Here is a 72,089-nt window from a genome sequence, read left to right as displayed (position 1 = left end):
CGGTCAGCGGAGGTCACAATTTCGATCGGAGGTCACAGTGTCGGCCGACGATTGTATAGGTTTTGGAATATTAGCGAGGCTGCGAGAGTGAGTGCGAGAGTCTAGACAACGTTATATACTTTAGTGTAGGTGTTTAGGGTTATTTAGTGGATTGGGTTTTGTTGGGCTAAGAAATGAAATAATAAAATGGGTAATTGAGCCAAAAATTAAAAAATTAGAAATGAAACAAATTATTTGGCCAAAAATTTGAATTTAGAATTTGTTAATTTGTTTAGAAAAAATTAAAATTAAAATAATTTGATTTACTCAAAAAAAAAAAAATTAGAAAGATTCGATTCTTGTTCGGTTCTTCAGTTCTTGGTCTAGAATCGAAAATCGAACCGTACCCGTCGGTTCTCAATTCAGATACCCGTTTGGGTATTTAATTTGACAAGAACCATCGAGTTCGGTTCAGTTCGGATTAGGTTCGGTTCGAGAGATTTGCCCAGCCCTAATTACATACACAGTAATAATGCTTAAACAAAATTGATAGAGGGGCCTAATATTTATAAGCCACATTCCAAACCCTAGAAGAGTCTTGAAAGGTAAGAAAATCTATTAAAATTATGTTACAGCTGTACATAGAACTTCGACCAAGAGAGGATTTCCTTTCCTTATTCAACTTGGATACAATCTTCTTTTTCAAGTAAAAATCAAATACGCAATCTCACAGGACTCCTAACCTTATTTGAGTTAATAATCTCCACCTTGACTCAAATTTCGGTGCAACGAGCGGAGCTCCACAAAATTTCTCCATCTGAGAAATAAACTCATTTGCATCGAAATGAAATTGTCAATCTCCTCAATGCAATAACCAAAACTCTCTATATAAACTATCGTCCTCTGTACGACGTCCACAAGCGACACCTGAACCTTACTCCTGGTTTCCCAAAATTCCACCAAAGAATTAATGTTTACCAAATAGGGTCGAAGCTCACCCTATGGCAGAAACCATACAAAATGCCTGAGCAGAAGGCCCTTTGCTAAAACTGTAGCCTTTAACGTCCCCAAAATGATTACAGATATCACTAATACCATGATATCTACGCTCAATGAATCTAACCCTAGCAACTGAACATAGTCAATCGTTGAAATTGGTGGCAAAGAGGAATCACCAACACTTCCTCAATCAATGTTTTGAACCGATCGAAAGCCCATCAGAAGAGGTACTGTACCAAACTGAATATCCACCATGGTACTAAATTTGTCCAAATGTTTCTTAACTTGTTCCGCGCTTCCCTACAATATGTACAACTGAGACCTTCTTCGTCCCTCAAGTATAACTCGAACACCTCTTCCGACCTTTAAGACTTCACCTCCACTAGAGAATTTATAACCTTTGCATCTAGGGCACTCAGCGAGATAAGATTCATTTTTCAGGACAGGAACGTGTTGAACTTGTACAATTGTTCTGAATGTCTCATCCAGCAGCCTCAATTTGACTCGATCAATTCCAGCAATGCTGCAAGACTGGTTGTTTCCTATTACAACTCCACCTCATTGAACAGCCTCATATATCTGAAAGAAAATTTGATTGGAACACATATGATGCCAACATGCCAAATCGAGAACCCACTAGTTGTCAGGCCTAGACTCCACATCAGATGCCATGGTTAACATCACGTCTCCACCATCTGAAAAATCCTCAACAACATCTGTTTTGTCTAAAGTCAAAGGTTGTGCTCCACAATTTGCAACTAATTCGCCTTTAGTCTGCAACTTATCGCAACCCTTTTAAATATGTCCCTTCCATCTGCAGTAGGAGCAAAACAAATTGCTGTTAACCTTCAATTTGCCTCTACATTGACCACCATGATATATAAGAGCTTCCTCATCCCTCGATGTAGCTCCGACAAGATGCTTTAGCTTCTCTTTCGAATGTAAAGTATCATAGACATCGGCCATAGTTAAAGTATTCCAACTGTACAAGATGGTGTCTCGAAACGATGCATAAGAGCCAGGTAGCAAACACAACAAGATCAAGGCCAGATCCTATTCATCGTATTTAACCTTCAATGTCTCCAAGTTTATGACAATTTCCTTGAATACGGTAATATGGTCTTCCTACGACCCTCATTCTACCATACGATAGGAATACAGCTTTTCCTTTAGAGCTAGTTTAATGGTAAGACTTTCAGTCATATATAACTGCTCCAATTTTAACCACAAAGCAGCCGTCGTCTTCTCTTTTAAGACATCCTGTAGAATATTGCTGGATAAATGAAGGTGGATCTGTGATAGAGCCTTCATATCCTTTCGTTGTTCAATTAGCTGGCATATTCTCAAAACCCAGCAAAACATCGTCCAAATCCAACTGTGCCAAAATAGCCCTCATCTTTACTTGCCAAATAAAAAATCTTGTATTGTGATCTAACAGCAGAATGTTATACTTCGTGGTAGCCATTTTCGAAAAATCTCAACCTATCCACAAAAGAAGAACCGAACTCTGATCCCATTTGTTGGACCATGATGAATTGTAATGAATGAGATTAATAACACAATATGAAGTAATAAAGATCACAACAAGAAACAAGTTTAAAAATAAAGAAGAACAAAGAGAGGAACGATGTATATTAATTGACAATATGGAGAGAAATTACAGACATAACAATAATGCTTAAACAAAACTGACAGAGGAACCTTGTATTTATAAGCCACGTTCCAAATCCTAGAAGAGTCCTAAAAGATAAGAACATTTGTTAAAAGTAGGTACAATTATGCATAGAACTTCGATCGAGAGGGAATTTCCTTTCCTTATTCAACTTGGATACAATCTTCCTTTCCAAATAAAAATCAAATATGCAATCTTACAAGACTCCTAACCAGATTTGAGTCACAGAACCTAACAACTTCGTCAGTAGTACCCATTTTCTCCATATATGTCCCTTCTTTGTGTTGAGGCGCTAGTAACTCTTATTTGAATGGCAAAGAGTTTCGACGACCTCATAGGTGACTTGGGTGATATGAGAGAGAGCTTCGGGCATAAAATTAATTTGGAAATTTTTTTTGTAACCTTTAGCTTGAATGCGAGAGAGGTTACAAAGGGGAACTGAATTGCAAGGAATACTTGTCTACATATATTTGGGGATGGAGTTCGCCCTTTTCTCAAGTGAGTGTGGGAGATATTGACTAAAACGGCATTACAGGTGATAAAGTTGCAAATGGAACTTTTACTTTCTCTTACATTGTATTTGTATACACCAAAGTAAGTGTACAAGGCCTTGATATGGAATTACAATGTCACTCTTGGCTTATCAACATTTTCCATAATGTGACAATACTCGTTTTAGTTTCTCTACGGTTGAACTTTCATTATAGAAGTTGAAAAGACATGTTTGGACTATTATTTTCAAATTGAAGTTTGTCTTTCATAATTTGCCGTCTTGACACTCCTCTTAGAAGTTTATGATCAATCATATTCTATACTACATAAGTTTTCTTGAATTTTTTAGCAAATGGAAGGTTATCTTAATCTAATTTTTTAGCAGTGGAATCGTTATTGTGGTGCACATTTACAAGAAAAGGTAACGTACTTCATAGAAATAACTTGTGACTTTATGAAAAGAATGCTTCAACGTACAATTATTAAAATATAATTCATATTAAAATAGATAAAAAAAATCATGTTACTGTCAACCAAATAAATAATAGATCAAGGTATTATCTACAAATTTGGTCAGAATTTTTGGGAATAATTTTTTTTTTAGAAATTTTATACAGCTTTTATTTTAAAAATTTTCCTCTTGATAAAAAATAATTAAACTTTTTAAAAATTTGTATTACATCTTAAAATTTAGCCACACAAAAAATCAAACACCTGTTACCCAAAAAAAAAAAAAATCGTTGGCAAAAAAAGTTAAGACAACAAGCAAAGAGTATTACAGAATATAAGAAAAGCAACGGACGAGGTACGTCGTAAAAACTTTATAATAACGTACATTTTAGCGTGCATTGCATAATGACGTATCCTTCTACTCTACTACAATATTAGGGCCTACAATATATGGGTGAGCATTGCAAAAACCTAATGCAACATTTTTTGTCCGTTGCAAAAAAAGAAAAATTCTTGTAGCCTTTTTTATTCAACTATAGAATTTTTATCAACTAATTTTTATCGCAAAAAATAGACCATATTACATCACAAGCATTTTGTTGCAAGAAAAAAATGTTGTCCTAACTGTCCCACCAAAAATATTTTGATGCCTTACTTTCATCATATTTTTGGCGACATTTTTTATTATTTGTCGCAACTTCTCATATTTCACGACAACTTTTATGTTGCTTTATATTTTTTGGTATTTATTTTTTCTCATCACAATTTTCATGACAAACTTTAAAAATGTATCGTGTTAAGTCACTCATTGCGACAACTTTTTACATGTTGCGAAAAATCTTATTGCGAAATCACAGTATTTTGTAGTGCTGGACCCTCAATTCCTCTATTATCATTGACCATGATTCATTGTGCTGTATAGGTTCAAAGTTCTCAGATGCAAGGACCAATTGTGGTAAGGGCAACTTCATGAGTCCTCTCCAATGGGCTTTTTGACATGAAAATGACTATATTGGTGGATTTGACCTATAGTTCCGACGAAGGTGGAGATGGAGTCAAAGGGTGTTGTTGGAATTCATTTTGCTATTGAGTGAGAAATGTTTTTTAACTAACACCAGATTTTTGTTAAAAATTATTAATAATTTGATTTACGATAATCCAAGTTTAAATCCATGGTTTTGGATAATTTTCCTTTAAAAGAACCCTTTTTCTTTACACGGACACTAATACAGTGTTGGGCCTAAATAATTTATGGCCAAATTAACAGAAGGCCCATTTCCTAATCGTCTACATGTTCGGGCAACTTCTTACTAAGAGAAGGAAGAAATAGTGGGCAATGGCAGGTTGACTCGACCAAATTTCCAAAATGGCCTTTGACAAGTATTAAATGAAAAAAAATGATAAAGGATAAAAACAAAACAAAAGATTTAGTTCCATTATACCCTTCTTAAAAAAGAGAGAAAAGAAGACAAACAAAATGAAGCAAATCTAGACTTCAAGCTTACAAACGAAACAGACGACCCTGTTCATCTTCTTTATCTTCTAAAATTGACAATGTTAACTTGTGTTTGAAATCTTTAGTATTTTCTTTGTGGTGAATGTAGAGATTTGATTTTTTTATTTATTTTTTCATTGAATATGTTAATTTATGAGCTTGATACAAATAATAAGGTCTTTTTTATGGTTAAAATGGAAGAAATGTCAAAGTATGAGGACCTAATTATACTTTTAATAGTTGATGAAAATCAATAATATAGTATAAATAGAGATTACACATGACTGAAATAGATATTACACATCCGTTGAAATATTATGTAGTGGGATTTAAGTTGTACAAAATCGGCAAGTATGTCCTGTTGTGCCACACCTTCCATGCCTATGCGGTTGGGGAACTCCTATAGATGGTATTCTAGACATTTGTCTACGTCCAGGAATAGGCAGTCGAACTTTGGGTGCAACAAATTATTAAGTGGGAGAATATGGTCGGGAACTTTCCACTTGACTTTATTTGATAGTGGAAATATAGATTCGACATACGTTGCTCTCTAATAATCAGCCACGTAATAATGAGTGCATAAATTGTGTAGTGGGAATCCTCTATACATAGTCACCGTTACTGTATGCGCACATGAAAAACTCTTGAAGTGAATTTGTCTACACATGCATGTATAATCGTCCAAGTCCATAATGTGTTTGAAATTACGCCCGGATCTCATAGAGAAACGAAATTGATCCAGTGGTTCCACAGTTAGCTTTCTTGCCACCTCTAGAGTTTATCTTCCTAAGCTAGGGTTAGCACATTTGTGCAATTTCGTGATTCCTCACATCTATCATAAAACCACTTCTGCAGCTTATACGAATACGCTCAATTATTGCAAGAATCGATAACTCTCGATTCTTCTTGAATAATGCATTGAGTGTCTCCCCATTATTCAGCGTCATCATGTTATATCAAAGTCTTGAAAATTGTGACCGTGCCCAATGTTTGATCCTCATCTCTGTTAGATGATCCCATGCATCGTGTGATTTGTTTTTTATTTCGACCATGAACTTATCAAACTCTTCGAAAATTGTAAGCCTTTGTAGCTCTCTTAAACAAATACAACGATGCCACTGCCCCGATACTTGGCATTTCAAGTTGCTTGTATATGGTTTATGCAATAATCATGATGTGTCTTGAAAAAACTTTAGCTATACCATTTATTATCGATTACCCCTAGTTAGTCACAAATGCAAGGTTCTTGACATCTCCAATTACCTCCTTCAACTTCATGAAGAATCAACGCATCACTAGATCATTCTCGCCATTGATTATGCCAAATGCAAGAGGATAAAATTAGATGTTGGCATATTGATATGTAGCAATAATTAACTTCCATTCGTATCTAACTTTCAGGATTGTACCATCGATTAGAATTAAGGGTCACATCACATATCGAAATCCTCGAATGCATTGTCCAAGAGCCATCAAAAAACACTTGAAGCGATTATTGTCATCGATCTCAATAAAAAAGGTTAAGTTAGGATTAATTCTCCACATGTTATGGTAATACTTGACCAATTTGACATAACTCTCCTCTATTGAAACAATTAAATCTTTCAATGCACATTCTTCAGCCTTCCAGACTTTCTAGTAGCTCATGACCACCTCATACTCCTGACGAATAAGTCTATAAATTGTTTGTGAGTCCTGAAACTTGTGTATTATCTATCCTTGTGTATTATCCGTCGACCAATAAACCATGATCGAGCTTATATGTGATCATTTTGACAAATACCAACTTCGCTAGTATGTTTTTGTTCATACTTGCGAACTACACAGAACTCCTTCATATCCATACTTGCGAACTATTAAAAGAACTCATTTGTATCCATAGTTACGAACTACAAAGAACTCATTCGAACTACAAAAAACTCAAATGCCAATTGCAATTGTTGTTCACACAAATAATTGTGTATGTAGACTTGTTTGATTTCTTTACTTTAAACTCAAAGATATGGTTCAATGCAATCCGGCACACAATTTCTTGCAAATCTCTCTTCGTCTCAAACAGTTGATCGACATGTAAATATTTATCATCGGAAACCATATGTGAACAATTAGAATAAAGTGTATTCGGCCTAGCCTGTGAACTCCCACTGCACTCATATCTCTGACTGGATAAAGTAATCAAATCTTAATTTGCAAATCATATTTCATCCTCGTTGTCTTTTAACTACCTCATAAATTCTATGTGGAACAATGAGATCATGGTGAGTAACAACTATCTCAAGAATAACCATATCATCCTCAAGAGCTATTTTGACCGTATCACAAAAATTATTTACATTACGATCTCTTTTATCGGAATCTTCGTGTTTACCCTCCCTGACATTCTTCCTCGGTAAAGTTAAGCAAAAAAAGAGTTAACTTGTGGCCTTGGTTTAATTTAATTAGAAACTTCATTTGTACTTCAAAAGCAACTTTCGTAGGTGAATTCAGAATAGTTGAATGCTTGTGAATAAAAATCTCAATTTCATATCGTACTGAGAAGGATCGACGTTGACTAGGTTTTGTATATCATGGTATATTTTCGTAAACAATGTATTGAATTCTATTTTATCAAAATTCCATTAACCCATTTTCTTCACTTGTCCATTTTCATTCCTTTAATTAACCAAAGTAACAAATTGGGATACATGCTGATGCTATATCTACTTTACGCATCAAAACATTAGAAAAAAATTAGATTAAACATATGGTATTAATCACTAAAGGTAAGAAGAGAGAAAAAAGTCGAGCCATTCATTAACGAATGGCAAGGTCGTCTGGCCCTAATATTACTTTTTCTTTTTTCTTTTTTATAAAATTATCGATGTATGCTATAGCATTTGTTGAAATAAATTTTTAAGATATTAAAAAATTTACTAATTTAATGAAATGAAATTAAATATATGTAAATATACTTATCGATTTGAAATGTAAGATATAAATGTAATATTTTCGTTCACCATTTGATAAGTTTATGAGATTTAAAAGGTGAAGCAGACGAAAAGTGAAAGAGTTTGTATCTGTATTGGAGTAAACGGAAAAAGAAATTGACTTGATTTTAAAATTATAAGTGAGAAATGCTTGATTTTTATTTTGTAACTTAAAGGGTATTGTTATCTTTATAAACAAACTCATATTTTGTAATAGTATAACATAGTAAATATACAAGCTTCGTAGAGTGCCGATCAACTGGTACTGTAGCTTTAAAAGTAGAATTGAATGAATTAATCAGGTTAATGGATAGTAGGAATATCGTGAGTGCTTATTGTCATAAATATGGGATGGAATTGGATGAGTGTCCAGTCAATGGTATAAATGTAGCAAACTTGGACTCTTTGAAGCTGACATTGAACTGGACCCATAGTAAAGAGGTGCTAATCGAGCCAAGTGGGAGTCCGAAGTAAGGACTAAAGCAGTATGGATGGGACCTTCGGCTAAGGTAAGAGAGCCGAGTATGCTGAATCTGGAGTTGGAAATTCTTGATACGACCAAAGACAACTGTCCGACGATTGAGGGTGTGTTGGACAAGAATCTGGTAGAGGGATTAGTGTTGGATATGGAGTAAGAGACCGAAATCGTATTGGTAAAAAATCCAACTTCGATAATTGAAAAACAGCATGACGCGATAGGCTCTGCAACTATGGGAATGAATACCTATACAAGAAGATATTCGAAATCTACAAAAGAGGGGGACTCAAGGAATGATAAAGCTTTGGTGGTATGGGTTAATGGCAACGTGAAGGGGGCATATGCAGTGATGCGGTGCAGATTGAGAAAGAGAAGGGACACTACTATAATTTTCCATACGGTGAGGAGATAGCAAATGGCAAGGTGTGTGACATTAGATAACCACTGTCGAATTGGGTTCTCCAAAAAAATTTAGAATTCAATAAGATGGTGGGCGTGTATTGTGATGGGTACGAAAATAGGCTATTGTAATTATTTGAGAGACTGGGGTCTAGTAGGGGATGGGAGATGGGTATATCAGGAGGTAAGGCACGAAGAAAGGGTGACCGTGAACTTAAGTGGCTCAAATGCTCTGTTAATTATGACGTCAAAGAAGGCGAGTCAAGGAGAGGACTGATAGGGAGGGATGATGGAGTGCTAAGATGATCCCAAAAATAGTTAGTTGGAATGTAAGGAGGCTCAATGAAGCCGAGAAAAGGTTAGGTGTTCGAAATCTAATAAGGAGTTGAAGGGCTGAGCTTGTATGCTTACAAGAAATAAAGTAGGAGATCATTTTGAGGGCTGTTATGACTAGCCTATGGGGGGACAGCTTGTTGGGTATCAGCTTTTGGGGTCATCGAGGGCTTCAAGAGATGTGCTAGTCATGTAGGACACTAGAGTTTTTTATATGGAAGAGATTAGAGAAGGGCTATTTTCTCTTGCTCGCTCTTTCTCTTAAAAATATTGGGGATGGATTTCAATGGATGTTTATAGGAATTTGTGGGCCTAATGTTGATGAGAGTAGAGGTGGATTGTGGGATGGGTTAGTTGGTATGATGGCTTGGTGGAATCTTACGTGTATTGGTGGAGATTTTAACGTGGTTTGGTTTCCTACTGAGAGGTCTACTAGTGGGAGATTGACAAGAGCTATGGATGACTTATCAGATTTTATCAGGGAGAACATGTTGGTGGACTTGCCTATGATTGGAGAGAATTTTACTTGGTCATCCAATCGGGATCAACTTGTCTTGTCCCGAATAGATCGGTGTCTAGTATGTGGAGAATGGAAGGCTAAGTACCCAGAGGTCACTCAGAGGAGATTGAGGAGGGTGTATTTAGATCATTTCTCTATTTTGTTATTTGGGAATGTGAGGTGCACTGGAAGTAAGCCTTTTAGGTTTGAGAAGGTGTGGCTAAAAGTAAAAGGTTTTGTTGAGGGAGTACAAATGTGGTGGACATAGTATGACTTCAGGGGATATTCAGTTACATGCTGGATCAAAAATTGAAAGCTTTGAAAAGGGATCTGAAGAGGTGGTGAGACATATTAATTGTTGTAAAAATCAAATCCTTCCAGACATAGAAGAGGTAGATAAAAGGGAGAGTCAATGATTGGTAGGGAATGAGAAGGAGAGACGTGGAGAATTAAGAGCAAAGTTGGAGAGATTGGTGGAGATGGAGGAGATTGCTTGGTATCAGATTTCTAGGGTTAAGTGGTTGAAAAAGGGGGACAAATGCACTTAATTTTTTCACAGGTCACCAATTCGAATAGATGAAACAATTCTATCACTATGTTGGAGGTAGATGGGTTTATTTATGAAGAACCACAAGATATTAGGTCCCAAATAGTTAGCTTTTATCAAACTCTTTATCAGGAGCAGTTTGCAGAGCTGGAATGCTGCTAGATTTTTCTACTATTAATGAAGAGGATGCTAGTTAGTTAGAGAGACCATTCGGGGAGGATAAAATTAAGAAGGTGATATTTAGCATGAATGACGACAAGGCTCCAAGATTGGACATTTTTTCATTCTCATTTTATAAAACTTGTTGGGAAGTGATGCGATCAGATATTGTGGATGTTCTTACTTATTTTTTCTAGTGCGATAGGTTCTTGAGAAGTTCCAATGCTCTATTTATTTTGCTGATTCCTAAGAAATTGGGAGCGAGAGATATCAAGGATTTTTTACCTATCAGTTTAGTGAGTAGGGTGTACAAGATTATTGTGAAGATTTTGGCGAATAGATTAAAGAAGGTGTTGGGAAAGTGGTGTTTAAGTTTCAAAATGCTTTTATCAAGGGGCTCATGATTCTGGATTTTGTACCTATAGCGAATCAATGCATCAACTCAAGAATGCGTCTTGGGGTTCCAAGAATGTTATAAGCTTGACATTTCGAAGGCTTATGATCACGTAAATTTGGGCATTTCTTTTGTATATGCTTAGGCGATGTGGTTTCGGGGATAAGTGATGTCAGTGGATTCAGTTTTGTATCTCTATAGTTTCTTTCTCAATTATAGTAAACGACACTCCTGAGAGTTATTTTTGGAGTAGTAGAGGACTAAGGCAAAAAGATCATTTATCTCCATTGCTTTTTGTTATTGTGATGGAGGCTTTCAATAGGACGCTCGAGCAGGTTGTAGAGAAGAGATTATTAAGTGGCTTTATGATTGATCAATTGCAGGTATCTCAATTGTTTGCAGATAATATGCTGATTTTTTGTAATGCAGATGTTGAGCAATTTTGGAACTTCCTTTGCTGTAGTGCTTTGAAGCTGTATCTGGATTGAGGATAAATTTGGGGACATCTGAGGCTATAACAGTTGGAGGTCGAGAGTGTGGAGGAGTTGGCTGCTATAATGGGTTACAGGGTTGCATAGTTTCCTTTGTCATATTTTGGGCTTCTTTTAGGAGTACGATTTAAAAGTACACATATTTGAAACAATATTGTGGAAAGGGTGGAAAAAAGGCTAACAAGGTGGAAACGCATGTACCTCTCAAAGGGTGGTCGTATTACTCTCATTAAGTCTACTTTGAAGAATCTTCCTACTTATTATTGTCATTGTTTCCTATTCTTGCTGCAGTGGCAAAAGGACTAGAGAGGATTCAAAGGGAGGAGGATTGGGAGAAGAGAAGAATTACATTTGGTTAACTGGGATGCAGTTTGTTTTTTCCTAAGGGTGGAGATCTTGGAGTGACGAGCCTTGTATTGTTTAATAATGCCTTATTGGGTGAGTGGTTGTGGCGATTCAAAGTGAAGATGGAGACTTTTTGGAGAGAAATTATAGGGCAAAATATGGTGTTATAGTGGGAGATGGTGCTCAATGGATGGCCGTGACTCTTATGGGATGAGTTTTTGGCGATATATCTAACAATGGTGGAGTGTTTTTTGGGATAGATTGACTTTTACGGTGGGGAATGGTAATACTATTAGTTTTTAGGATGATTGTTGGTGTGGAGAACAATCACTTAAAGAGGGATTTCTCTCTTAGTATTGTATTTGTTGGATTCGTCTACTACGGTGAATGAAGTCTTAGATATACATAATGAAAGTCTCAGTTGGAACATTGTCTTTCGACGGGGTTTGCAGGACTAGGAAGTGGATGATTATTCTTTGCTACTAATATTTTTGTATGAGGTGCACATCAGGGTAGGAGAGGGTGATTATAGCAGGTGAAGGTTGACACGGGATGGTATCTTCTCAGTCGGCACGTAATTTAGATCCTTATTAGGACTCGTGGAGAGTTGATTCTCTTGGAAGATGGTATGGAAATGTAAACTGCCTCCAAGGGTGGCATTTTTACTATGAACGGTTGTCAGGGGACAGTTAACTATGGATAAACTTCGAACAAGGTTTTTTTATATTATAGAGTGGTGTTATATGTGTAGGAAGGATGGGGAGATGATTGACCACTTGTTCCTTAACTATGATGCTGCATGTTTGCTGTGGAACAATATTCCGGTGACTCAACACATGGATTGGGTGTTGGCAAAGAATATGGAAGACGTGTTAAAGGTATGGAGAAGAAAGTTTCGTGATAAGGATAGCAAGTTTGTACGGGACTTTATTTCGGGTTGCATCGAATGGCGTGTGTGGAGAAAAAGCAATAGCCGTTGTTTTGATGATCAAAAAGGACAACAGAGCAGATTAGAGAATCTTTTTATTTGACATTGTATACTTGGTTTAATATTGTGGCTATTAGGCATATAGATGGGCTGCTCAATTTTATATTATTCATTTCTGGTGTGATTTGATAATATACTTCCTGTGTATTTTCCATTGATTAATAAAATATTCGATTACCTATGCATTGTATTTTAATTTAAAATAGTTTAGCCTTTAATTAGTACTAGGACTTTTAATTTTCATCGTTTTTATTAGATTAGGATTTTAATTCCATTTAGTGTTAGTCGTAATTTATAATTTTATCATTATCCAGAGTTAGTATTTATAAATGAATTTAGTAATTATCCATATTTTATTTACTGCTTTAAATGCGAGTTGTAAGCTTTATGACAATTAAGTGGAGTTAGTTTTTAACTGAAATATTAATTGTTGAGATTTTCTCCAATTTTCATATATATATATATATATATATATATAAGGATTATTAAATTATATATATGTGCGTTGCTAATTACATTAATTAGTCATTAGTCATTTTGATTTGAAATCAAAAGGTGAATAATATGGATTTGTAACAATATAGACTGGAATTTCGTGCTTCAAGAATCACCCACTGATTATGCTACGCTACATTAGTTGGTATTAGGTGACAAAAGTTATTATGGATGCCGATAATCTCTTCATTCCTTTTGATCCAAAGAAGCCGATGGACATAGATTTGGATGAAGACTATGATGTTCAGCCAATTTTTAATGACATAGAAGAATCTTTAGATTTAAGTTGCGAAGTTCCTTCAATCTTTGACGAAAAAATTGTGAATTTGGGTAATGACAGTTACGATAAATCCTCATCTTCCATGAAGAAATTGAAAAACGTATGAATTTGGGTGGTGACAGTTGCGACGTTTCACCTATTTTCTATAAAAAGCCTACGTCAACATCTCTGATATGTGGTCCATAGAAATCATGGATGTTTTTAAGTGTGACACGAAAGAGTCCGTGGATCTTGAGATGCCTGCTATAATTTGAACTTCGTTCGAAGAGTTTTCTTTTGTGTACCTGCAAAAAATCTAACTAGTAAATTATCATTATTACAAGACATTGGATGATAAAACTATACAAGGTTCGAAGATGAATCTTCCACAATTGGAGGAGGATGATGAAGATTGAATATGAATGATTTTAATTTTGGCAATTTTATCTATATATTGTATTTTTAACTTATAATTAGTTTAGTTTTTAATTAGTATTTGGACTCTTAATTTTCATAATTTTAATTAGATTAGGATTTTAATTTCATTTAGAGTTAGTTGTTATCTAAGATTTTATCATTACTAGTTTTGTACCCATGCAATGCATGGGTTACAATTTTTTGGAAGTGTTGTTAGTGTGTTCAATGTTATATGAATTTAACAATTCAAAGGAAACAAAGTTGTATAATGTCACGAAGTTTTTTCTAGGTAGTTTGTGTTTTGAATTTTTCAACTCATATGGTTGGAATGCTATATTATTGGCTAAATGCAATGAAATAAAGCTGTAAATAAAACATGTTTTGTACATTACAATAAATAATAATATGAATATAACTACTGTGTTTGCTTTATTTATCTATTACAAGTGTGTAAAAGTGAAAGCTAAAGAAAGAGTAAAATTTAATAGATTGTTGTAGTGTTCTTTCACAAAAGTACAAAAGTTCATATATACTGACAGTAAATGTACAAGAAAGATACGGCGACAGATCACAATGTTTACATACTAAAGGATAAAGAAGAAAGAAAAAAAGTCCAAAGCACCCTTTCAACCTCTTAGTCTCAAAAGTAGCAAGTTATTGTCGGTAGAGTTGTAGCTATGAATTTTTCATTAAGGAACTGCACACATGCATTCTTACTTGATTGCCAACTACTACAGAAGTAATGTAGATGATTTCCATTCATGTTTTTTTCCAGGGTGGAGACATTGGTCTGGTTGTCAATTTCATAGCCTTCGCGAGTCTTTTTTGATTTTAAGTATGATTCAATAATTTCATCTGATATATGTAAGAGAGACTTTTTTGCAATTATAGATTATCCAAAGACTAAATTGTCAAGCATATTATGTCCATGTCACTCAGATTAAAAAGTAATTAATTGATTTAGAATTTAATGACAAGAATCATCTGAAAATAGTTAAAACTTACGCAACCTAACAAAGGCTTTTCGAATCAACAAAAACACATCAAAATACAATCTTGTACTACTTGAAAATTTTTTAAATCTTTCATCAAATTATTAACATGCATCATAAAACTGATATGACTTCGAAAAAATAGGAGGAAAATAGGGATGGAGAATGTAAAGCAGAAATTGTTGATAATATATATATTTACACAAATCAGACAAAGGAGACCCCTCCAGAAATGATTTCTAATTTTTAGTAAGAAGGTTGATTTTCGTTGTCACTTTCACACAAATCTCTTCTACAACTTTTGAAGGAAAAAAGGATAAGAAAAACAAAACATACCCACAAGTAGTATTAATCTAAATGAGAAAGAAATTATAATGAAAATAAAAATTGCAGAGAGAAAGAGTAGAGGTAAAATGAACCTTTGAAGCCTCGCAACTGATGTAAAAATGGGAGTTTTTCTATGTATGTGACAATCAACAATAGTGCCATATTTCATTACGACATCCTTCATCCTCAGTATTGAAAAAATCACTTATCTTCTCCAAGTCCACTTTTTAATTAATCAAGAATCCATTTAACAAACTAAAGAATCCCAATAAATTAATCCTTCAAAGATCCTTAATGGTAAAGCCCGCTTTCTAAGTCGACGATCTTTCAACAAAAAAAATCTATTTTCACAATAATTGTCTGGGAAAATGGAAGTTATATGTGAATCAATTTGAAAAAAAAGAAGAAGAAGAGACTTTTAAATAATAGAGGATTTTAAGATCTCAATGTATTGGAATGAGAGAGGATTTCGACAAAAGAGAGAAGTTAACGTGTAAGGAAGCCCCTAGTTCTTATCACTGATTTGTGCTTATTTAATATTTTATTATTATGTGAAAGATATTTTTTGCGCATATAGGTACAATGCACATTTGAAAGATACAACTTTGGCTCTTCTTCGAATACAACCAAAAATAACACTTAAGTCAAGTTTTCAGGCAAATAATGAATGATGACCCACATTTGACAAAGTTGGAAAAAATAACTGATATCTGCTTTTTTTTTACTATACACAAACAGCTACAGTGCACATCAGATGACATGACTTCTCACACATAAAAAAAACCAAATCCAAACCAATTAAACTACAGGCATATCTGAACGAGCTAATGAATAGTAATTAACTACTTGAAGTGTGAAAACAAGGTTACCTAAATGAATAGCGAATGAGGGTTTCATTCTTTTAAAATAATACTACTGGGTCGCACCTGCAAGGCACGTGCTATAGTATAGTTGAGCATGTAATAGCGTAGAGTGGTATTGGTTATTTTCTAGACACCAATAGTTAAATCTTATTTTGTAATGTTGATAATTGAGAAGGGAAAGAGAAGTTTTGATGGAATAATGAAATTTTGCAAAGTTTACTTTGGGCAAGTTAAAAAAGATAGAGCTATGATGGAGGAATCAATATGAAAAAGAATTCTGTTAATGGTTTATAATGATCTATATGTTTCAGAAGCCGCACTTGTTATATATTCATAATCAAGTTAGAAGCTAAAGCATTATGAAGCTTATTATACATTGTTGCTAAGCTCAAACTTCATGGAAGAGTTTTCACACAAGTAATGTTTGAAAACAGAACAAAGTTACAAGCCAAGAGCCTCACAAATTATTGTTATCAGTGCTACCAAATAAAACAAAGCTTTGGAGGTGGATGTAGTAGAATCATTTAGATGGAAAGGACAAAACGAGCAAATAAAACTTTTATGTTGTGGCATTGATGTTGTCTTCAAACCGGTATGACGATGATTAGTTAAGTTTTCCTCTTGTTATGCCTTGATCATCTATTAGATGGTCCGTTGTAATCATAACAAGCTTCCTACATTAATAAAGATATCTAGAAGGAATTATTGTGAGATAAAAATATAGCAAAAAGAAAATTACATCATATTTAAAAAATCATGCTGTGATAGCTTACCAAGTTGGATACCATCTCATGGATTAAATTAACGTCATATCCAATCTCATTAAAATTAGATCTCACTTCATTTACTCGCATAATATTGCATGCATAATATTAGTAAGAGTATAAATCAAAGAAAAAATTGATGGATTTTGTGCGGCTAGGCAAGTATTGACCAGTAATTAGGGACGATTAAATTGTTCTTTTGAAGTTCATTCTAAAATAGAATACAAAAGCAGCAAATGGTACCATGAAAATATAATGTTAAATAATAAATATTAGTTAAAGAATCACCTCAATGTAATATTATGTTGAAATATAGAGTTTGGACCTCTTCCAACGTAATCATCGCTAAATTAGAAAGAAGACTTCCGAAAGCAAAATATAATTTAAAAGAACAATCAAATATTTTAACAGAAAAGTCATTGTTGGTTTGAGCTATATCGTGTTCATTTTGTAGCTATAAACAAAAGAGAAGTTTTTCGTGAAGAGATTTGATTTCTCATTTAAATTATGGTAGACTTTTAGGAGAGTTCTTTCTAAATTTAGTGATAAATACTTTGGAAGATGCTCAAGCACTATTGCTAATATTTGACTCCCTAGATGTATCTGCAGAAAAAAGTGGAGACACTAAGAGTTGGAATAAATAATTTTGTATATTGTTTATAAAATTACAAATTATAAAATTGTTTACTTACTTGAAATAATTTTAGCTAGAAGGATGTCAGTCTTCAAATGACAATGATGTAGTATTGCATGATGTCCAAATAAAGGATATCAACATATAGATTAATTATAAGTAATTAAATCATATTTGTTATAACCTATTTAGAATGAACAGAGTTTACAAATTGGGTGCAATCTTGAATTAAGAAGAACACAAGTGAATTATAAGTTAAAATCCCAATGAATCTAGTTATATAGAGTTTATACATAAGAGAACAGAACAGATATTCTATAATAAGCAAACATAAAAGCTCGAATGAAGATGTAAAATTTATGTAAGAGTGAAACTTCCATCAGTGCGACATAGTTTGTAAACTACGAACACTATTTGAAGCTGCTTCTCCCTGAAATAATCTGCCCAACCAACAGTGAAACGCCGCACATAACCATTGGTTCTTAGAATCGTTCGTATTGACCAATTATGATATGAACTATCATGGATTTGAACACTCTGGACGAATTTTGGTAGATACAATTAAGCGAAGGCCCTAGGTACATACTACAACATAGAATGACAAATCTATAAGTTGTGGAATTTCGAATTAGATGAGAAAAACAAATATGAAATTTTTCATACGTGTAGTTTGAGAAAGATAAAGGTAGAAGAGATTCCAGTGAAAGAAGAGGTCACAATAATTCTATGACCATCGTGAGCGGCCTCTAATGTTACTCAGAAAATAGGATTACCACTACGTGAAAGCTCTACCTCAAATCCCTCAGACTCATACGTCACTTCTACGCCTGAATGATCAAATATCGAAACATCGAAAGTAGAATTTTCATTGTATTCAAAGACAATAACCATAACCATCTTGCAAATTATGGTGGTTAAAAAACTGTGGCCATCTAGCAGCAAGATATATGTTATCATCAACTCTTTCAAATTGTATGCTGCAGACAATTCCATCATAACTAATCCAACGTACTGCATCAGTAAGGTCGTGTCCTAAGCGTTGCACAAAAGTTATTGTATCAACTATAAAAAAAATATAACTCTCGTAAGGAATATTATTTACTCTATATTTAGTTTTAGAACTCATCAAAGGAATATTACATCCCAATGAATAAATGCTAACAAAGAGATCATTTTAGAACTTACCAAACAATCGTTATGGCCCAATGAACTTATGATAATTGTAAAGAAATGGTGTGGTAGATCAACCCTGTTTGACATGATATTTATACTACATAGACAATTGATAAATATATTCATTAAATGTTCAGCAGTAATAGAAAGTCCTTATTTGTTCAAGGAAAAAAGCACAATAAAAAAGACAATTATCAACAAAATTGAAATATGATATTTTATTGTACTTATGTGCTGCCTTACCTTTTAGTATGCTATTGACTTGAAGATTGATCAATTTGACTAAAAAGTTCCTTCTCGCCTTAAATTGGCTCTTGGATATCAAGATTTTTTTATTAGTTCATAATAACTATTGCATTGTCGAGTAATTAAAGCTGTGCAGTTGTTTTGCCTTTCTGGATGTTAGTACATGATACCAATTCCACTAAAATTTTCAAGTATTTATTTCAACCAAATAGTATTTTTCTCCAACGAAGACTATCTTATTCATGTAACAATTTATTGTTGAACTGTTTTAAGAACTTCATTTTTGTGATACTGTTGTAATTATCCAATAGAAAAATTTTCGCTTTTATTTGCTACATTTAAATAGGTACAAACTTCAATAAAACATAATCATGTAAAGAGAAAAAAATTAAATCGAAGTGTGTATCAACAAATTTACACCAACAAATATGATGCACTGTATTGGTGACACTGAATAATAACCTACCAAACAAAAAAGGATCAAAAAGCCATCATGTGAACCATATGTAAACATTTTATTATTTTTTTTATCAATCCACGATGATGAATATATGAAAAAAATTATATCCATATATAGAGTAGCTTATAGGATAGTTAACTAAATTACAAATATGCGTACAGAAAATCGAAATATGAACTCGACCACCACATTCACATAAATATAGAAAATTAATGGAAAAAACTTAAAGAAAGTGTACAACGAACTCATCCAATGTGAAGATCAAATTCAGAGGAACAAAAAGAAGCCTAGAAAAGGGATTCCATCAAAATAACAAACTTTAGGTAGTTAGAATTCAATTTTGCAAGAGAAGGTAAAAAATTTGGTGTTGAACTGATGCTTAACAAGAAAAAACTTATTCACAGGTCGTTTGAAAGAAGCAATAACACATACACAACACCATAAATCCTTTAATAGTCTTAAAGCGTAATTATACATATTTTGGGATCAAAACTTGCAGGCTGAAAGACGAATTTCATATTGAAAACCACATTTGAAGAAACTGAAAAACAAATTCACAGTAATTTAACGATTACTTAAACATTATTGCACGTATTTTGGGGATGGCTCCTTCAAAGATGAAATGAAGAAAAAAAAAGGGAAAACCCTGAAAGTAGCATAAATTAAACAACGTGACTCCAAACTCTGAAAAATAATAAATCAATATACGAAAAAAATAAGAGATCGAAGCATTGATGACTAAACTTACAAATTCATGACCCCGTTCCTACAAGATCCGTGAAAATTGAATAATCCAATTCCTCCATTCCCTGTGAAAATTGATTCTTTAAAATGTGTAGAAAAATGACGATGAGAAGATAGTTGCAAGACTGAAAGAGAGATATATATGAAAAAAAGAAGAAATCAAAGCACTGATGAATAAACTTACAGAATATGACCTAGTTTCTCCAAGGTCTGTGAAAATCAATTTTTCAAAATATGCAAAGAAATGACAGCGAGAAGATTTTTCAAAAAAGGAAAAAGAGATAACAATGATAAGAGTAGAAGAGAAATGATGGTGAGAAGAAATAATCCTAATCATAACAAAATAAAATAGGGATACAGCTATAAAGAGATGGAGAAGTTGCGTGAAATGAAAAAAAAAATACCTGACACATTTACATTAATTGTAGAAAATCGATAAGGCCGTGTAAAAAAATTAAATTAGAAACCAAAAAAAATCGGATGAACAGTATCTCTTTTATTTTGTTAGGAAAAAATAGAGACAAATAATTGAATGAGCTTCAGAAATTTTTAATTCCGTCACTTTTTGAAGAATAATTTATAAATTGGAATACAAAACAAAAACAAAAAGAAAAACAAATAAATTAGTAATGAAATATTTTGTTCTAAATGAATCTTTATCAATCCAATCAACAAATAGAATTGAAGAGATATAAATTGTAAGAATTTCTATTGTGACTTTTAAATGAAACATTCCAAATATTGTAAAACTGTACTTATTGACCCAAAGAGAAAATGACATAAAAAAATGATTATGAAACAAGAAATAATCCGTATTTTATCCTTGAATATCCCATAATATCCCACTTCACTTATGAAAAATCATTATTAATATGCCATTTACCATTCATTTGTGAAGTATTTTTATTTTCCCATTTTATCCTTCAATCCTATTTTAATTTTTCGACTTAATTAATATATCACTACTACTAGAAAATTAATTTTGTAAATAATCTAATAAAATTGTTGACGTGATTTAGAAAATTTCCTAATAAACTTTTAAATTATTTTTGGCATAAAAACAAACATAATTCAAAAAATAAAAATTTCGAAAACAAGCTAACTTTTAAAATTCATCGACGATTATACGGTAGTCGAATCCATAAATGTTCTATATTCTCTCAAAGCTCATTTCGAGAACTATGTTATAGACACATCAAATGATTAATGAATGTCGAAAATATTTAAATGTATATCAAACGTGTGTGTTCAAAAATGAATATAACTCGCCTTTTTCTTAAAAAATCAATTACTTTCTTAATATTTATTATTTTTGCGAGATAATTTCTCAATATAATTTACATCATTTTTTAAAAAAAACTGTATAACGTCAATTATTTTTTTGACGTAGGATATATATTTAGAAATAAAAGATGCCTTAAAAAGAAGAGGATAACTATAATTGGGGATTTGGAAGTGAAAACAGGGGATTTTGACCCCGAAAATGATGTCCACCCAGCTAAGCTCGATGGCCACGACGTGCGCGTCGAAAAGAGCTTTCCGAATTGGGGTCATGGGCACGATTCTAATAACCTAGTCAAAGTTATGGTCAAATTACCAAAAATACGTCCCGTAAAAAAATAAAAAATAATAAAAAATAAAATTTGGACACTTCGCGCTGCAGGAGTGTTCGGGCGAACACTCCGTATGTAGCTCGGAGTGGGGTCTACACTCTGAGCTGCGCAGAGTGTCCGGGAGAACACTCCACACAACGCGGAGTGATGGTCACTCCGTACTGCGTGGAATGTTCAAATTTTATTTATTTATTTTGTTTGTTTTTTTTACGGCTTGTATTTTTGGTAATTTGGTCCTAACTTTAGCTAGGTTATCAGAATCATGCCCATGACTCCAATTCGAAATGCTCTTTTCGACACGCACGTTATGGCCACCAAGCTTCGCTAGGTAGACATCGTTTTCGAGATCAAAATCCCCTATTTTCGCTTCCAAATACCCAATTATAGTTATCCTCTTCTTTCAATAGTAATATAAAATTGAGGTGAACTAACATTGATTTGTTTTTCTTTGAGTGATTGATTTCGTTACAGACTTGTTTTTTCGGAGGCTCTTCCTTAATTTTTTTAGAATTTATAACCAATTTAGGAATACATAATTAAAAGCATGTCAATAATTCAGAAAATTAGTGCATATTTAGCCAATAAGTAAATTTTGAAAACAATAATTATTGTCTAAAAAAAATAAACAAACTGCTTTTTCAAAGTTCTATTTTACTTCGTACGAGGAAAAATAGATTTGTATAAAACACAAAATCAATTACCCAAGGAAAAAAAATTGTTGTACCCGGTCAGGAGTGAATGGCTCATCGGTATGCATGTAAGGGTCAAATGGACAATAATGAAATGTTTCCTGAACGAATAGTAGCTAAAAAGTCCTACAATTCGTTGCCATAATTTTTGCCTCACTCTCTCATGATGCACGAGAAGATTTTTTTGGAAGGGACAGCTATAGTAACTCACTTGTGTAAGTCAACAATGAAGGCAATAAAGGAGTCTCATTAATTTCATTTCTGGAAGCTACAGCATCTAACGAAGTGAGAGGATATTTTTTAAGTGAAATTACAGTAACCGTCAACAAATGATTCTATAAAGTCAACAAAGACAGTAACAATGCTGCCATATTTCATTATTGTTTCCAGGAAAAAAAATTTGTGATAAATAGTGCATAACGAGTTTAGCTACCATACAAAACTAGTTCAATGTGAAACCGTTGCCTCAGGTTGAACAGTAAATGTTGGATCCTCTCTTTTAAAGTAAAAGGGATCTAAAGCTATTATTATTTAAATTTTAGTTATTATCTAGATTTTATTTATTGCTTTAAATATGAGCTGTAAGCCTTATGGCAATTAAGTGGAGATAAATAATTGAAATATTAATTGTTGATTTTTTATTTTTATTTTTTTCAATTTTCATAAATTCTCGTATTTGATATTTAAAAATCAACGAGTCCAATTTTCTATATTCGTGCATGAATCAAAGAGTTTGATGCCTAGAATTTTGGTGTTTTTATGAAACAGAAACTAAAAGGTGATTTTGTTTTGATATTCATTTGGAATCAATGGAATATCGATAGCGTGTTCGTTTATATATATTTTAATTGCGTTCGCTATGCTACATTAGTATCCATACTAGAACTTATAGAGTAAGAAATGAGGATATCCGCTAAATAATGGAAATGTCAGAGAGTGAGGATAGACCTAGTGAATGATGACGTAGGTGGTTGAGACATGCCTTGTGTAGATCTAAAAAAGTTCTATCTACAAGTGGACACTATTGCAAAATAGTTTAGGAAGGGGGTGTTTGAGTCGAAAACGAAAAGTAACACGGTCTGATTTGATAGCAAGGGGGTGTTTGAGCCCTATATTTGTGAATAATGTATCATGAAATAGTGATTGATGAAGAATGTGTGGTTAAAAAAGAAGTATAAGTTTTTGATTTACGTGTAATATTATTTTAATGAGGAATGTATATTGAAAATGAGTACTATAGAAAAATAATGCAGTAGAATGTGATAGAATGGTTGTCAAACAAAGCCCAAAAGATTTGATCTGATTATATCTTTTAGTAGATCCAGTGATAAGCAGAAATTCGAATTCAGTAGGAACAAGGCTTTGTTTTTTGTTATGTATCAATTCAAGAGTTTCATAATAAAGTTACCTACACAAGTAGGTACACCATTATGCTACGCTCGTACTATAGTTGTAGACTAATGATTCTGTACTAAGTCATGTTGCAACATTTAATATATTGAGCAATTTACTTTCAAGTTTATCTTCATTTTTTGCTCTAAGATGGATGTGTAATTCAGCTGTCATGATTTGTATGTAGGAATAGAGCAATTTGATACTTAATGCCTCCAATGGATACTGGAAAACTGTACTACTTGCAAATAGCGACTTTTTGAAAATTGCTGGTCTGTCCCCTTTGCAGTTCTTATCCCATTCTATTTGTAATTTAAATATATATCCACTTTCATTGTTCGTGTACAAAAGTTTCTATATATTGACAATGTTCACAAACCAAAAGCTAGAGGAATTATGCCAGGCAGAGACTTGAACTTGATTTTGTTGCTGCAACACGAAAGTAAACGTATGGAAAGGATGATCTGCATCTTGGAGCTAATATTTTTCTGAATTCTCGTTTACCAACATTTATCTCTAAATATTAGTCAATTAAGGTTCGATGAGGAATTTGTGCTAAAATTATATGAGTTGTAATTCTCAATTCGCTGATTTGCTTAAGCTGAATATCTTCAAGCTTCTGAAGCGATCTTTGCCTCCATTTTATCAAGGTCATGTAGTTTTTATCTTCAAATAATGTCTCTTTGGTATGTTCTAATAACTGAGTCCTCCTTTCTGTTGCTTCTTAGAAGTTCGCTAGTCTTTAATCCATGAAGCAGACTACCTGTTGCTAGTAAAGTGGGAATGCACGGATTTAGTTCCGCATTTGCTCCCTTAGACTTAGTCAATGCTGAGGCTGATCCTATGGGGGAAGATGTTGAAGGTCGAGTTGGTATTGGTCACAGAACTTCTTGTTAGAAGTGTGACTCAAATAGGAGTCTAAATTGCATTAGATTTCTTACCTTTTTTAGGACTTTTTTAGCTCTAGATTTTATACTATAAATACAAGGCTCCTCTTTCAGTATTGTTTAAGCCATTATTGCTGTAGTTCTCTCCTTTCATTGATTGAATAAAATAATATCGTTCCTCTACCAGTTCTTTTATTTCTTTATTTTAATCTTGTTCGTGGTTTTTCGTGATCTTGTTAATTACTTCAATTACAACAAGTTGTATTCATTAAATCTCAATTCCTGCATTATTTGTCAATCGGTCCCAACAAGTGGTATCAGAGCAGGGTTATTGGTGGATTTTTAGCCTGAAACTGATCGAAAAATTGTCTGAAAATTACCAGAAAATCAGAAAACGAATCTGTCCAATTTTTTGACTTTTTGTCGAATCTATTTTTGCTTTTTCTGGTCAAACCAAAAAGAGTTTGGAGAAATGAACACCACCAGTAGACTCAGTAGGCAGAGACGGTCCAGAAAGGGTCACAGGTCGTCGGCGCATTTCCGGATAGTAGTTGATGGTGGAACTCCGGTGAGGAGAGTGGCGGCGCATGCAGCGGTTTTCGACGATGGTGTCTTCAGGTAGTTTTCTCCGAACGACGAGACGGATCTTGTGGTGGTGTCCAATTTCAGTTTTGGGCAAAATTGTGGTTCTAGACTATTTTGCCCCTTGCATGTTTATTAATTTTTAGTTTTGGGTGTTGCAGGTTGCAAGTTCTTAGTGATTTGATTGAGATTTTTCAGAGATAAATTCGTTGAAGTATGAAATTCCGCTATTGGATCGCAATACAAGATTTTCGCCGTTGCAAGTAAAGGTGAGAGCTGTGTTGACGCAGATAGATCTTGATGATGCTTTGCTAGGTTTTGATAGGATGCCAGCAAACTTGTCTATGGAGGAGAAACAACGGAAGGGTCGGAAGGTTTCAGCACAAATTCAACTTTATTTATCCAACAATTTGCTGCAAGATGTTTTGAAGGAGAAGACAGCGGCTACTTTGTGGCTTAAGCTGGAGCAGTTATGCATGACAAAGAGTTTGACAAGCAAACTGACTCTAAAGCAGAGGTTGTATTCTCATCGCATTGCAGAAAGAGGGTCACTGCAGGACCACTTTGCTGTGTTCAAGGAGATCGTTGCAGATTTGGAGACGTTGGAGGTAAAATATGATGAAGAGGATCTAGCCTTGGTTCTATTGTGTTCGCTACCCAACTCTTTTTTGTCATTTCATGATATTATTCTGAATAGTCGTGACACGTTATCCATTAAGGAGGTATACGACGCCCTGTTCTCAAAGGAGAAGATGGAGCTGTTGTTTAGAGATCCTACATCTAGGAGTGGGGATGCTGTTGTTACTCATGGTGATCGACGGAGGGGTAGATCAAAGGTAAAGTACAGCAATGTGTATTGTTATTACTGCAAGAGGAAAGGACACATCAAGAAAGATTGTGACAAGTTGCAGGGTAAAGGTGATTTACATACAAATCATGTAGGGCAATCAGGTAATTCGAACGAGACTAATATTGCTGAAAATTTTTGTGATGATAGAGATGTGATGTTGGCTGTATCTGACGGGGAATCCAAACCTGAGAAGTGGATTCTGGATTCTACTTGTTCGTATCATATGTGTCCCAATAGGGCTTTGTTTCAAACATATGAGACGGTGAAGCGAGGTGGAGTTGTCATGGGAAACAACCAATTTTGTCTGGTTGCAGGACTCGATCGAGTCAGATTGAGGCTATAGGATGGAACAGTGAGGACACTTGATCAGGTTCGCCATGTTCCAGACTTGACAAAGAATCTCATATCACTGAGTATCTTGGATAAAAAAGGGTAAAAATTTTCTGGTGGAGGTGGAGTCTTGAAGGTTCGAAGGGGTGTCCGGGTTGTACTAGAGGGACGAAGGAAATCCCAGTTATACATCTTGTAGGGGAGCGCAGAACCAGTTCAGAGACATTTGGACAAGTTCAGTACCTGGTGGACATTCAATTTGGTACAGCACCTCTCGGGTTTGGCTCTGAGTCAGTTAAGAACTTTGCTCAATGGAGTGTTGGTGATTCCGCTTTGCCACCAATTTTAGCGAGTACACTGTGTTCTTGTAATGCCAATGGACTCATGGAGCGTAGGTACAGTTTTGGAGATGTCTCTTTAGAAATCATTGAAGTGACAATATTGGCAAGGGACCTTCTGATCGTGCATTTGGTGTGGTTTCTGCTACAGGGTGTGCTTCGACCCTGTCCAGTGATTGTTAATTCCAGAAGAAATTATGAGAACGGGTTTAGGTTCGAGTGTTGCTTGTGAACGTCGGGCGGGGGAACGTGTTATTGTGGAGAGTTTGGTTATTGTGTTGAGAAGATTGGTTATTCTGATGCAGACGGATTATTTCTCAAGGTGGAGAAATTTTGGAGCTTCGTTCGTTGTACCGAAATTTGAGTCAAAGTGGAGATTGTTAGAAGTGTGACTCAAATAGGAGTCTAAATTGCATTAGATTTCTTACCTTTTTTGGACTTTTTTAGGGCTAGATTTTATACTATAAGTACAAGGCTCCTCTTTCAGTATTGTTTAAGCCATTATTGCTGTAATTCTCTCCTTTCATTGATTGAATAAAATAACATCGTTCCTCTGCCAATTCTTTTATTTCTTTACTTTAATCTTGTTCGTGTTTTTCGTGATCTTGTTAATTACTTCAATTACAAGAAGTTGTATTCATTAAATTTCAATTCCTGCATTATTGGTCAATCGGTCCTCACACTTCTCTGCAAAGAGTAGTAATCGAGAAGATTCAAGCTGAGCTTAGGTAATGCTGTCATGGGGCTTTGCTATTATTGAATGTCAACTAAAAATTGTTCCTTGTTAACAAATTTATATTCTTCTCATGGCAATGATAAATTATTTGTGGTCACAGGCTAGTCTAATCTTCATTGGACATCTTTGAGTGCTTAATTGCTTTTCAATTGCAGGGTGGAAATCCCTTAGATTTTAAGATTGGGAATGCTGCTTCAGTTAGCGTCCAGTCAACTTCATTGACAGATCACAATCCTGATCAGCTCGTTACCAGGTATTTTCTCTACGGTTTTGTTTTATTAATGGTTCCAGATGTAAGAATTGTGCTTATCTGATAATTTGTTTTGGTATTGCAGTGAAGCGAAAGGTGGTTTTGCATTTACCACTTCCCCACATGGAGACTCTGTGGAAAGTAGTGGGAGACCTGGGGCACCACTTCTCTGTCAACCTAATAGCGCTGATAATCTCATGTTATTTGATGGTAAAAATGAGTTTTCTAAAGGTGATCGTAATACTTCACATCCTCACAGGAGTAACATTGCTCCATCAGAGCACTCTATCACGGACCTAGTTTCGTTACACGCGAACTACGCTAGAACCGTGCAGCCTTAACGCTCCAACACTCCTGTCCCCACGAGATAGCGTTAAGTCAGCCTTACACCCTCTCAATAATTTAACCAATAAGGCTAAATTATATGTTAACTTTGGTAGAGAAAGTAGATAGAAAAACTATGAGGAAAAGAGTACACACATATATTTGGGGAAAATTCTTTGCATATATATAAGAGAAAATTATTTACAAACACACTACAATTTTCTCTCTACAAGGATATTACTCTACCTCACTTTAATCCCCTTTCTATCTATGAGAATTTTCTCTCAACTCTCTAATATTCTCTCTTTCCCTTTGATTCAATTCATTGGATTTACAAATGACCAAGTCCCTCTATTTATAGGCAAACTCAAGATATGCAAGTTGGCATCAATGGCTAGGATTAATCTTGATCTAAGAGCTCTCATTGGTTGCAAGTTGCCTTAAACCTCCTTTGACCATAAGGTAGCCAAGTTGGAATTGACTACCTTGCAAGTGGCATATCTCTACACTTGCAAGTTGCATTGGTACATTGTGTCTTGCGTCTTTCCAACTCTATGCTAGTTGGCAATGTCACTTTCCATGCAAGTGGATCTCTACAACTCATGTGTGCAAATGGACATGTCTCCATCAAGGTAACCAAGTTGGACTTTGCTTCCTCATACAAGTTGTCAAGTTGTATATTGGCCTCATTTTGCAAGTTGTTCAATTGGCTCGAGTTGGCATACACCTACATCCAAAACTACCGGCTATAATCCATGGTATTGCTTCCCTCTCATAATAGTGGTTTTCACTCGAGAAAACCAGATTTTCGTCCCTGCGTCCCCAGCCAACGTCTGCCTATGTCCCCAGCCTTCGGCTGCCTACACAGTCTACCTGTGTTGCTGTTGCGTCCCTTGCTGCAATCTGTTTATGTTGATGTTGCGACCCCTGCCGCAATCTGCCTAAATTTTGCCTGCCTGCATCCCCCTGTCGCAGTTTCTATCTTGGTCCTGCCTGCGTCCCCTGTCGTAAGTTTCTGTGTTGTTTAGCCTGCGTCTCCTAACGCAATGCCTGTGTTTTCCATACCTGTGTGCCCTACCGCAGGTACTTCCGTCCAGCAGTAAGGCATTGTCTGTGTTACCCGCATTTCCCAATCGCAACCTAGACGTATCAGCCGCGAACATGGGGGACGTCAGTCACTCCCCTACTAAATTTGGCGACGCCCTCATCGCTATGTACCTTCGAAGCTTAGACCTTATTTGCCATAAGTCTATCTCATTTTCTCCCTTTGTGCCATGACATTCCCGTGTCATGCCAAGCCTCAAGTCATGACCTTGCAGTCCTTGACAACTCGCTCCGATTGGATGGGAGTCAGGATCTGAAAGAACTTGGGGATTTAGCTGTTGGCACGAGTTGTCCTTGAAGTGAGGATCACAGGCAAGAATCATGCAATGCAATCCCTCAATTATAGCTCAACGTCGGATCCACAATTGTAGCCTCAATATTTGCAGTCCCTGTATAGCCTAGTTTTATCTATATAAATGCACCAATATTATAATAATATAGATGAATATATGATGCGAACCCTGTAGCAACGTTGACTACGAAACCCACAACGAGATTGACGAACCCAAGAAAGCCAAATTAATCCAAGAGTTTAGGATTAACCCAAAAGAAAGTCGAACCAAAAAACCCAACAAGAATGACGCTTGAAAAATCCCTTGATCACGCAATTCAAGAATTAAATCCGGTTGTTTGAATGCCACAAGTTAACACTTGATAAGTTCGAAGTTGTTCAATGAAGAACGATGAAGAGAAGACAATGTGCTTCACTTTAATTCAATATCAATAATGTTAAAAAATTTAACAATTGAATAAAAACTCCTAGTTATACTAAACCTAAAAACTAGGTAAAAATCGTGCAAAAGTCGATCATAATCCCCAAAATATGGAAAAGAATAAAAAACTAACAAAATATGGAAAATTGCCAAAATTAGAAAATTCGCCAAATTTTTGGTCTATGTGGCCGCATGGTGTATTTCCATGCAGTCGCATGGTTCAACCAAAAATCCATCTTAAGTTTCAGTATGCCTCCATGCGGTCGCATGGTGTTTTAGCTGTGCGATCGCACAGGCTTATTTTCAGCCTCCGATTTCGTCTCTTGATAACAAATTGATCCAAGTTGATTCTGAGACGACCCGTCTCGAATCACCCTAGTGGACCCGAAACGTGACGTGCGCCGATGATAGATGTTGACTAGATTTTATATCTATCACCAAGGCTGACTATGAGTTATTTAAAAAAAATGGAACAAAATCAATTGCTTATGTAAAATATAATGCGATGGGCCCAAAATATTTACTTTGTGCTTCATCAAAATGAGTTATAACACTCAACATGTCGTGTGACTCTTGTTTCGAAATTATTAGGCTCTTCCAGCTAAGAATGATTAATTTTCACCTGTAGGAAAAATCGTGGGAAAATATATGAGTTGATAGCTCAGTGAGTGGAGAAGTTCAAAATAAATATACTTTTTCATTTATACATTTTTATTGAAAATAAAATTCATACCATTTGATAATTCACAAGCTACCATCATGTAATTATAGTCAAAAAGTGAAATATTCACATAATGTCATAAAAATATCATCTTAAAATCATGATATAACATCAGCTGATAACTATGTTATAATCTTATCACATCAAACGTGCTGAAAAATCCACCCAAAATATACCATTTGACTGAACTATGTAATCCGCCCCTCGGGCTAAGAACTTTCGCCACGGGCCTTTGGCCCCTCCGTGAATGAAAGTCGGTCTCAAAGACCTCTCTAAATCAATTCTAGAACACGGCCAATGCCCCTTAGTGAACTATATATACACGGTCGAGACCCCTTCATCCCCGGTCCATGACCCCTCAGTGTAGTATAGAACACGGCCAAGGCCCCTCAGTGAACTAGAAGAAATATATAATCACAGGTACTTTTCTGGTCGATCTCAAAATCATATCTCATATTCCAATTCACAGTGTAACGTATACAATTTTTGAAATCCCACATGTATCATAATAAAAGATTTTTTTATAAAAATCATGTAATTCGAACACATAATTGCATATAATTGCACATACTTTAACAATAAACTTAATTTATAAATACTTTAAAAATATTTATATTTTTCCACTCACAGAACTATGTACGCCAAAATCAATTCGATTGATACGCTGTCCCGATATCCGTATTACCACTTGAAATATAATATAATTTTTAAATAAGCAATTAATTATTTTAAATAATTTCAATAATTAAATAGACGATACCCAAAATTAATCATTTCACGTTTGGGCGATTTCTACAGTCTCTTTAATAACTAAAATTAGTTTTTCTTTCATCTTACTCAATTTCATAGTTTAGTATACTTAACCCCTTCAATAAAATTGAATTTAGTCTAATAATATAACAACTATAAAATCAAACATAACTTAACAATAAGTAACTTTTTACTTATCTTTCAAAATTGAGGAATTCAAGCCTAATAATGTAGACCACTTAATTCCTAACACATTGACAAAAAATTTCTATTTTTTTTCTTCTACTTCTTCCCTTTTTTTTTTCCTTTCTCTTTTCTTTCTTCTCTTTCTTTCTCTCCATTTTTGTTCTCTGCTTCTCTCCAAGTAAATAAAATGGATTTTTTTTTTTTTTTTGGTAATGGATTAGTTTGAGTTTGGTGGATATATATATTTTATATATATCCATCACCGCCTGTTCCGTTATATCTTTATATTTTTTTATATTTTTTATATTTTTGTTTTTGCTTGACATTGTTGACTTCTCCTTTTTCCTTTTTTTTTTTAAAACTAGATTAAGGTATTACAAAACTCATCTCCTCAAAAGAATTTCGTCCTCGAAATTCAATTGACTAAGATTCGCACATGTAATATAAATAGAGAACACCTTTGATCCTCGCTTGCCTTAACGCCTCATCTATTGAATGATTACTTCAACAAACTTTAAGTCCCAAAATTTAATCTTTCCTATCATACCTTTAATAATTTCCTAAGAGCCAATATATGATATTCTCGTCTTTTCCTTTTCCCAACTCTTAGGAAAACTCAATTATTATTTTTTTTTCTTTTTCAAATTGAGGTTCAAGATACTACTTTTCATGTTCTCCAAATCTTTACCTTACGTCCTAATTTAAACTATTCTCTAATCACATTCTTTTTCTATAACAATGGTTACATATTAAGATCGAGCAACAATCTTTCACCCATTTCGTCATACGTCATTGGAATATCTCAATATTATATATAACCTCAATTAGCGCCACTTGTGTCTAGTTTTTATATGTCAATTCCATGAAAATAAATAATTATCCAAGTCTCATTTAATTAACCAACCATAGTTGATAGCCTCTCTTTTGAACTTGTCTTCTTAGTATCTGACATTCTATCAAAAGAAGATGCACAATGTAATTCAATTATATAACTTCTTACAACTAATCAAAGATAAATACTCCAATTCCACCGTATAATTAACAATGTTGTCTATATATAATTTTATAAGTCTATCCTATTAGCTGACTATATCAGTCAAAAATAATCTCGTAACCTTAATCAATATATCCACAATGATTTAAATAATATTTTGTCTCCATTCCGTGTATTTGGAATCCCCAAACAAAAATATTTGAGGTAACTGCCTCCATTCTAGATTGACTCCAAAAATTCAATTGTTAATGATTTTCTAAAATTATAGTTATCCTCAACAAAACAATGGAGATAGTTAACTACGTCATTCTTTTCCTTTAATTATATATCACCCAATAATAATATTACACAATTTCCATTTCCACCATTTCTAATAAAAATATACCTTAAACTCTAATGATTGATAAGTATTGATATTTCTCGCAATGTGATGACATAATCCCAATAAAATCAACTCCAAATCATGTTTTAATCATGCCTCTTCAACAACCTATCATATAATTCATAATTCATCATTTTACTTCAGAGCACTTTCTAACCTTAACATAATCCATTACGATAAATCATTATCGTGAATCAATCACTCATCATCTTTAAATATAAGAGCAAATATTTCCTCAAAATTTCCTGATAGCAAAACTTTTGACATTTCTATACCCATACAAATTTTGTTCTTTCTTTCTATAAAGAGACAATAATAACATTTAATCCATGACAATCTATACTCTTATTCCATAAATGGGTCGTTGGTCTACCATCAATGCATAATCCATCTTGTATATCGCATAAAGACCTTTAATTGGGGTAATGTAACCTAAAGATACTGTCCCACAATTGAATAAAATTACATTCAATAATCACCCTAAACTTCAAATTATTCGACATATCATCCATATGAATTCGCAAACAGATCTCAATAAACATGGAATACTTTATACCTGAAGTCCAAAAATACAATTGAAAATTACCCAAAAATTACATCACTTAAAATTTATTAAATTCATCTTAACTTCAAAATTTAACTCAACGTTTCCAAATTGTATGGAATATAACACAATACTCCAACAAATGGTCTAAAAAAAATTAATTAACTTACTAACTCAAATCTTCCATCACATTATTTTGCTATAGGACATTCATTACATTCATTTACATGCTATTCACCATATCATGTTGTAATCATGTAACATCATCACATACTTATGGCCATACCATATCTCTTCCAACTTTTATTTATATCAATTTTTCCTTAAGATCACAAAATAATAACCTTCATATTTACCATGTGAACCTTTCATACCTCAATATACCACCAAGATTTCATATGTTAATTTTCTAATCTAAGTAAATTCCAACTCTACAATTCTCTACTCCTTTTTATTTCTCGATTCACATAAACATACCTAAATGCACATATCCATTTAATTATATTTCTTAAGCAACAAATAATCTCGCAATCGGTAATCATAATAAAGTTCATCCATATTTTTCTCACATTCCTTGTAATCTAACCACTCATAAATAATCAAAATAAGTGGAATTACCGTTAATTTTCTTGATGCCTAAAATACACAATAACACATTGTCATTTATCAATCAACAAATTATCATTTGTCTTTCACAATTTCTTATCATATAGTATAAATATACACCATTGTAGTTTCTATTATTATCCCATATAAGTGACCACAAAATTTTGATAACGCCACTAATCATTTAGTTTCCCAAAATAATTGAAATTCCTCACCTAATTATCACCATTTACACATATAATATCGTTTTCACTGTTACTATAGTACAAGCTAGAACTAGGGATTTTCCAAGTGTATATTAAAAACCACGAAATTCTACACAAAGATTGGTACTTAAATGGTTGTACCCTATCACTTTGAATACCTATATATAAACAACATGTAAAATCATTAAAATCTATTCAACTCTTAATAGGTTAAATACACCACAATTTCAATCCAACAACTAATAACTCTTTCCACCAATCGGATCATTGCAACTATCATATTTATATACTAGTCTTTTCTGGATCTGTTAAAAAAAAAATTTCTATCATTTTTTGGTTCCATACATTCGAGCTAGAGAGCTTGTGATTTCTGCCACCACGAAATGTGAACATACCCACTGAACATGCATGAATCATAAAAATTTTTAAAATCATGCTCTAATACCACTTTGACACGACCCGTCCCGAATCACCCTAGTGGACCCGAAATGTGACGTGCGCCGATGATAGATGTTAACTAGATTTTAAATCTATCACCAAGGCTGACTATGAGTTATTTCAAAACAAAAGGAACAAAATCAATTGCTTATGTAAAATATAATGTGATGGGCCCAAAATATTTACTTTGTGCTTCATCAAAATGAGTTATAACACTCAACATGTCGTGTGGCTCTTGTTTCGAAATCATTAGGCTCTTCCAACTAAGAATGATTAATTTTCACCTATAGGAAAAATCGTGGAAAAATATATGAGTTGATAGCTCAGTGAGTGGAGAAGTTCAAAATAAATATACTTTTTCATTTATACATTTTTATTGAAAATCAAATTCATACCATTTGATAATTCACAAGCTACCATCATGTAATTATAGCCAAAAAGTGAAATATTCACATAATGTCATAAAAATATCATCTTAAAATCATGATATAACATCAGCTGATAACCATGTTATAATCTCATCACATTAAACGTGCTGAAAAATTCACCAAAAATGTACCCTCTGACTAAATTATGTAATCCGCCCCTCGGGCTAAGAACTTTCACCACGGGCCTTTGGCCCCTCTATGAACGAAAATCGGTCTCAAAGACCTCTCAAAATTAATTCTAGAACACGGCCAATGCCCCTCAATGAACTATATATACACGGTCGAGACCCCTTCATCCTCGGTCCATGACCCCTTAGTGTAGTATAGAACACGGCCAAGGCCCCTCAGTGAACTAGAAGAAATATATAATCACGGGTACTTTTCTGGTCGATCTCAAAATCATATCTCATATTCCAATTCACAGTGTAACGTATACAATCTTTGAAATCCCATATGTATCATAATAAAAGATATTTCTATAAAAATCATGTAATTCGAACACATAATTGCATATAATTGCACATACTTTAACAAAAAACTTAATTTATAAATACTTTAAAAATATTTATATTTTTTCACTCACAGAACTATGTACGCCAAAATCAATTCGATTGGTACGCTGTCTCGATATCCGTATCACCGCCTGAAGTATAATATAATTTTTAAATAAACAATTAATTATTTTAAATAATTTCAATAATTAAATAGACGATACCCAAACTTAATCATTTCACGTTTGGGCGATTTCTACAGTCTCTTTAATAACTAAAATTAGTTTTTCTTTCATCTTACTCAATTTCATATTTTAGTATTCTTAACCCCTTCAATAAAATTGAATTTAGTCTAACAATATAACAACTATAAAATCAAACATAACTTAACAATAAGTAACTTTTTACTTACATTTCAAAATTGAGGAATTCAAACCTAATAATGTAGACCACTTAATTCCTAACACATTGAAAAAAAATTTCTATTTTTTTTTCTTCTTCCCTTTTTTTTTTCCTTTCTCTTTTCTTTCTTCTCTTCCTCTTTTTCTCTTTCTTTCTCTCCATTTTCGTTCTCTGCTTCTCTCCAAGTAAATGAAATGGATTTGTTTTTTGTTGGGTAATGGATTAGTTTGAGTTTGGTGGATATATATATTTTATATATATCCACCACAATCTGTTCCATTATATCTTTATATTTTTTTATTTTTTCTTTTGCTTGACACTGTTGACTTTTCCTTTTTCCTTTTTTTTTTTTTAAAAACTAGATTAAGGTATTACAGATTCGGCCTTCAACCCGAACATGAAAGTTACTCCATTTTGAGTCCCGAACATGGTTCCATCAATGGTTTCTTGAACGAGCAATCCCATTGCTTGTTTCACTTGCTTTGCCCTTGATCGCGTCATTTACCCGTCATCGACTATCAACGGATCTCGTCTCGCCTTCGTCGGACTTGACTCCTGGATCATATCAATATACGTACAAGTTTATTTCATTCTAACATAGTATCATAGCAGGGATTTCTTCCTGCTGCTTTTTCGTTTCTGAGATTAATTCATCCTCCTTTTTTGCGTTTTGCTCAAATGAAAGCAGATCTCTGATTTCTTCTATTTTAGCATAATTTTGGAAAGTGTTATTCCAGGCAAAGGTTAAGTTCTTGTCTTCAGAAAATGGCGGCAACAACATCAAAATTCGTCCTTGATTCTTTGCAATAAAATTTCTCCTCTTTCATATTTTGGTTCTCTGAACTTTCAGAGATCTTTATGGATAGTCAGAGCCTCCACTATTTCTTGTTTCTCCAAATTTCTTGCCTTTTTTTGCTGAATTGACTGAATTGGAGAAGATAGTGGAGAGACAAGGTTTACATCTTCAAGCCCACTTATTTGAGACTTTTCCCACGTGTCTGTCAACAATCACTTTATTGTCCTGATTTATTGGGCTGGTTTTGGGCCATGAGAACTTGAGTCATTTTTTTGGCTTGAATTATTTCTGTGGTCTTTCTTCTTACTGCATTATTGCCTCTGCCTATTCTTTTGGGACATTTATTGGAAAATGACCAAGAAATCTATTAATAAAATGGTTCCAGTGATATCCAAGCTCGATAGTATGGCTTTTCTTGGGACCAATTACACTGAATCTTATACCAGTTGGATTCTTGATTCAGGAGCAATAGACCACATGACATATGATGCCGGCAATTTTTCGGAACGATCTTCTCCTCGGCATACTAGCATTGCTAATGCTAATGGAGACATATCTCTAGTAAAAGGGGCTGGTACAGTGAGAATATCACCCGCCCTTTCCTTGACTAATACTCTTCTAGTGCCATCATTGTCACATAAATTATTGTCAGTGAGCCAAATCACGAAGGAGTTAAATTGTGCTGTTCTAATTTATCCTACATTTTGTCTTATTCAGGATATTCTCACCAAGGAGATAATTGGGCATGGTACTAAAAAATGGGGGCTATACTATATGAAAGATTTTGGCATCGGTCGAGCTAATCATGCAAGCACTAGTAGTGATCAAAACAAGGCGAACATTTGGCTGTGGCATCGTCGGTTTGGAAATCCTCCATTTAGTTATCTAAAACATGTTTTTCCTACTTTATTTTCGAGTTTGTCAAATTTGGATTTTAAATGCGAGACCTGCATCTTAGCTAAGAGTCATCGTGCTACTTATCCCTTGAGTTTGAATAAGAGTCGGATACCTTTTGAGTTGATTCATTCTGATGTGTGGGGACAATCTCTCAAATCTACTATATCCGGTGTTCGATGGTTTGTGATTTTTGTAGATGATTGCACTCCGATGACATGGTTATATCTGATGAAAAATAAAGATGAAGTTTTTTCTATTTTTCGCTCATTTCATGAGATGGTTAAAACCCAGTTCTCTACTACTATTCGCATATTTCGTTCTAATAATAGTGGCGAGTATGTAAATCGAGAATTTCGCAATTATTTTACCCACCATGGCTTGCTTCATGAAATCTCGTGCCCTTAAACACCACAGCAAAATGGCATTGCCGAAAGGAAAAATTGGCATATTTTGGAGACTGCTCGCACGCTTCTCCTTGGAGGTGGAGTACCTATTCAGTTTTGGACCGATGCTGTCACTACGGCGGTTCACCTTATTAACCAAATGCCTTCTAAGGCATTTGAGCTTCAGACTCCTCTCCAGGCTCTATCCACTACCATTTCTCTACCTACAACTTTAATGCTTTCGCTACGAGTGTTTGGTTGCGTCATTTTTTTTCACTTATACAAGAATCAACACACCAAACTTGATCCTTGTGCTGTTCGATGTCTATTTTTGGGATATGGTCCACATCAAAAAGGATACCGGTGCTATGATCCGACTACTCATCGCACCTATGTGACGATGGACGTCACTTTCTTGGAATCAGAGAAATTTTTCTCTTTTGTCACATCCACTTCTCCTTTTCAGGGGGAGCCTATGAGTGAAGAGTTGAATTGGTTGAGGTTTGATTGGCCAGGATTTAATGAGCCTACTATCTCTATACCTGATATAGAGATTGGTATTCTACCATCAGGATTTGAGGAGACCAATGATGAAACTAGTAAGAAACAGCAGACCTGTGAAGTAGAAGCAGTACCTCCTTCTTGCCCCACAGTATCTACAAACCCATCTCCTGAGAATACTCCTGAGGTAAGTTCCCTAGACTCTCCAAGTACACCTCTATTAGCTAATGATACTCTTGTGGGCTATGAATTACCATACAGGCATAACCGAGGTAAGCCTCCAGACAGATACTCTCCTGACATTGAAGGCCAGAGATCGAAGTATCCAATTACCAATTATGTATCTACGAAGAGGCTCCCTGAGCCCCTCAAGGCTTTCGCAAATGAACTATCCTCATGGAAAATTCCTACAAGTGTTGAAGAAGCGATGAAAGATCCTAAATGGGTCCAGGCTATGAAGGAGGAGATGGAGGCACTATTGAAAAATAAGACATGGATCATTGTCGCTCTACCTAAAAAGCAGAAGACAGTAGGGTGCAAGTGGGTGTTTTCAATTAAATACAAGGCAGATGGAACAATTGAGTGGTACAAGGTGAGACTTGTAGCAAAGGGATTTACACAGACATACAGAGTTGACTATCAGGAGACCTTCTCACCCATAGCAAAACTAAACACGGTTAGAGTATTGTTGTCGCTTGCAACAAACCTTGATTGGCCTTTACACCAGTTCGCTGTGAAGAACCCTTTTCTGCATGGTGATTTAGAATAAGAAATTTATATGGATATTCCCCCAGGATATATGGCCAACACGGAAGGTAATGTTGTTTGCAAATTGCAAAGAACTCTATACGGCCTGAAACAATCACCTCGAGCTTGGTTTGGGAGATTCAGTACGGCAATGAGAAAGTATGGGTTCCAGCAAAGTAACTCTGATCACACCCTATTCTTGAAACATAGGCAGGGTAAAGTGATTGCTTTGATAGTCTATGTAGATGATATGATCATAACAGGAGACGATTCAGAAGAAATAGCGAAACTTCAAGAGCAGTTGGCATCTGAGTTTGAAATGAAGAACCTAGGAGGACTCAAATACTTTCTGGGAATTGAAGTTGCTAGATCAAAGCAAGGTATTTTCCTATTACAGAGAAAATATATTCTAGACCTTTTAACAGAGGTTGAATTGGTAGATTGTAAGCCTGTAGATACTCCAATAATTTCAAACCACAAACTTGGGGAATATCCCAACCAAGTACTGACAGACAAAGGGAGGTACCAACGATTGGTAGGAAAGCTTATTTATTTATCTCACACGCGGCCTGACATTGCGTATGCAATAAGTGTTGTAAGCCCATTTATGCACTGTCCGAGTGAAGATCATATGAGTGCTGTCATACAGATTTTAAGATATCTGAAGTCCTCCCCTGGAAAGGGGCTCATGTTTTCAAAAAATGACCACCTAAGGATAGAAGGATATACAGATGCAGATTGGGCAGGGAACATCATGGATAGGAAATCCACTTCAGGCTACTTCACCTTTGTTGGAGGAAACTTGGTTACTTGGAGAAGCAAGAAACAGAAGGTAGTTGCACTATCTAGTGTTGAAGCTGAATTTCGTGGAATGGCTAAAGGGCTATGTGAATTACTGTGGCTTAGAAGATTGTTAACGAAGATTGGCTTTGCTCCTAACTCTACAATGAATTTGTTTTGTGACAATAAGGCAGCAATTAATATCTCCCATAACCCCATACAGCATGATCGGACGAACCATGTGGAAGTAGATCGACATTTCATCAAACAAAACCTCGATACAAAGATCATCTAGTTTCCTTTTGTGAAGTCTGAAGACCAACTAGCAGATATTCTTACGAAGGTAGTATGCAGTAAAATATTTTACAACTCACTAGACAAGTTGGGACTCATTGACATATACGTACCAACTTCAGGGGGAGTGTTGGCGTGAGTTGTCATTGAAGGGAGGATCACATGCAAGAATCATGCAATGCAATCCCTTGATTATAGCTCAACGTCGAATCCACAATTGTAGCCTCAATGTTTGCAGTCCCTGTATAGCCTAGTTTTATCTATATATATGCACCAATATTGTAATAATATAGATGAATATACATACAAGTTTATTTCATTCTAACATTAGCTACTTTTGGCCTCCCGAGAAAAGCATATAAGAGGCGGCACGGGTCTCGAGCAAAGCTTTTCGATAACTTAAACAATTTTGATTTTCGTTTATTTATTGGCAATTGTATGATTCGCTCCATAATAACTGACGTGAATTTTAAGAAATACAAAGCGATCATAAAATTATAAAAAAAATGCCAAAATATTTAGAATATGGACATGTATCATAGTTTTTCGAGTACTATACTTTAACTTACATCCTCTCAAGGAGGCTCCTGCAGTTTTTGAATAAAAGAATAATTTTTTAAAAGAGGGTACGAAGAATAATAAAAGGGTGGCACTATTTACATCCACAAAAGTTATATATGTATTCATTCTATATCTGTCCCTATTGAAACTTTAAAATTTGAGAAAAATATATAGTATTCACATTCACATTAATTCCAATATCGTTCTTATTAAATTCGTTTATTCATTTAAACACTATACGTCCACACCAATTTTATATATCTATCCGATTCATTTTAAATTTCTATCCACACAGTTTTTATATATCTATACATCCACGTGTCAAGTCCTGGTAAGGTTCTTGAAGGGCTGTGGCGCAACTTGGTAGTGCGTTTGTTTTGGGTACAAAATGTCATGGGTTCAAATCCTATCATCCCTATCTACTGCTCCCGCTTCCTCAGCTCGAGGAATGCATTGTTGGAACTAGGTTGGAATGACAAGCAGCTCTAAATTCAGACCATTTTCTATTTATCTAATGTGAAAAGGCTATAGTTCGACCCAACCAATACCTAGAGGGGGGTGAATAGGTGTCTATGCGGAATTTAACAATTTAATTAAGTTATACAACAAGTCACATAAATTAAACGTTGTCCAGATTCATTCACATTATTTGACTACCTATGTTGAATTGCCGGTTGAATTGAAATTGACAGAAAGCAATAAATGACACAAAAATTGTTGACGGAGAAAACCCAACTGGGTAAAAACTTCGGGCACAAGTCAGTAGGGATTCACTATAGAAGACTCCAACTTACAGTACGCCAAACATGACTGTATCTAACAACACTCTGACCTCCTTACTGTATCAACCAAAGCTCTCCTGGATTCTACAGATCTGCGCCAAAATCCTGGCCTTGTATTTCTTCTATTTCCCGTGAATCAACAAGAACTCCAGTTCTTCAATCAACCTCCTTCCCGGATCTTCAATCAACTGATCTTCTGGAAGTAGTGAGGATTTTTGATAGGTTTTTTGTTTGAAAAGGTGTTTGATATTTTTTTTTCTTCAATGAATCATATGGTGAAGAGTTTTGCAATTGATCCTTTGGTAGAGAGGAACATATTGTGCTATGTGTTTTGCCAAAGGTTGTTAATGAAAAGCGAAATTTTTGTTTATATAGTAGGTCGTTTTTGGTAGTATGGAGCGTTTAAAATTCGTGAGGAAGGAAAATTACCAAACATTCGATGACACTGTCGCTCGAGCGAAGTACCAGCGAAACTCTAGCGACGCACTCTCACTCGAGCGAAGTGGTGGCGAAACTCCAGCGACGCAGGTTCTGTTATTTAGGCTCGAACGAGGTCAGAGCAAACCTCTAGCACCAATCTTGCGCCATTTTCATCTTCAAAGCATCCAACTTTACCCTAGACCTATACATTAATTATTTCCAAATTGCAACACAAGTCCCTAAACTTTTGGACATTGACAAATTGGTCCTTGACTTTACAAACTCGACAAATTAGTCCTTTTGGTCACAGATTGGCAATTACAACATTTTCCTAACAAACTCCCCCTTTGGTATTCTATGACAAAATTACACAAGACGGTCAAGGACACAAAAAAAATGTAACTCCTAACGACCTATTCATTCAACCAAAGCAACTATCTCCTGTCGAACCTGTTTCCTGAAATATAGAAACTCAATACCAAGTGTAAATGCACGTGAAATGGAAACAGTAGATAAAACAAGGAATAGTGCATATGTAATTAACCAGATTAAGAAGCAATAGTAATGTAAGTCAAAAAAACACCAAAAACATACATCAATATTGCTAAAATATCAAAACTTAATCTAGTCATTAAATAGATATCAAACCACAGTTATATCACAGTTAATCCAATATATCACAGTTAAATTGAGATTAAACTATCTACTCCCCCTTTTTGTCACAAATGACAAAGGATCAAAAACTAAAACTAAAACTAAGAAGCAGCACCACCCGCACTCGGTGACTCATCACTAGTCTTGTCACTCGAGCTCTCATCCAATCGATCATGAATCCAACGCAACTGACGCTGACACACTGATAGAGCACGCTGAAATGAAGAAAGCTCAGCAGACTGATGCTCCGAAACAGCACGTAACTACGTGATCTCTGCCATCATACGAGCCTGCTGCGGCGACCAAAGTAGACATCTGACCCATAAGCGTCACCATAGGGTCAACAGGCAAGGAAGCCACCCCTGGAGCAGAAGTAGATGTCAAAGCAAAGGTAGCTAGAAACGAAACAGCTGAAGAAAAATTCGAACGAGGCAAAAGAAAGACACGGGAACCCCTAGTAAGAATATCAATAATAGGATCAAAGGGCTCCGAAAAATCAAAAACATCAACGGGCTCAGCCTAAGCGGCAGCATGAGCCGAAGAGGACGGGACATGGGATCGACTCTGGTGAATGGTTTGCTGTCCTATCGGGCGACCTATACGAGTAGAAGACCCCTCAGGGAAAGATGCACCAAGAGAAAGGACAACCTGATGAATCAAACAGGCATAAGGTAACCCTAAATGACCACTAGGAGTACGAAAAGAAGTTAGAATCTGCTGGCACACAAAAGTAGGAAGGTCGATAGTCCCTATAAAGTATGGAATATAGAAAATGAGCCCGTACCATCGATAAAGAAGAAGTATGGGCAACAGGCCACAGGTTTTTTGCACACGATGCACAACAAAACCTGTTGATCATTGGGTAATGAACCCATGGCCATAGCCGTAGGCCCCCCAGTAGACGGGGTGTTCAAAAGAGTCAATCGAACAAGGGCATCGGCCGGAAGAGAAGCAGGGAGAAGATAGGGATATGTCGGATGAGGAATCTGAGGTATACCTAACGCAAGAGCTACTACAGACGGAGTAACTCGAAAAAAATGACCTGTAAGAAAACTCCTAAACGACGACCCATCCACCTCATGAATATTAGCATAAAACTCTTGAACGAAGAGTGGAGGCAGTGGTGTAAGACCAACAAGAAGGGGCTCCCAACCCCGGGAAACAAAAATAGCGGCGACGTCAACAGGAAGGTCAGATAGAATTACCTCACACTCCATGAGAACGGGGCGTAAAGAGAATTGAGACGTGAAGACCTCCTGAGCTGTAGCAGAAATAAATCAGGATCTACTATAAGATGTCGATCCACTAGCGGGCTGTGCAGAGGTACGAGAGCACTTACGAGCCATCTGGCACATGCAGAGATGAAAAGAATAAGCATAATGTGAAATGCACGCATCACGATGCAACATGATATGAGAAGATGCACACACGGAAACACATATGATCCAATCACATAAACATGAATGAAAACACACACGGCATGCAACGACACTCAAACAAGTAGGAAAGAAACGAAGGAAAAGAAGGAAATAAAAAAATCAAAAGAAACCAAATAAGCATAAAAGTGAACTTTTATCGAACACGTGGCGTACGTGACTTTGGCACCAAATTCCAAGCACATACGAGACCCAATCACAAATCCAAACACATCCATAAAAACTACATGCTATAGACTTCACAATCAAACAAACCACACATCAAACGAATCAACGAGGTGCAAGAACTACATTGATGAACATGGACCAAAAACTTAAAAAATGTGAAGAAAACCATAGGAATGCACTATAATTTGGGAAATGGAAAGCAATACTTGATGCAAAAACATGTGTACAAGCAAGATGTAATGCCAAATAACACAAATCAACACAATGATCAAGAAAAGAAATCAAACAAACCAAAAAAAATTGAAAGCAAAGAAAGTTGGGAATTACCTAAAGATTTTGCCAAGAAGTCAGTGTTTCAGACCCAAGATTGTGTTAAAGATGTCGAATTGAGGCCAAAAATGAATTAGGAGTGAATAATTTCGATGGAAGAAGAAAAGAATTGAAGGAGGAGGAAAACAAATGATGAAATGTGCGAAAAATTGAAACAGCCATATTTTAAATATATATGTCGCTCGAGCGAGACCGGGGCAAAACTCGAGCGACATCCTTTCTGCTTTTGTCGCTCGAGCGAAGTCCAGGCGAGACTCGAGCGAAAATGAAATGTCAAACATAGCACCAAACATTTGAAATTTATGAAAAGTAGCACAATTTTGGAAACTAACGAAAATAGGTCCAAAAACTTTTATTTTTATTTTCAGTTGTATGTATTATTATTATTTTTTGTTTTTGTAAAGACAAACTAAAAAATCGATGATAAAGCATGTACCCAAATATGTAGACGATACGAATAATATGCACAAACTCACAAACCCGACATTCAGAGCATGTAGACAAATCTTAAGTCCACACATAGTTCAAAATCCCATGAAGTAAATTTTATACAAAACATCAGCGTGAAATGTGCCACGTAGTCCGTGCAAGTTAGACTCAAAACCTTAAATTAGTGAGAAAGGACACGTTAAAAATAACTGTAAAAGAGTGTATATTGACCAAGTGCCAGTTAAATCCAATTCCATGAGGACCTATATCAAACAGTATAATTGTCACAATTTTATGCCTCCTAACTGTATGCCATTTTTTTATTATATATATATATATATATAACATAAGAACTTAGGTGCAATCCTATCTTCATTAGGCGACAGAAATGACCCATGTAACGAACTTTGGGCCGGTGACTCCTAAGCCAGACGACTATAGGGCACCAGGTTAGAAACCCCTAAAGCTTAATTGTTCGAGTCAAATAGGCTCCGAAGACAGAAATGAGTTCAAAGAATAATGTAGAAAATGGGGAAAGACAATATTGATTAGGTTACACTCGTCACAGATCAAGTCAAATGGACAAACAACCCCAATCACAGAAGAATACCATCCCAAGTCTCACCCATGCGGTCAAGACCCACCTACAGGACTACAGTGTGTGCTATGCGAAAATTCATGACGAGCCGTATACTAAGAACTCCACAGAAAGTGAGAATTACGATGAAACCTCAGACTCGTACACATGATGAAAAATAGAGTTTGATCCTGAATGCAAACATCATAACGTCATACACGATGCACACAAAAAATTTATTTATTTATTTTATTTATTTTTTAATTTTTTTTTTAATTTTAAATTTCAAATGCAAACTTAATACTCAAAATAAAAACAAAAAAAAAACTAACAAACAAAATGCACCACACACACATTTATCACATACAAGATATGAAATGAATAAGTGCAAATATGATAAATGCATAAATATGCATGAATTCATGATCAAATAGGCAAAAAAATACCAACAGCCGTCCGAAGCGACTCAAACCTCATCCCATCTAGTGGTTTCGTAAGTAGATCGGCTAATTGGTTGTCAGTAGAAACATGATCTAAGGAGACAACTTGTGTTTCAACAAGTTCACGAATAAAATGATGTCGTATGTCAATATGTTTTGTTCGAGAATGTTGAATGGGATTCTTAGAAATATTTATAGCACTGGTATTATCACAGAAAACGGTCATGGTCCCTTGATTAATCCCATAATCACTCAGCATCTGCTTCATCCAGAGAAGCTGAGTGCAGCAACTTCCAACTGCTATGTATTCGGCCTCTGCCGTGGATAGGGATATGGAATTTTGTTTCTTACTTAACTAGGCTACTAGATTGCTAACAGCCCCCAAAAGTACTTTTTCTATCATCTGCATTCCCCGCCCAATCGGCGTCGGAGTAGCCAGCCAAATCAAGATTAGAATTTCTAGAATAGAAAATCCCTAGATCAACAGTACCACTCACATATCTAATGATGCGTTTAACAGAGCTTAAGTGTGATTCTTTGGGATCTGCCTAAAATTGAGCACACACTCCAACACTAAAAGCAATGTCAAGTCTAGTAGCTGTGAGATAGAGAAGACTACCTATCATGCTTCGATATAGGGAAGGATCTATACTCTTACCTGAAAGATCACGACCTAACTTCAAGCTAGTACTCATAGGTGTCCTAGTATGCTTCTTACTATCTAACCCAAACCACTTAACTAGATCCTTTGCATACTTAGACCGTGAAATAAACAAGCCATCCTCAATCTATTTCACCTGAAGTCCAAGGAAATAACTCAACTCACCAACCATACTCATCTCAAATTCTTGCTTCAAACACTCGGCAAACTCATTTGCTAGAGACTCAATAGGAGAACCAAAAATGATGTCATCGACATAAATTTGAGCGATAGTGATAGTTTCTTCAATGTGTCTAATAAATAAGGTCCTATCAGCACCACCTCGAGAGAAACCATGTTCCTCAAGATATGACGTACGTCTCTCATACCAACCTCTAGGAGCTTGTTTCAGACCATAGAGTGCTTTGTGGAGTTTGTAGACATAGTGGGGAAACTTTGGATCAACTTTGGATCAACAAATCCTTTTGGTTGTTCCACATAGACTTCTTCTTGAAGAAGTCCATTCAAGAAGGTACTCTTAACGTCCATTTGATGTAGCTTGAACCCTAAGGTACAGGCAACAGCAAGCAGAATCCGAATAGACTCAAGTCGTGCAACAGGGGCAAAAGTCTCATCAAAATCAATTCCCTCAACTTGAGTATAACCCTGAGCAACTAATCTGGCCTTATTCCTAGTTATAGTATCTTGGTCATCTGTCTTGTTCTTAAAGATCCACTTAGTACCAATAACGTTACAATTCTCAGGTCTGGGTACTAAGATCCACACATTGTTTCTAGCAAATTGATTGAGTTCCTCATGCATTGCATTTACCCAAAACTCATCACTAAGGGCCTCTTCGACTTTCTTAGGCTCTACCTATGAAACATAGCTAGTATATGCTAGATTGTTCAGTACTCTCTTACGAAGCCTCATACCTTTATCCAGATCCCCAATGATATTATCCTTAGGATGATTAGACTTGACCCTAGTTGATGGTTCCTTAGGGATTGTGTCTTGATCTTGTGGATGTGTTTCCTTTTTAGGAGTTTCAGGAATTTTAAGAGATGATTCAGGCAGAAGCGGTTCAGCAGGATCACTAGACCTTATAAGATTACCATTTCTATCATAATTTTCAACATTCTCCCCTTCACTCACACCATCATCTATCACAACATTGACTGACTCCATCACAGTACGAGTACGTGAGTTATATACTCAGAATGCTCGACTATTTCTAGAATACCCTAAGAAGATTCCTTCGTCACTCTTAGATTCAAACTTACTCAAGTTCTCTCTATCATGCAAAATGTAGCACTTACTCCCAAACACACGAAAGTATTTGACAATAGGCTTTTTACCCTTTAGAATCTCATATGGAGTCTGATCGGTTTTGGGTCTAAAGTAGAGTCTATTGATTATGTGGCATGCAGTATTAACAGCTTCTCCCCAAAAATGTAAGGATAGCCCCTTGTCATGAAGCATGGCTCTAGCCATGTTCTGAAGAACATGATTCTTCCTTTCAACCACCCCATTTTGTTGAGGAGTGATAGGGGAAGAGAACTCATGTAGTATCCCTTCATCCATGCAGAAGCTCTCAAGATTGAAATTTTCAAACTCTTTTCCATGATCACTTCGCATTCTGGACACTTTGTGATTGAGTTCATTACTAAGCCGTTTACACAAAGATTTTATAAGGTCACATGCATCAGATTTTTCCCTAAGCAGTTCTACCCATGTGAACCTCGAGAAATCATCAACCACAACCAGAATATACCGCTTACCTCCTAGACTCTCAGTCCTAGATGGTCCCATTAAATCCATGTGTATCAATTCCAGTGGTCTTTTGGTCAAAATTTTAGAAGTCTTTTTATGGATTCCTTTAATTTGTTTACCCAGTTGACATGGTCCACACACAACATTTTCACTAGGACCTATTTTAGGCAAACCATCTACCAACTCCTTTTTAGCCAGTTGTACTAGACTCTTACAGTTTAAATGACCCAATCTTTTATGCCAGAGTTCACTCACATCAATTTTTGCACTCCTACACACATAGTTAGAATTAGGTAGGACTCCATAACAGTTATCAGACGTTCTAACCCCTTCAAGGACCACCCCCACTGAATGAATCATACACGGTACATCTCTTTTCCACAAAGCTAACCTCAAAACTAGCATCACAAATCTGACTAATACTTAACAAGTTCGACTTTAAACCTTCCACATAAAGCACATTTGAGATCACAGGTAATCCATGTATTTGTATAGTACCTTTGCCAAAAATAGGTGCAGAGCCCCCATCTTCAAAGGTAACCATACCCCTATTGCATTCATCAAGAGTAGTGAATAAAGCCTTGTTACCACACATATGCCTAGAACAAGCACTATCAAGGTACCACATATTGAAATCTTGGGCTTTTAATGCAACATGAGCACCATAGCAATTTACCTGACCTGAAAGTCCAGCTAGATCCTCCTTTTTAACCCAAACTTTCTTAGATGACGTGGTAATCCTAGTCAGCCTAGTAAGCATCTCAGTCAAATGACTAACTTGATTAGTCAGAAAACTGACCTGACTTGGAATATTCTGATTTCTACGCTCATTGCCTAACTTATAACATCTAGGCCTAGTGTGTCCTAGAGCTCCACAGTGGTGATAGGTGGGAATGAAGCTAGGCTCAAAGGTACATGTCTGTGGGTGTTTGGGCATAAAATTTCTACATGATTGATGACTTTGTTCCCTCGAAACATTCTTATCCTTATTTGGACTGTTGACAGCGTTAGACTTCCTAGAGGCAGAAATGAATACAGTTTTAGATGGACCAGCACCATGTGTATTACCCTCAACAAATCCTAGACCTTTCCTATCTCCCGTAGGCTTATTCATTCCTAAAATATCATCCAATTTCTTAGTTCCACTTATGAAAGTCTGAAGATGAGCATTAGATTTTTCCAATTCACTAGTTAATGTCTTAACCTTGTCTTCCAACTTCTCATTGACACATTTTAACTCACTGGCACTCTTAAGTGAATTCTGGAGATTACTAGCATGTTTCTCTTTTTCTCTTTCAAGTTCATCAACCTTTTTGAGTAGGGCTTTATTGATCTTTTTGATTTTAAGACTCTCCTTGAACAAGAGTTGGTAGGCCTCATGTATGTTTATGTCATCCTCATCCTCATTACTAGAATTATTGTTGTAAAGTTCTTCTTCAACCTTGTCACTCTCCTTATCAGATTCACTCTTAATAGTCGACACAAATGCCATATAGTTCCCTTTATCTTCACTACTAGATGACTCCTGCCTATCACTGGTCTCAGACTCGTTATCAGTAAATGAAACGGCTAAGGCCTTACCCTGCCATTTTCTTTGATTCTTCTTATAACTAGGGCACTCATTCCTATAGTGACCTATACCTTGACATTCATGGCACCTAACCAAACGTGGTTTATCACTAGAACTTTTATTGTTAAACCTTTCAGTTTTTTCTTTTGAGAATCTGCTAGGGACTCCACTTTTTCTATCCTGAGGCTTTCTCCTATTCTTGAGAGCCTTTTGAAATTTCTTCACAAAGTAAGCAATTTCATCGTCCCTCAGAGACTCAGTATCGGAAGATTCATCCTCTTTGATGGATTTTAAAGCAATGAACTTTCCTTTCTTAGGTTGTGTGATAGTGAGTTCATAAGTTTGCAAGGATCCTACAAGTTCTTCAATTTTAACTTCATCTAGATCCTTACTTTCCCCAATGGCAGTAACTTTAGGCCTAAATCTCTCGGGCAAGGACCTAAGTACTTTTCTAATAATTTTAGACTCGGGAATTTTCTCGCCTAAATTGAAACTAGAATTAACAATATCATTCAATTTTGCATAAAATTCATCAAAGGTTTCGTCATCTTTCATCCTCACTTCTTCAAACCTAGAAGCTAGCATTTGTAATTTCGAGTTCTTTACCATTTTAGTTCCCTCATGTGTAGTTTCAAGAATATCCCACACCTCTTTAGCAATTTCCCACATTGACACTCTCCAAAAATCTTCGGGAGACACGGCCATAAACAAGGCATGAAGTCCCTTGCTATTCTAATTACACTCAGCTATCTCATCCTTAGTCTACAGTGATATATCAGTAAGGTTAACAGTTCCTGATACGATAGTGGAGGGAGGTTTCCAGCCATTTTGCACACTCAACCAAACGTGCTCATCTAAGGACTTAAGAAACGCACGCATTCTAACCTTCCAGTAAGCATAATTACTTCCGTCAAAGTACGGAGGTACAGAAAGTGATTGACTCATCTAGACAACTATGGGTCAGGACTCGAGATTTGGCTCTGATACCACTTGAAAAGGCTATAGTTCGACCCAACCAACACCTAGAGGGGGGTGAATAGGTGTCTATGCGGAATTTAACAATTTAATTAAGTTATGCAACAAGTCACATAAATTAAACGTTGTCCAGATTCATTCACTTGATTTAACTACCTATGTTGAATTGCCGGTTGAATTGAAATTGACAGAAGCAATAAATAACACAAAAATTGTTGACGGAGAAAATCCAACTGGGTAAAAACTCCGGGCACAAGCCAGCAGGGATTCACTATAGAAGACTCCAACTTACAGTATGCCAGACATGACTGTATCTAACAACACTCTGACCTCCTTACTGTATCAACCAAAGCTCTCCTGGATTCTGCAGATCTGCGCCAAAATCCCAGCCTTGTGTTTCTTCTATTTCCCGTGAATCAACAAGAAATCCAGTTCTTCAATCAACCTCCTTCCCGGATCTTCAATCAACTGATCTTCTGGAAGTAGTGAGGATTTTTGATAGGTGTTTTGTTTGAAAAGGTGTTTGATGTTTTTTTTTCCCTTCAATGAATCATATGGTGAAGAGTTTTGCAATTGATCCTTTGGTAGAGAGGAAAATATTGTGCTATGTGTTTTGCCAAAGGTTGTTAATGAGAAGCGAAATTTTTGTTTATATACTAGGTCGTTTTTGGTAGTATGGAGTGTTCAAAATTCGCAAGGAAGGAAAATTACCAAACGCCGGATGACACTGTCGCTCGAGCTAAGTGTCGCCGAAACTCTAGCAACGCACTCTCGCTCGAGCGAAGTGGTAGCGAAACTCCAGCGACGTAGGTTCTGTTATTTAGGCTCGAGCGAGGTCAGGGCGAAACTCTAGCACCAATCTTGAGCCGTTTTCATCTTCAAAGCATCCAACTTTACCCTAGACCTATACATTAATTATTGCGAAATTGCAACACAAGTCCCTGAACTTTTAGACATTGACAAATTGGTCCTTGACTCTACAAACTCGACAAATTAGTCCTTTTGGTCACAGATTGCCAATTACAACATTTTCCTAACAAAGAAGATAGTTTACGTACTAAGGTAAAGAAAGTTGCTCATTCCTTGGCAAAAGCTGTCATGAAGTTCTGGCGTTCAGTAGAGGTATTCATAAAGTTTTTGTGTTGTTCTTTTTGTGGGTTGTTTTTATGGAATTTAATCGTTTGATGTGAGATGTTATGTTTCATATATCAATGTGCATGAGTATCTCATTCAATTATGGGCAGTGGTTGTGGTTCAAGCTTTATTTCATGTATACTTATTGCTTTAAAAGTAAATAAGATTCTGACCAAGTTATAATTTTGTTTAAGTTTCTCAATTGTATTCCTTCTTTAGTACTGTTCGGAGCTTGGTATAAGTTGAAGACCAGCCGAACGGATCTGTTGGCTAATGAATTATACGAGGCAACAAGCAGATTTGGTGGAATAATTTCTGTATATGTTCGTACATTAGAGACTGTTTTTCCAATCTCCCTAGAATTAACCAGAATATATCTCTGCTTTTTGCTCTTTCATATCTGATTAGAATTGTCCTTATAATCAGGATGAATTTTGAATGTTGTGCCCCTTGTGCTAGACAATGAGGCAATGAAATTTCATGTTAAAGGACCGACCTATTTCAGATGCCTATAGTTTTTTAAAGCATCATTCTGAGAGACTTCAGTACGAATTGGAAGTTCTTCGTCTTGTTTCTCACCAATTGCAGTTGAGAATGTGTGAGTTCAATGACTTGTTGTTTCACATCAATTTTTTATTTGCATTCATATCCCTTTTCTTTTTGTCTGGGCTGACCTGCGGAATTTGTGTCCATGTTCTCTTATGTTGCAAATGAGATTATTTGTCTTTGTCCTCGACTGTTTGTAGGTTAAATTGAATAAGATCTTTAACATCATTATTGATCTATATATGCATCTTTAATGGGGGAGACGGGGTATTTTGGAGTTCTAGTTAGTAATATTTGACATTTTGGTGGCATGGCAGGACACAAGCAAAAAACTGGAGCAGCAATGTCCTGAAAAGGATGTTGCACTTGGCATTCAACTGTATATAGTAAGATTTCTGAAATATAACAACTTAGATATCATTCACAGCGAAGCTGAGGCTCCAGTGACTCCAGACAGAATATTTGATACGGGATTCTTGGACGTGTCATGGAAGGATCATTTGACAGAAGTATGAAGCAACCCTGCATATCTTTTACATATTTTATTGCATATGTACCCGATTCTGTAATCTCTTTCTTCCTCCACTGCTGTTGATTATCGCATCACATTCCTTATATGTCCTTAGTATGAATACATGATTCAGTGTGTTATAAGGATGCACGTCGCTGCAATGTTATGTTGTTGGAGCTATTATTTGTGCTTGGTTTGCTTACCCGTTTTCCTTTCAATTGTTAATTTGCAGGAGAACCTCTTCTATACAGTCCCCACTGGGGCTTTAGAAACCTACAGAAGATCAATTGAATCGCATGTGCTTCAATGCGAGGTAAATGCAGTGCTCATTCTAAGTGATACGGCTGCCATAATTACTGCTTTCTTGCATCATTACTATTGTTTGTCGCCAAATGTTCCATTCAACGAGTCGTCGTATGGACAACAATCATTGTTGTTAAGGGTTTTTAATAGAGTAGGCTTAGTAAGCGTGGTTTATTTACTTAAACATTCATTATCATTAAGGTAATAAGAGTATTATGATGGAGGGCCATTGTATATGAAGTTGTACGTGGCCTCAAGAAATGTTTTTGTCATTAGTATAGGTGTTTTCCATTGTGGAGATTCCTGGTTGCATGATCCCTGTGCTTTGTCCAAACTAGTAATTCTATTTGCTGGTTCAATTTATTGCTCGCATCGTTATTTAGTGGAATAGAGGTAAATGACGCCTTACCTTTTTTGACTTTCTTCATACAAAATCCTATCCGGCATGATTCTTTTTTGGTCTTGATAGTGAAGGTAGACTTGACATTAGAGAGCAAGTTGAATATCCAATGAAAAAAAGTCATATGGTTTTACGGATGGATGAGGTTATAACATTTGTTAAAAAGAGTAAAAACTATTAAGTTCACCAGTGATGAAGCACAAGCCTTTTTTCCCCTTAAGGGGCATGATCTATTGTTTTGTGAGCCTAATATTCTGTACACTTTTCTTATTGGCACCAGTTGCAGCAGCTCTTACATTGAGAGTGAAGCACCTTAAATCATGTGTGTTTCTTGCTTTGCTTTTGCTTATTTCGTGTTATTAATTGCTTCGGTAATATGGATTATTTATTAAATCCATAATATCTATTTCAGTTTTCTTGTTTAGTTTTTCTCTTTTCAGGCTTACGCTAGGTTATAGGACAGTTGAAGTTAGATGGTAATTTTTATGTCGGATGGCTTTATTGTGTCTGTGTGTATTGGAAATTCCGAATATCAAAAAAAAAAAAAAAATGTACTCCGATGAGTGTTCGTGCTTCACCGGTTATGGCCTTCTCAGAGATTATCAAAAAATTTAGAGGTGTGCATATTTTTCGAAAATTTTCAGCCAAATTTGGCCTGAAAAATTATTTTTATTGGGCAAAACACTCGGCTCTACAAAAACTTTTGGACCCTGGAGTAAACTTTGCTGCCCCAGGATGACTTATGTTCAAATACATGAAAATAGCCTATAGAAAAGGGCCAATTTTTTCAAAATGACATTTGGTCAATTTACATATCTAAAATACCCTTCATTTAAATATTACATAATAAGTCACTATAATATAGAAATTTTCTAGTTTAGTCCTTAAAATTAAATATTACTTGGATTTTGATAGCTTTTTTTTTTATGTGATTTTTTGATTTATATGATTTTTGTTTACTCTAAGTAGGCCCCCTCGCCCTCCCTTAATTGTTATCAGAGTCATAGAGATCATGAGGAAACCCATAAAAAAAATGATTACTTGAAAAAATAAAAATCCTTAGATTTAGATTATACGTCTTTAAAATAATAATTAATTATAATGTACAAATACTTATAATTACATCTTGATAAAAGCATAGAGATCATGGAAATTAAACGTAAGGAAAATAGATAATTATTGGCATTTAAAAGAAGAAAGGGGAAGTTATATATTTTTAAAACCTATTCATAATAAATTAAAAATAATGACACTAACAATGATTAAAAAATTATCTAGAGAAATAAAAGAACAAATATTAGAAAAATTAATAATAGAAACAATAAAGGATATATATGCATATGAAAAAATTATTAATATATATGAATATGAAGAAATTAATTTATATTACAAAGAGAAGTATGAGTGTAAGTGATAATACAAATTTAAAATTAAATAAATTACTTATAAAAATGGAAAGAATACAAGAAGAAATACGAAATATAATGTTAATACTAGAAGAAATAAGAGTATCAAATAAAAGATAATTAATAAAATTAAAATGTGAAATATTAAGACATGAGAATAAATATTTTAGTATAGTAAAAGAAGAATTAATAGATTCAGATATAGCCAATAAAAGATTTGGGAAAATAATAGATAAAATGTGTAAATTAACTTATATGTTAGAAAAATGATTTTAATATGTCAATAAGTGAATATATGGAAGAATTAAAGTCATTAATAAAAATGTTACTAAATGATATACAAGATTTAAAAATGAAGTAAGAGATACAAGAAATGATATAAATATATTAAAATTTGAAATTAGAGAATTAAAAGAAAATAATAAAAATAAAGAAAAGAAAATAGATAAAAAATAAATAGAAAAAGAAACGACTCGAATAGGAAAGAAATATATTGAGAAAGAGAGTGTAATAAATATGAAGTATGGATGATGAATTTAGAAAAAATATATTACCAAAAATATTAGGAGAAGAAGAATCTAGAGAATAAATATTATGAAAATTAAAAGTAGAAGATAAAGATGAATGAGGAATTAGACTTACTCATAGAAAATTTTGATCAATTAAGTTTAAGTGATATAAATGAATATCAAGTTTTAATGAATACTGAAAGAGGACCTAATCCAGTAGAAACTTCTAAACAAGAATTACAAAATTTAGATGAAAGTTATGCACCTATATATAACAAACCATATAACAATTTTATGATAAAGTATGAGATAGACAACCACCTAAAGGAAATAAATATAGAGACAGGTTTGAATTATTATGATAAACATATTAACCATGGAGGAACAAAATTAGATTTAAATTGCAAAATAGATACTAAAAAAGCCTTATAAACTTGGGCAGATTCAATGATATTACTCTTTTTATATAATAAAGATGACACATGAGAAAATATTAAAAGAAGAATTGATTTCTTAATAGCATCTTTTGAAAGAGATGTTAGAAATTGGTAGGAATGAATAAATAATTATACTAAAACATTAATAAAAAGAAATGTACAAACAGAAATAATAAAATCAGATATATAAGGTACAGAAAAGTTAGTAGAATATATTTTAGATTAAATTTTAGGAGAAAATTAGATAAGAAATGCTGAAAGAGAAGAAATAAAAAAAAAAAAAAAAAAGACAATGCTAGAATTAAACTAATAAATTTAACAATATGTGATATGTGTAAAATTAAAGAATATACTTGTGAATTTAGAAATTATTATTATGTTCAATTTTATAGTAATGAAAACCAAGAAGTATACCAAGATATGTATTATAATAAATTATCAGGTTAATGGGCAATATATTTTAAAATAGAATTTGAAAAATATGTTAGAGATAATGTTAAAATATTTAGGACTTTAGATTCAAGAATAAAATTTTTATTTGAAAGACTTGCATATATATTAACAAAGACAATTAATGAAAAAAAGTAGGAAAACTAACTAGAATATGTTATTAAGATATGGAAAATCCTATACAGTGGAGATGTAATCCTGAAAGAAGGGTTAATAAAAGAAAATATAAAAATATAAAATTTAGAAACTTTAATAAAAAAATATATAAAACCCAGAAAAAGATATTATAAAAGAAAAAATATTTCATATGGTCAACAAAAAAATAAAAGTCATAACAAAAATAAAAGTCAATGTAAATGTTGGAATTGTGGAAAAATAGGTCATATGAGCCCTGATTGTGATAAAAAAGAAAGTTAAAATATTATAAAAAGAATATTTGAAAATAAAAGATGAATTGAGTGGAATATCAGACATTGAAGAATATTATAATCAAAAAGTTTATATAGGTGAAATAGAGGATGATGAATCAGAATCTGAATAAGGAAATAGAGGAAATAGAAAGCAATAATATAAATATACAAGAATATGAGGGAATAGAAGGATATGGATTAAAAGTTACATTTAATAACAATAAATTTAGAAAATTACAAAAATTATCTTTAGATTTAAAAATAGAAAAATGAGAAGTTTAAGATAGAATTTGGAAAAGAGAAATGATAGCAATAAATGAATATCACAAAATAGAAAAAAATTATAGATGTAAGAACAGCATATGGACAACATAAATTAAATTTTTTAACAAAAAATATGGTTGAAAAACTAACAAAGGTTAGTAAAAAACAAAGTGAAAAAATTCAATATATTTATTTAGCATGAATATAAATAATATTTAAATCATTATTTAGAGAAGGGATAGATTCACCCTTAACTATAACCTTACATGATGGAAGAATAATAAATTGAAAATATAGCCATTTAGAAACAATAGAAGGAAATCTAGCATATTAAAAAAATAATAATAATAATGCTTACATGTTATCCAAAATATTGTGTATCATTGAAAGATAGAAACTTTAATGAAGTCTTAGGATTACATTTTAAATTGCATAGAAATGATATAATGCAACTAGGTGATCAAATTATGACTATAGAGTATAGAGTTTTATATACATTTACCAATTTTAATTATGGAAACATTTATTCCAATAAACTTTATATTGAAATACATAAAGAATGTAAGGATATTAGTAAAATAATAAAACCAAATAAACAAATAAGTTTAATTACAGAAGAATATGAATTTAGTATAACAAGAAATAAACGTAAAATAACAGAATTAAATAAAGAAGAATATTCTAATAATCTAATATTTAATGATGGAAAATTAATCGAAAGAATAAAAAGTCTTAGAATACCTAATAAAAACCAATTAGAAGAACTTAATAATATAAAAGAAGTAAAACTATATAGGAATGCTAGAAATATGAAAATAGAAGGAAAATAGTATAATGGAAAAGAAAACATAAATGAACCAAATATGTTAATAGATACAGAAGTTAGTAAATGTCATATAGTTTCAATCAGAACTCATAAAACTTATCCATATAGATATGTAAATTTTGATGGACATGTACATATTACAGATTTGGAAGTTAAGGTACCAATAAAATAAGGAGGAATAGATCTTTTAGTATCGTGTTATATAGATAAAAGTATGGATATAAATGTCCATATACTTTTAGGGATGAGTTTTTTAAATGAATTAGAAGATTATAGTATAAAAAAAGAAGGATTACATATAGTCAATAATGGGCAAACTATATTATGTAAAAAGAACTAAATGAATAATCAGATAAGTTTTCATTGGCTGTATATATATGAATTACTATTATAGAAATAAATATAACAACTTGTGCTTTAATAGATACAGTAAGTGATATAACAATATTTAAAACTTTTTTGATAAAATCATGGAACAATAATAATAATATAAAAATAACTGGAGTTACAGGAGAAATACCCAGATAATTAATATTGTTGATAAAGTTAGTATAATTTTTGGAAGTAAACAAGTTACAATAAATAAAATTTATAAATATAATAAATTAAAGTGTGATATATTATTAGAAAATGACTTTATACAACAATTTTAATATTATAAACAAAATAATTATATGATAATGTTACAAACATCTTGTGGACATTTATTAAAAATTTCAAGAAAATTTAGACCTTATAGAGTTCAATCAGCCCAGCGTTGTGATAAATGGGAGAAAAAACCAATTATATTTAATGAAATAAAAAATAAAAGAATATTGTATAAAAAAGTTTTAAAAATGGGAATAGAAATAAGTATAGAAAAAATATTGAACAATTAGAAAAAGTTTATGAAGAAAATCCATTATTATTTTGAAAATTATATCACCCTAAAGCTAAAATAGAATTGACAGAAAATGTTATAATAAAAGTCAGACCAATGATGTATACTATAGAAAATACACAAGAATTTAAAAATCAGATAAAGAATTGTTAGAACAGAAACTTATAAGACCTAGTAATAGACTTCATAGTAGTCCAGCCTTTATAGTTATGAAACATTTTGAACAAATTAGAGGAAAAACTAGAATGATTATAAATTATAAAGAATTAAATAAATATACTAAATTTGATGGATTTTTTTACCAAATAAAGAAGTTTTAATAAACCTTGCAAAAGTAAAACAATATTATTCTAAATTCAACTGTAAATTAGGATTTTGGCAAATAAAAATGAAAAAAGATAGTATACAATATACTGCATTTAGTACATCCCAAAAAAAATATGAATGATTAGTAATGTCATTTGGATTAAAAATGCACTACAAATATATTAAAGAAAAATTAATAATATATTGAAAAAGTTGAATGAATTTTTAATTGTTTATATAAATGATACACTGATATATTCTAATAGTAAAGAAGAACATATGAATCATTTAATACAATTCATAAATGAATGTAAAAAAAAAGGAATTGTACTTTCTAAAAAGAAATCTATAATAGAAAAATAAGAGATAGATTTTCTTGGATTATCAATAGATAAAAGATGAATAAATTGTAGACTCATATATCTAAAAAGATAGAAAGTTTTTCAGATAAATTAGAATCCAAAGAACAAATATAAAATTTTTTAGGATGTTTAAATTATTTAGAAGGTTTTATTGAAAATATTTCTAAGAAAATGCATAAAATACAAATTTTAATTAGAAAAACAAATATTAAAAGATGGGATGAAGAACATACAGAAATAGTTAAATCATTAAAAGAAGAATGTAAAAATTTACCAAAATTAAGATTACCAGATGAAAAAGTTAATTTGATTGTTAATACTGATGCCTCAGATAAATATTGGGCAGCAATATCAAAAAAAGATTTAAATGAAATTTGTGGATATTGAAGTGGAACTTTTAATCAAACAGAAATAAACTATACCACTCATGAGAAAGGATTATTAGCAAATATTAGAGGAATAAAAAAGTTCTCATTATTTTTGTTATCCAAAAAATTTATTGTTTAAACTGATAATTTTCAAGTTGCAGGATTAGTTAGGAATAAATTACCATCAGAACCTCAATACAGAAGGCTCTATAGATGGCAAGCTTATTTGGCATTTTATAATTTTGATATAGTTTATATTAAAGGAGTCAATAATTTTCTTACAAGTTTTCTCAGCAGAAACATAGAATTTGCAGATGAATAAAGCTAAGGTTATGAAGTTATACCAATCTATCCTCAATATACAAAAAAAAAAAAGACAAATTTTCTTAAAGAAGAATCTGAAGATATAAATACTGGAGGAACACAGATTTCAGAGATGTTCAACTCAAATATAAAAATATTGTTGAATATCACTACTGAGCATCATAAAGATGCCATAAAACTCAAAAATCAAGTTGATGCTATTGCAGCACAACTAAAAGATATACTGTCTGAGACAGATATACCCAAGAGCTCAGAAATGAGTTTTTTAAATCAATACCAAACAGGAACAGCTGGAAGCAGCATTGGACCCAAACATGATAATATATCAATCGATAAAAAGGAGATTTCATATCGGTATCATCAACCAAAAAAGTAATGAAACATTGAGATAAAAGAGATTCCAAAACAATCAGCATCATAGACCAAGAAGACAAAATCACTTTAGATTCAAAAGAAGAAAAATATGCAGAAATAGTCAGAATTGCTTACGAAATAAAAATGAGTGATTCATATTTCATCTCTCCGGAAAATAATGTTTATCCTAGAATAACAGCTATGGAAGGAGGAGACCCTTCATTTATAAAAATTATGGCAGACTATGGATTTATGGATTTGATATATCTAGGAAAATATTTTATAGAAATTTCAAAATTTGATGATATATTCATAAAAGAAGTATTCAGATTTGCCAAAGGACGAAGAATATATTTGAAATTTTATTCAATAAGTCCTGAATACGATGGAGTTGTTTATTATCTAGTTGAACATATAATATCAATTGGGTATGTAGTAGCCAACTTCCAAATAGATGTGGTGGAAAACGATAGAAAAGTCCCAACAGTGACAAAATCATGGATCAGACATAGAAGAGCACTTAGAATTAAAGTCATATACAACATTGCCAAAAATTTGTTTGACAAAAAATTCTCACGCCTGTGCCAATATGAAAACTAGATGCTGGTATCAAATCAAGGACATGGAAAATCAGAAATATTGAAAGATTATATTATAAGATTCGAAATACATCAATTTCTGGAATGTCTTACCACTATAAAAGAATCTTGTCAACTAAGGAAGTGCCCCAGCTACATATGAAAAAAGAAGACAAAAATAGAGCACCTTTGACAAAGCTATATGGAGGACAATAATACAACTGCATGTAAAGACATAGAAGATAAATGACAATAATAGATAAAGATGCTTTTTGGATAAAAAGTTGAAGATGTAGGCCCAAGGAGAAAAATAATAGAGAGACAAGTGTGCCTTTACTGATGTACTCAATAATGTAATAGAATATCATAGACTTGTATAAATAGAGACATTGTAATAGATAGAAATCATCTTATCTTGAAATCTCGAATTGTAATTAATAGCTACTCCTAAGTTATATTTAGTTTAAAAAATCAGTTTTTTCTCGAAATCCTTGTATACCAAAAAGATATCTTGTAAAAGTTCTTATAGAAATAAAATTTCAATATTTTGATATTGATATGAGCTTTTAAATCTTTATTGCCAACGATTCTTGAAGGATCTAATAGAAAGTTTCCTTCTTATTTTAGCAAAAAAAGAGTTTTTCTTTAATAGAAGTCTAGAATTTTATTCTTTAGAATTGATATAGTGAAAGTAAAAAAACTGAAATTGTAAAAATTTCGTGAAGGCAAGAGGCCGTTGAAGGAAGCAGCTTACCTATTCAGAGCTCAAAGGTTAGTCGGTTCTAAGAATAAAGATCCAGATCAAACCTAAGGTAAAACTATTAAATTCTTGCTAAAATTAGAATAATCTTTTTAGATCTTAGAGAATCAAAGGAATTAATTGCATGAATTTGATAGTTATTTGAATAAATGCCAGGATTTACAATTAAATGATTGGATAATTTATTAGAAAAAAATGTTAGAAGTAATAAAAAATATGTATTCTCAGTTAGAAAAAATGGATGTATCTTCTGAATAATATAATATATGAAATAATAAATATGAACAATATGTTGCAGATTATTCCAATTTATTAGATCATAGAATGAAATTATATTCAATTATTCAAAATAGAGTAAATATAAGATAAAATGTTTAAAAGATTAATATACATGTTGCAATATAGAAAGAATCATTTCGCTAAGGGTAATATAGATTTTTCCATAAAAAGGAATAGTGATAGGCCAAATAGAAAAATCTCCTTCTCTAGCCCAAAAATGAAGTTTTAACGGAAAGGAAGATAAAGAATTTGCTTTCCTTGTCGTTTGTCTTATAAGATAGAGGTTTCTTATGGTGTACAGTACTAACAATTGTTATACAACAAACTACTAAGCCAATTTTTCAGCTTCAGACACGGAGTTTTGTAGAATGAGAAGAGAAAATTCTGGGAAAATGGATATGGCTTATTGAATCTCAATTGTAAACAATTTTGATAAGACAATAGGTGGTGATGCATGAGGATCTGAGTCGAGTGATGCTGATTTGTCAGATAGCACGATGATGGCGTTGAGATACCATGAGATGGCGGATTAGTGCAAAGATGGGAAGCGAATCACAATTATTTCCTTGATTGAGGGAATTTGACACGTCTTTGGTAATTTGGCCATAACTTTGGCTACAATTATCAAAATTGCTATTATAACTCCAATCCGAAAAGCTCTCTTCGACGTGCACGTCATGGCCATGAGCTATTTCGACCCCAAAATCCGCTGTTTTCCTTTTCGAAATTCAATTTTTAGTTATTTTTTCTATTTATGGTAATGTTTCGTTTCCCTTTTTCCATATGTTAGAAAACTCGAATTGAGCCAAAATTTTGGCAACCTACTTCTTTTACTTAATATTTTATTCTAGTGTAATTACGTATTTTACAGCTATTTAACCAGGCTTGTGGGTTAATTTTGGTCATTCTGCATTATTAATAATATTGAGTTGATTTCAGAGTATTTTATCTAGTTTTTTGGGCATTTTCTTTCGTTTCTTTCTTGCGAATCATCTGTTACAACAAGCCAATAGGATAATCACTATCCTACTCGGCATCAGTTGATATCAGAGCGTCAGCATCTTCTTGGAAGATAAATTCCATCAGTTATAATGGTTGGTGGAAGTGGTCATGGTCGTCGAGGGCAAGTTTCGATTAAGGAAGTCCCACACCGTGATTGTAATATTCAGGATGTGACGATTGAAGATTTGCAGAGACAAGTTGCGGAATTAACCCAACGTTTGGAGGAGCAGGAGTTCAGTAATCATGATGTGGAGGGTGACGATTCCGATACCAGTTTCGAAAACCTGTGTCATCATCGTGCTCGAGTTTGGGAGAATCATGGATGGGAGGATCATCATGTGGATCTTGGTTTCAAAGTGGATCTAGCCGAGTTTTCTGGTACGTTGCAGGCTGAAGGATTTATTGATTGGCTAAATGAAGTGGAGCGGATTTTTGAATATAAGGAGGTTCCAGATCATGTCAAAGTGAAACTGGTTGCCATCAAACTCAAAGGTAGAGCATCTGTATGGTGGGAACAATTGAAGCGTTCACGGGAGTGACAAGGAAAATCTAAAATTACTAACTGGGAGAAGATGAAGAAGAAGATGAAATGGCACTTCCTCCCTTTCGGCTATACGCAAACCTTGTTTCAGAAGCTTCATTCACTGAGGCAAGGCGCAAGATCAGTAAATGATTATACTAAAGAATTCTATCAGCTGGTGGCTCGGAATGATTTATCTAAGACGGAGGAGTAGATGATAGCACGGTATTTGGGGGGATTAAGGCAGCATGTACAGGATGTTCTTAGCCTTTATTCATTGTGTACGATTTCTGAGGCATATCAGTGGGCACTTGCAGTGGAGAAATAGCAGAGTAGGAGGTCGGTGGTCAGAGGTGAAGGTAGTCAGCCAGTTCGCCCTCAAGAATCTCGTCTTACTTATCAGCCACAACGGGACAATTTCAGCTCAAGTATTAAGTGTTTCAGGTTTGGTAAACAGGGGCATAGGGCCACTGATTGCAGGAAGCCTGCTGGTCAGAAGAATAAAAGTCTTCTGATTGAGGAGGATATGATAGAGGAGTTCGAGAAAGTTGGGGAGCCTGTGTATGATGATGGTGAAGATGAGGACGTGCTATATGGAGATGGCCAGAAGACCCTAGTCGTTTGAAAGAGCTTGCTGACTCCCAAGGATGATTCAGGAGACGATTGGTTGAGGACCAACGTTTTCCACACAACCTGTACAGTTGCTGATAAAGTCTACAAGCTGATAATTGATAGTGGTAATTGTGAGAATGTAGTATCTAAAGAGGCTATCGAGAAACTGCAACTGAAGACAGATCGTCATCCTAAACCATACAAATTGTCTTGGCTGAATAAAGGCAGTGAGGTAACAGTAGAAAAATGGTGCTTAGTGTCTTTTTCGATTGGAAAAAAATATTTTGATAATACTTGGTGTGATGTGGTATCCATGGACGCGTGTCATGTTTTGTTGGGATGACCTTGATAGTATGATCGCGGCGTTATCCATGATGGGCGGAAGAATACTTATTCTCTTAGCATCAAAGGGAAGAAAATTGTTCTAGCGCCTCGCAGGGAAGAAAACATCCCTGCCCCAGTAGTTAATAACACCAATCTACTTTCTATGTCCAGGTTCTTGTTTGAGGTTGGGCGTGAAAAAATAGTTTATGCTTCAATGCCTCATGAAAATAGTGCAGCGAATGTGGATTCGGAATTACCAACAGAAGTGCATCAACTACTGATGGAGTTTTCTAACTTGATGTTGGAGGATCTTCCTCCAAGATTACCACCTATGAGGGACATTGAGCAACATATCGACCTTATTCCGGGGTCGAGTCTACTAAACCGACCAGCATATCGCCTTAGTCCCAAGGAAGCTGAAGAGTTGCAGCAACAGGTGGTAGAATTATTGAAAAAGGGCTACATTCATGAGAGTATGAGTCCTTGTGCAGTTCCAAATCTACTAATGTCCAAGAAAGATGGGTCATGGCGTATGTGTGTTGACGGCATGGCAATTAACAGGATCACACTGAAGTACAGCTTTCCAATTCTCCGCCTGGACGACATGTTGGATTAATTGTCCAATTCTAAGGTCTTCTCAAAAATTGACCTTAAAAGTGGATACTACCAGATCAGAATTAGGCCTGGAAATGAGTGGAAGACCGCGTTCAAGACACAACATGGATTGTACGAGTGGATGGTCATGCCCTTTGGACTATCCAACGTACCCAACACTTTTATGAGGTTTATGTATTCGGTTTTACGGCCTTTCATGGGAAAGTTTGTGGTAGTCAATTTTGACGACATACTTATTTATAGTTCGACATGGGAGTCACATTTTAATCATCTTCATGTTGTCTTTGATGTAATGAAGACGGAGCGCTTATTCATCAATCAGATTAAGAGTTCTTTCTTCACAACTTCTGTAACTTTTTTGAGTTTTGTTGTGTCTACTGATGGTGTTCATGCAAATCAATCCAAAATTGAGGCAGTTTTGAATTGGCACAAGCCAAAAACTTTGCACGATATCAGGAGTTTCCATGGATTGGCATCCTTCTATCGTCGGTTCATCAAAAACTTCAGTACCTTGATTGCTCCTATCACAGAGTGCCTTAAAGGGCGTGATTTACAGTGGACCAAAGAGGTAGAGGCTAGCTTTCAGTTGGTTAAGTAGAAGATGACGGAGGCCCTAGTCTTGGCACTTTCGGACTTTGAGAAGGTGTTTGAGGTAAACTGTGACGCGTCTGGAGTTGGTATTGGTGGTGTTCTGAGTTAGGAGGGGCGTCAAGTAGCCTTTTTCAGTGAGAAGCTATCGGGATCAAAGAAAAATTATTCCACTTATGACCTGGAGTTCTATGCCATAGTTTAGACTCTGAAGCATTGGCGTCATTACCTGGTACAAATGTAGTTCATCCTTGTTACTGATCATGAGGCCTTAAAGTACATCAATGGTCAGCACAAGCTGAGTAGGCGACATGTAAAGTGGGTGGCGTAATTGCAAGAGTTTACTTTCATACCAAGGCATCAAGCAGGGAGTTTGAATCGAGTAGAAAATGCATTGAGCCATCACACATTACTCCTCACTACCATGAGCACCAAGATTGTCGAATTTGAGGCATTTTCTAATATGTATGCTGCAGATCCTTCATTTGGGAAGATAATGTAAACACACAATCTCTCTGAAATAAAGATGAGCAATTCGAGTAGCATCCATCGTCTTTCGGCAAGCCACAAAATGAGCCTAAAACAAAGACAACGAGGTGTGTTCTCGTCGTCCCTCTGATGCTTAAGTCAGACAGGGAATTTATATGAGAACGTATACTAAAATTGTATGTAAAAGCGTACCTGAATAATGGACTTAGGTCATGTATTTATAGAGATAGATAGTGTACTCCTAGTAGGATTGAATTAGTTGGATGTTTTTATTCAATAGATTCCTACTTGAGAAGAGTATTTTATTTGTAATATAATTGCATGATCAATGATACTATTGTTATAATAGAATTCTTGTGGATGTAGGAGTCCTTGGTTGAGGTGTTTGAATTATATTGGAGTTCGTAGAAGGTAAGACTTATTATGGGCTTAACAAAAGGAAGGTTCGGTATGAAGGGAATAGATCAAGGACTCATGAACCCCGTATATCAAAAAGGATGCTCGAGGACACGACCGACCAAATCACGATGATGCAAGTTGCCACTCCTCGGGTGTATTACCCCTAGGACTATGTCACCCCGAGGACTATATACCCCAATATGTGATGAGTAAGACCCTGTGAGTCCTTGGGAAAATCACCTCGGGAGGTTGCCAAAAGTGACTACATCACTGGCCCCCTACATATATGTCAGAGGCTTGAGCGATATGCACGTTTTTGCGATGAGATGCACAAGCATGTCAGATGATAGGTATGCTCATGCCAAGAGATATGCGAGTTCATGCCAAGATAAGGGCGTGCTCATGCCTAGAGGTTGGCAAGCTCATGCCAAGGAATAGGTGTGCCAAAGCCTAGAGGTCAAGGAGCTCATGCCAAGGAGTGGTCATGCTCATGCCTAGAGATTGTCAAGCTCATGACAAGTTGATAAGCACTCTTGATCCCTACTTTATTAAAAATTTAAAGAGAACGGGCTCAACCCCAACATTGTTAAAATTTTAAAAGAAAAATATGCATAGACCTTGTTTAAAAATTTTAAAGGAAAGAGCTCGATCTCGAGCTCATTAAAAAATTTTGAGAGGTCTAGACCCTAACCTCGTGAAAAATTTTGAAAGAGGAGAGCTTGACCTCAAACATGTTTTAAGGTAAGGGATGGATCCCTACTTTGTTTAAATTTTGAAAAGAAGGGCTCGTGCTGAAGCTTTGTTAAAATTTTGAAAAGAATGAGCTTGAAGAATAGACAATTGTTCATATAGGAGACATAGCCCGAACTTAATGTGCGATAATTATCTAGAGCCCTTGTGGCTGGGATTTGAAAATGCATTGAGCTCGAGGACAGACCCCGAGCCCAATGTGAAATAATATCCTGAGCCCTTGTAGTTGGGATTTTGACAATGAATTGAGCTGAGGACATAGCCCGAAGCCATTTTAAAAATAATATCCCGAGCCCTTATGGCTGGGATTTGGAAATGAATTGAGCTCAAGGACATAGCTCGAGCCTCATTTAAAATATTATCCCGAGCCTTGTTGCTGGGATTTGAAAATGCATTGAGCTCAAGGACAGACCCCCGAGCCCAATTTGAAATAATATCCCGAACCCTTATGGCTGGGATTTTGACAATGAATTGAGCTCGAGGACATAGCCCGAACTCATTTTAAAAATAATATACCGAGCCCTTATGGCTGGGATTTAGAAATGAATTGAGCTCAAGGACATAACCTGAGCCTCATTTAAAATATTATCCCGAGCCTTGTGATTGGGATTTGAAAATGCATTGAGCTCGAGGACAGACCCCCGAGCCAAATTTAAAATAATATGTCGAGCCCTTGTGGCTGGAAATTGAAAATGCATTAAGCTCGAGGACAGTCCCCCTGAGCCCAATGTGAAATAATATCCCGAGCCCTTGTGGCAGAGATTTTGACAATGAATTGAGCTCAAAAACATAGCCGAGCCTAATTTAAAAATAATATCCCGAGCCCTTGTGGCTGGATTTGACAATGAAGTGAGCTCGAGGACATAGCCCGAGTCCAATTTAAAAATATTATCCTGAGCCTTGTGGCTGGGATTTTGACAATGAATTGAGCTCAAAAACATAGTTGAACCCAATTTAAAAATAATATCATGAGCCCTTATGGCTGGGATTTGATAATGTATTGAGCTCGAGGACATGCCCGAGCCTAACGTGAAATAATATCCCGAGCCGTATTTCCATGGACTTGAGAATAGGTTGAGTCTCACAAGCTCGAGATAAACCGTGGTCGGGTTTTTTACTTGATGCATTGCGGGACTTGGATGTGCTTACCCATGGCAAGGCTTAGAGTACCTACGTGGAAGAAGGCTTGAAGTACTTGCTTGGGGCAAGGCTTTAAGTGCTTGCATAGAACAAGGCTTTGGTGTCTGCTCATGACAGGGCTTTGATGCTTGCGCGTGACAGGGATTTTTTGGTACCTACTCGTGGCAGGTATTTTGATGATGCCTGCTCGTGACAGGTCTTTTTTGGTGTCTATTCGTGGCAGGTCTTCTTTCGTGTCTACTCGTGGCAGGTCTTTTGATGGTGCCTGTGCGTGACAGGGCTTTTGATGCTTGCACGGGAAAAGGCTTTGGTGCCTGCTCATGACAGGTCTTTTTTGGTGCCTGCTCGTGACAGGTCTTTTTCAACGTATTCCTTCTAGAAGAAAACATGTGTTGTGTGGTCCCAACTCTCTTTATATAAACTTTCCTACCTTTTAGAGACAAAATAAACTCGTAGGCCTTGTCAAAATAACTATCTAAGTAAATAAGAAAATGTAAAGGGCGTACTCGCCTGAATAAAGGTAAAGTAGCTAAAAAAGCATAGGGCATGCAAACCCAAGTAAACTAAACTAAATAAGCCAAAATGGAAACAAAAAAAAAATCCTAGGCCACCATCAATCTTCGCTATGCTTGACCCCGACCTCTATCAGTTCTTCATCTGGGACAAATTTTTCCTGGTTCTCGAGCTCGAGCTCAGGGTCAATACTTGCATGACATCAGTGCTTATTCCCCGAACACAAGTAATATAGTACTGCCTTGCTGCTTTCTAATCATCACGTACGATCCCTATACCGTCACTTATTGGAAACTTCATAACAAGATGGAAGGTGGATACAATGGTCCTAATTTTATTGAGCACTGGTCTCCCGATGATGGTATTTTAGGCCATTGGAGCATGGAATACATGGAAGGGAGTGACTTCTGTCACCTGTTTTTGCCATGAGCCTAATGTTAGGGGAAGATCAACAATTCCCTCTGGGATGATTGTTCCACCCTCGAATCCCTGGAGCGATGTTTTGACTGCCTTGAATTGGTTAACAGAAATACTCATCTTCATGAAGACCTCTTGGGACAGCACATTAGCTGCACTTCCATTGTCAACCAAGACCCTCCTTACTTTAAAGTTGGTGATGATGGCAGATATGACCAAGGCATCATCATAGGGGTATGATATGTCTTTTGAGTCCTCCGATCCAAATGTGATATCTTTCATGTCGTTGGGAGTTGTCATTTGTATGGAACTGTGTTGTCGGGCATATTGTTTGTACCTACTATTTGAATCTTCTCCAGAGGAAATCCCCTCGATTATAATGTTGATGGTACTTGCTGTTGGCTAGCTACCTTCCCCAAATTCTGTGGTCTTCCCATTGTTACGATCATTCATGGGACACTTGTCATGCCTGATATACTCCTTTAGGGATCCTCTTTCTATCAAAGCTTCAATCTCACGTTGTAATGTTATGTAATCCCCTGTAGTATGCCCATGGTCACGGTGGTAGTCACAGTACTTGTTCTTGTCCCTGGTCTCAGAGGGAGACCTCAACCTCGGTGGCCACTTGAACTCTTTCATATCTTTGATTTCCATCAATATGTTTGACCTAGAGGTGTTTAGATGTGTAAGTGTTGGTGGTATGCCGTGCTTCTGCTTTCCTCTGGCAAGGTCTTACTCTAGATTCATCTCACGCTGCCTCTGATGCTCGGCCCCATCATAAGCCAGACCAACTCTCCTTGGATTTAATGTTTCTTCCATATTAATGTATTTCTCTCCTCGGGTCAGAAGCTCGATCACTGATTTTGGGGGAGTTTTGACAAACTCATTTTGAACACCTTACATCTTATAGCATGTGTGAGGGTGAAAACTGCTGCTATGATATGGAGATCAGGGATCTGAAGTCTTTCTTTATTAAATCTCTTCATGAAGTCACATAGGGTTTCATTCTGCTCTTGACGAAGTTGCATGAGGGAAGCCACTATCTTTCTGATACGCTTACTAATGGCAAAGAAGGCTGAGAACTTATCGGCCAGATCTGAGAAAGAGGCTATAAAATTGGGCTCTAAGGTTGAGAACCAGTCCCTGGCTGTGTGGGTCAACGTTTGAGGAAAACCTTTGCACATCACCTGGTCTGGGAAAACTTGCAAGTTCATGACATCGATATAGATATTGAGATAGTTGATAGGGTCGGTAGTTCCATCATATTTTTTTATACGAGGGTACTTGAATCTGTCCGATAGGGGAAATGATAATACCTCAGGAGTGAAAGGGGTGTTAGGGATAAAGCCTGTTGCACCCTTAGCCTTCTGCATTAGGCCGATCGTGACTCCCTCTTGAATGATCTTGGTGAGTTCACTAGACTCTATCGTCACTTTTCTCGAGGTCAAGGCCATCTGGGATACACCCGAGGTTCCAGCCCCACCCTCGTCAGGAATGGGTTGTGGGGCCCGAGCTCGAGCATCCGTTACAAAACCACCTTCAGTCGTCGATGTATGTGATGGGCGAGAATTTCTCTGGCTCAATAACTGAGTTAATGTAGCAACTTGTTGGCGAAGCTCTTCGAAAGCTTCAGTGGTAACAAAGGCTGGTTGAGGCTCTGGCATCTCTGATGATTCTTCTTGAGGGACATGATGACCTTCAGGAGGAGGATCTGGAATGGATGAGCTTGCTGGATGAAGACCTGAACGTGTGTTCACCATGACTTTTGGTAGCATTTCCCACAAACGACGCCAATGATGCTATCAAAAATCATACCTAGTAGACCTCCCGAACTTGAGGACTAAAAAAGAGCCAGTACCTAAAACAAAGGCAACGAGGTGTGTTCTCGTCGCCCTCTGATGTTTAAGTCAAACAGGGAATTTATATGAGAACATATATTGAAATTGTATGTAAAAGCATACCTGAATAATGAATTTGGGTCATGTATTTATAGAGATATGTAGTGTACTCCTAGTAGGATTGAATTAGTTGGATGTTCTTATCAAATAGATTCCTACTTGAGAAGAGTATTTTATTTGTAATATAATTGCATGACCAATGATGCTATTGTTGACATAGAATTCTTGTGGATGTAGGAGTCCTGG

General features: G+C 34.9%; 2 protein-coding genes across 2 annotated transcripts; both read right to left on the bottom strand.

Annotated features, from left to right (window-relative positions):
* Positions 1 to 48,955: 48,955 nt before the first annotated feature.
* On the bottom strand, positions 48,956 to 50,899 carry LOC111379711. Its single transcript, XM_023003148.1, has 4 exons — positions 50,801 to 50,899; positions 50,288 to 50,470; positions 49,986 to 50,206; positions 48,956 to 49,916 (listed from the first exon to the last, which is right to left on the bottom strand). Exons 1-4 carry the CDS (start codon positions 50,897 to 50,899, stop codon positions 48,956 to 48,958), a joined length of 1,464 nt encoding a protein of 487 aa, XP_022858916.1.
* Positions 50,900 to 69,894: 18,995 nt separating this feature from the next.
* On the bottom strand, positions 69,895 to 70,764 carry LOC111379710. Its single transcript, XM_023003147.1, has 3 exons — positions 70,682 to 70,764; positions 70,356 to 70,612; positions 69,895 to 70,295 (listed from the first exon to the last, which is right to left on the bottom strand). The coding sequence occupies exons 1-3, from the start codon at positions 70,762 to 70,764 to the stop codon at positions 69,895 to 69,897; spliced, it is 741 nt and encodes a 246-aa protein (XP_022858915.1).
* Positions 70,765 to 72,089: the final 1,325 nt, after the last annotated feature.

This window comes from Olea europaea, unplaced genomic scaffold, assembly GCF_002742605.1.
Source record: "Olea europaea var. sylvestris unplaced genomic scaffold, O_europaea_v1 scaffold2027, whole genome shotgun sequence".
Lineage (NCBI taxonomy): Eukaryota > Viridiplantae > Streptophyta > Magnoliopsida > Lamiales > Oleaceae > Olea > Olea europaea.
The sequence above is the reverse complement of the archived record's forward strand: the minus strand, read 5'-3'. Positions and strand labels throughout refer to the sequence as shown.

Excerpts from the sequence above, each read along its gene's own strand:
- LOC111379711 (XM_023003148.1), bottom strand. The coding sequence starts at position 50,899 with ATGGCCGTGTCTCCCGAAGATTTTTGGAGAGTGTCAATGTGGGAAATT. Across the intron at positions 50,471-50,800 it reads CACATGAGGGAACTAAAATG|GATGAATCTTCCGATACTGA; the intron begins GTAAAGAACTCG and ends TCCATCAAAGAG. Across the intron at positions 50,207-50,287 it reads CTAGTGATAAACCACGTTTG|GGTAAGGCCTTAGCCGTTTC; the intron begins GTTAGGTGCCAT and ends AGAAAATGGCAG.
- LOC111379710 (XM_023003147.1), bottom strand. The coding sequence starts at position 70,764 with ATGGAAGAAACATTAAATCCAAGGAGAGTTGGTCTGGCTTATGATGGG. Across the intron at positions 70,613-70,681 it reads CAGCGTGAGATGAATCTAGA|GTCAAACATATTGATGGAAA; the intron begins GTAAGACCTTGC and ends AAACACCTCTAG. Across the intron at positions 70,296-70,355 it reads GACCACAGAATTTGGGGAAG|ATTCAAATAGTAGGTACAAA; the intron begins GTAGCTAGCCAA and ends CCTCTGGAGAAG.